This window comes from Procambarus clarkii, chromosome 86 (assembly GCF_040958095.1).
Source record: "Procambarus clarkii isolate CNS0578487 chromosome 86, FALCON_Pclarkii_2.0, whole genome shotgun sequence".
NCBI lineage: Eukaryota > Metazoa > Arthropoda > Malacostraca > Decapoda > Cambaridae > Procambarus > Procambarus clarkii.
In genome coordinates this window covers 16,690,260-16,761,889 of record NC_091235.1, presented here as the reverse complement: position 1 = coordinate 16,761,889, position 71,630 = coordinate 16,690,260, and the positions used below count along the sequence as shown (strand labels likewise).

The 71,630-nt window shown below is 44.2% G+C and overlaps 7 protein-coding genes across 8 annotated transcripts in view; 4 read left to right on the top strand and 3 right to left on the bottom strand.

The window, feature by feature from the left end:
* LOC123767766 (THUMP domain-containing protein 1 homolog) overlaps positions 1–4,668 on the bottom strand; it is a 9,724-nt gene extending 5,056 nt beyond the window's left edge. The window contains exons 1-3 of the mRNA XM_045757811.2: positions 4,525–4,668; positions 2,507–2,669; positions 204–410 (exon numbers count right to left, since the gene is read on the bottom strand). Coding sequence (XP_045613767.1) covers positions 204–399 — 196 coding nt within the window. The 5' untranslated portion in view covers positions 400–410; positions 2,507–2,669; positions 4,525–4,668. The remainder of the gene's footprint in view (positions 1–203; positions 411–2,506; positions 2,670–4,524) is intronic.
* A 27,710-nt stretch (positions 4,669–32,378) lies between these two features.
* Positions 32,379–38,222, top strand: LOC123767762 (neurogenic differentiation factor 1). The gene is made up of 2 exons (XM_045757798.2): positions 32,379–32,769; positions 33,128–38,222. Exon 2 carries the CDS (start codon positions 34,497–34,499, stop codon positions 35,268–35,270), a length of 774 nt encoding a protein of 257 aa, XP_045613754.1. The 5' UTR covers positions 32,379–32,769; positions 33,128–34,496; the 3' UTR covers positions 35,271–38,222.
* A 14,268-nt stretch (positions 38,223–52,490) lies between these two features.
* LOC123767761 (U-scoloptoxin(16)-Er13a) lies at positions 52,491–56,275 on the bottom strand. Its single transcript, XM_045757781.2, has 3 exons — positions 55,990–56,275; positions 54,524–54,638; positions 52,491–52,837 (listed from the first exon to the last, which is right to left on the bottom strand). Exons 1-3 carry the CDS (start codon positions 56,075–56,077, stop codon positions 52,735–52,737), a joined length of 306 nt encoding a protein of 101 aa, XP_045613737.1. The 5' UTR covers positions 56,078–56,275; the 3' UTR covers positions 52,491–52,734.
* A 6,199-nt stretch (positions 56,276–62,474) lies between these two features.
* On the top strand, positions 62,475–63,023 carry LOC138358797 (phospholipid scramblase-like). The gene has a single exon (XM_069316971.1). It carries the CDS (start codon positions 62,475–62,477, stop codon positions 63,021–63,023), a length of 549 nt encoding a protein of 182 aa, XP_069173072.1.
* Positions 63,024–64,027: 1,004 nt separating this feature from the next.
* On the bottom strand, positions 64,028–64,522 carry LOC138358796 (keratin-associated protein 4-3-like). The gene has a single exon (XM_069316970.1). The coding sequence runs from the start codon at positions 64,520–64,522 to the stop codon at positions 64,028–64,030; it is 495 nt and encodes a 164-aa protein (XP_069173071.1).
* A 65-nt stretch (positions 64,523–64,587) lies between these two features.
* LOC138358789 (uncharacterized protein PF3D7_1409500-like) lies at positions 64,588–65,998 on the top strand. The gene is made up of 2 exons (XM_069316965.1): positions 64,588–64,611; positions 65,522–65,998. Exons 1-2 carry the CDS (start codon positions 64,588–64,590, stop codon positions 65,996–65,998), a joined length of 501 nt encoding a protein of 166 aa, XP_069173066.1.
* A 1,465-nt stretch (positions 65,999–67,463) lies between these two features.
* Positions 67,464–70,213, top strand: ssp7 (short spindle 7). Of its 2 annotated transcripts, XM_045757754.2 has the most exons (3): positions 67,464–67,750; positions 69,031–69,145; positions 69,882–70,213. In XM_045757754.2, the coding sequence occupies exons 1-3, from the start codon at positions 67,663–67,665 to the stop codon at positions 70,000–70,002; spliced, it is 324 nt and encodes a 107-aa protein (XP_045613710.1). In that variant the 5' UTR covers positions 67,464–67,662; the 3' UTR covers positions 70,003–70,213. The 2 variants fall into 2 exon arrangements, with proteins under 2 accessions (XP_045613710.1, XP_045613721.1); XM_045757765.2 differs by lacking the exon at positions 69,031–69,145.
* The last annotated feature ends 1,417 nt before the right edge of the window (positions 70,214–71,630 follow it).

Sequence of the window (71,630 nt, the reverse complement as noted above, 5' to 3'; positions counted from 1 at the left end):
ATTGAAGATTCCCAAAACCACAAAACAATTATGAGACTGACTCTCTACAATCAGACACCTAATCCAGGTTAGGAGCCAATGCTTCTCAGCAGGAAAGAAAAATGTTAAGTTCCACTATTTTTAAACTACAGCGGGTGTGAGTGAGAACAAGTGAATATGTGACATTTAGTCTACTAAAACAAATTTTAATTTTAAATTCTTACTTGCAAAATCTTCTTTGCCAAACAATTGGTCAGCAAACTCATTCAGGATATTATAAGCTTCTCGAACACAATCCCGCTCATGTTCATTGCATGTACACATGAAGCCTGTCATGTCAGGACCAAGGAAACTTTCATGTCTCTTCTGTCGTTTTGCCGACTGTATGTAGTATCCCTTCGATCGTTTGTTTTTCCCCATGATGTCCAAACCTGCAATGTGAAAAAAAAAACAGTATTAGCAATGTTGACTAAACCACACACTAGAAAGTGAAGGGACGACTACATTTCAGTCCATCCTGGACCATTCTCAAGTATAAGTCCATTCTCACAATCGACTTGAGAATGGTCCAGGACGGACTGATACGTCGTCGTCCCTTCATTTACTACTGTAGTGCTTTTTGGGCTACATATTTCAGCCACATTATTGTGACTCCTTGTCAGTATTAGCAATGTTAAGTGTAGTTGAATTATTCCGACATTTTTATATACTGCATAAATTAACTTATAATCAAAGGTAACAATGACACATTGTTGAAGGCCAACCTAGTTGACAATCACCTGTGAAACCAACAGGCAGTAGCACTCTGCTCCATTGGTTGTATCTAAATATACAGCAACTTGTAGGCCTGTAACCATCAGGTAAATATATGCTGTATTTCATTACAGCCTATTAAGAATAATGAACTTGTATAATGAATAGTATAATGTTCATTATACTGTTCTTAGGTTCAGAAGGGCTTCTTCAGTTTCACACAGCTTTATATTTTAGCTTTATTTATGTAATTCTACAAAAATTTGGGTAGATTTGTGTAATTTATGAGATCCAGCTTTACCTAACCAAACTCTATATAGATCAACAGAATTTCCCAACGCTACTCAAAGCCTCTTGGAATTACACAAGACAAAATATGACATTTTTTTAATATACCTGATAATGAACAAATTCACAAGGGCCGTGACGAGGGTTTGAACCTACGTTCAAGGGGATCACAGACGCGCCTTAATCGACTGAGCTATGACATGGAAAAGAATTGCAACCGGGAAAATGTTATATTTTTGTCTGAAAATATAACTATATTCAGTTGGCACTAAATGTAGAATGCCAAAAAGACATGATTTTACTAGGAAATAAACGAATTACCAGTATATAACAAAATAAGACCAATGTTTGTGGTGGATGATTACTGACCCTTCCGAAGAATCAACCCCACAACAAGCTGACTAACTCCAGGGGTACCTACTTACTGCTAGATGAACAGGTGCATTAGGTGATATGAAATGCGCCCAACCATTTCTGTCCCGCCTGGGACTCGAACCTGGAATTCTGATTGCAAGTTGAGAACAAACCAGACTTTACTATTGGGACTTTTACTTTCATTTTTAAATTTTTTTATTTATTTATACAGTATATACAAGAGTTCTTACATTCTTGTAAAGCCACTAACATGCATAGCATTTTGGACAGGTCTTTAATCTTATTCTTCCTTGGAATAAGACCCGCCAAATCGTTTAACAACTAGGTACCCATTCACTGCGGGGTGAAGAGGCATACAGTTAAGGATTGGCACCCAGTCAATCCTCCCCGGCTACGATATGTAACTAGGCCAAATCGCTCACGGAGCGCCGGGAATGTTACCACTGGGTGCTGTAAATTAATATTTAATTTCTGCAAAATAGAGGCCTATATGGGTATTGTTGCACACATAATAGTGATTGGTTTATTTCTTGCAAGACCACATCTACTTTCTTAAACAAACCATTCCTAACCTAATGAAAATATAGTACACGTTTGTAATTCCAGAAAAGCTTGGTTGAGAGGAAAAGGATCGACTGGTAGTGATCACATGGCAAATGCTCGACCCTAACCTTACCCAATCCAACCCAACCTAACCAAGCCTAACCTAAGATAATACACCCTAATGGCCAATATATTATATAATATATATGTATATATACACACACACGCACTTTTAACAACCAGAAAACGAGATCTATTTTTACCTAATTTACCTGAGGGCCACTAACCCTAGTAGCCTCGACAAGGACAGGAAGCCAGCGTCTTGTCAAAATCCCCCATCCCCCACAATTTGCCTTAATAACCGGTGCTGTATACCCCTGCACCATAACCCCCTTAACAAATCCACCTTATAATGATAATAAATGTTTATTCCAGTAAAAGTATATACATATAAATTTGAGTTAGAGTGTTGAACTTAAGACAGAGTATATATTATGCTTGGAAGTACCTACGGGCTCACCATAGCCCGTGCTATTTGAGAAAATACATTACAACCTTCCATACTAACCTTCTACTGTATTTCCAGGAACTAGTGTGTTGTTTATGAGGACGTGAGCAGGAGGTGAGTGAGGTCACTGGTGATGAGGAGCCATTGATGCCGTTGATGAGAGCAGCAGCAGCAGCAGACAGTGGTGCAGCAGGTCGGTCCGGCGTCTGCTTCAACTACTCGACTAATAAACATTATGGACGTAAATATAAAGTTGAACATATTTTTGCTTTCTGTAACGCTGCTGCTGGATGATTAATGTGGAAAAAACAATTTTACTAGGAAATGGCCTGTTTTTATAGCAAAATAGGATATAAAATAGGTGGTAGGTGACGCTAAATAAAGTCTACAATCTAAGTGTATATATATACACTGATTATAGATTGCTAATTATATGATCAAGTGCCATGTATTTATGCATCTTCTTAACTTATCAACTTCTACTGTCTCGTTTTATTAATAATAGTGTCTTGGAAGACTAGAACAGCAGCGAACACAAACCAGCGAATGTGTATATACGAAAGAATTCGTGTATACAAACTTGTCAGTGAACGAACTTGCTTCTGGTGTACACATGTGTGCGGAGCGACCTGTCCCGGGCTCACGGCCCTCTGCTCGTCTCTATTTATTTATATAGAAGAAGGTACATTCGGTTTATGAGCGTACAGAGACTTGAAGTTTTACATTCTTGTAAAGCCACTAGCACGCATATAGCGTTTCGAGCAGTTCTCTATATTATCCAACACTAATTTCTTTATTAACAAACTTAAGTACACGGTACAGTGTGCTGTTACCGAACACTGTATGAGGTCTTATAGAGTATAGATCAAAAGGTAGCTATAATTATATCTAATATCCTCATCAGCGCCCTCAGCAAATACCAAAGCGTCTCTCGACCCATCCGTCCTCCTAAGATTTTCCCCAACGTCAAGAAATTGTTGTACTAAAGTGCCCAGCCGTCCATCACTTCTACTGGCTGTCAGCCACGGACCGCTATGGCATATTTCTAAGGTCAAGACTGTAACCTGCTTGGCTAAATGAATTTTGGAGTGGACTGACCCCCCCCCCCCCCTCCACACACACACACGACTAGGTGAGTACACACACACAACTAGGTGAGTTCACACACTCAGATTCACATTGTGATTCTGATCTTCAAATTTATCAAAGTATCTTCACTCTTCATCGTATGATGATCTTGAGAGAGACCACAAAAAAACTGGTATTGACGGCTCTATATAGTGAACACAAAGTAACTTTATTAATACTCAACACTCACGCGCATATATATTTTTTTTCAACTGCAGTTTTATCTAAACTTACGTCTGAGCGCAGAATTGAAGGCTCAGTGAGATTAGAATCTTTGATCCTTATTATACGAGAACTACAGCTCTGATTGCCCTTAATAATGGGCACTGCAGTCCTGATTCTCCATCTAAGAGTCTGATTGAGGAGCTACGCCGTTGTTCATCATCTATAGGTGGCTGGGTTACGAATTGAACCGGTTGAGTAATTGATGGCATAATACTTGCCATTATTAGCTTGTAACGAAATATCTAAAGTTTCTAACCAGTGGGTATTGAAAGTGAGAGGTTGTGCGTGTGTGTGCTTTGTACGTTTTTTTCTTACAGTAGCGATAATGAAGTCAAATTACAGGAGCGACTGGGTGGCAGCGCGGAAGCCAAAACGATCGAAGCCAAATCGGGAGGAATAATTCCATCCCTCGCAAGAGATTTGAGATCTAATTAGATGTGTATATAATGGGAAGGGGGTAATTGCCTTCAGCTCAACCACAGACTGTCGGGAACTGTGCTATCCAGGGTTGCCAGATCCAAATTGCTGAAAGTAGCGAACTGACGGTCTAAAAGTAGCGAATTTGTTATAAGAGTAGCCCAATTTTTTGTTTAGTGACTGATATGGGTTTCAAAGTAATATATTTTGATAGAGTACACTACACGATGTTAATTGTTTAATATTATTTCTGCACACACACACACACACACATATATAAATAATTAAAATCAACTAGGATAATTTACCAATATTTACTGTATGAAGTATAATGGGTGTAGAGTCCTTCCACGTCTTCAGTTGTAGATTATCAAGATCTTCTTCGATCAAAAACGCAACTATAAAATACACACATGCGCTGGCGTGTGTTCGCTTCAGTTCTCGTCTGCAAAGATAATAAAATGTCCAATAGAAATTAAGAAGTCAAAACTGTGAATAATAAGATGGCACATGAATATTATACTGTATTATAATAAAAAAGTATTTTTCAGATATGTGAGGCGATTTATCCTTGCACAATTGAATGAATTAAATAAGTTTATCTTAACATCTTTCATACTGCAAAATCATATCAAAATATCTACACTAAAATCATTGTAGATAGATGCCCGAAACGCTGTGCGTATTAGTGGCTTTAGGCATAGTATGTACTAGCTTTGTCTAGAAGTCCAACATTCTGCTTGTAACTTTTTGAATGTATTTACTTTTACCTCAATAAACATTATTATTATTATATAGATAATAATTGTGGGCTCACATGCTTAGCGCACTGCTTATAATGTTGTATATCTTCTTATTATCTATCAGCGAGGGCTTTGTCTCTTATTACAGAACAAATAGACTCAAGATTGTGCAAACTATACAATTGCAATAATCCATTGGATTATTTGCAACGTTTGCAACTAGACCGTAGTTGCACACTTCATTTATTTTTTGCCGCCAGAGGTGGATAGTTCATTAAGCATCCCTTATTCAACCATCAAGTGGTAGTTTGTTGTTCACCCCGATGTCTGGCTAGTTGTGTAACCAGACCCCGACCAGTTGTGTAACTGTAAGCCTAGCATGAACGAACCGAACAAAACACATCTGCAGCACAACCATTCACGAACCGAAGCCTGAATATGCACAACCCGAAGCCCAAATGACACCCCCGGAGCCCGACCAGTTACGTAACCGGAGCCCGACCAGTTGTGTAACCGGAGCCCGACCAGTTCAGATTCAGATTCAGATGTTTATTCAGGTAAGGTATATACATACAAGTGATGTTACATTAATGGATTGATATATAGATAGAGCTAGTACATACAATGCCTAAAGCCACTATTACGCAATGCGTTTCGGGCAAGAAAAACATTAATATCTAGAACTTAATACTAATTGAGCATAAAGAATAAAAGATGTTGAGAACAAATACAAATAAAGATAAAAAAAAGGGGGAACATGACTGAAAAAGCAGCACAAATACAATAGGTTGACAAACAGTGTTTATTAAAAAAAAAGAAAAAAAAAAAAGAAAATAACAGACATGGGTTGACAATAGAGGAGTGAGGTAGATTACAGGGAATTTATTAGGTAGTGTTTAGTTTTTATCTTAAACTGGTTGAGAGAGGTACAGTCTTTAACATGGTTGGGAAGGTCATTCCACAATCTGGGTCCCTTGATTTGTAGAGCATTTCTAGTTTGATTAAGACGTACTCTAGGAATATCAAAACTGTATTTATTTCTGGTGTGGTGCTCATGGGTTCTGTTACAACCTTCTATGAAGCTTTTAAGATCAGGATTGGCATTATAGTTTAGCGTTTTATATATGTATAATACACATGAGAGAATGTGCAGTGACTTAATATCTAACATATTAAGAGATTTGAGTAGGGGTACCGAGTGATGTCTGGGGCCAGAGTTGGATATTGTTCTAATAGCGGCTTTGTGTTGGGTAATTAGAGGACGTAAGTGATTTTGGGTAGTAGAACCCCAAGCACAAATACCATAGTTGAGATAAGGATAGATAAGGGAGTAATAGAGAGTCACCAGAGCAGGGCGTGGTACATAATATCTGATCTTAGAAAGAATGCCCACAGTTTTTGAAACTTTTTTTGATATATTTAGAATGTGTCCCTGGAAATTCAGCTTGTGGTCAATGAGAATGCCAAGGAATTTGCCATCTAATTTGTTACAAATTTGGGTATTGTTTATTTTGAGATTTATAAGACTAGAGGATTTATTGCCAAACAGAATATAGAAGGTTTTGTCAATGTTAAGGGTGAGTTTGTTGGCAGTTAGCCAAAGATGGACTTTATTTAGCTCAGTATTTACTGTGGCATTTAGAGCAAGAGGGTCAGGACTGGAGTAAATGAAGGTTGTGTCGTCAGCAAATAGAATTGGTTTGAGGTGTTGGGAGGCATTTGGAAGGTCATTAATGTAGATGAGAAAGAGGAGAGGGCCAAGTATGCTGCCCTGAGGAACACCAATGTTGATGGGTAGGGTGGGAGAAATTGTATTATTCACAGAAACATATTGGAGCCTATCAGTAAGGTAGGACTCGAGGTATTGTAGGGAGTGTCCTCTGACTCCATAATGATGTAATTTAAGAAGAAGGTTTTGGTGGTTGACAGTATCAAAAGCTTTACGCAGGTCCACAAATAACCCAACAGGGAGCTCCTTTTTATCAAGAGCTGTATGAATCGAGTTAAGCATACTAATAAGTGCATCGTTAGTGCTTTTTTTGGGTCTGAAGCCATATTGGCAAGGGCTAAGTATATTGAGTTTCGCTAGATATGAGTAAAGCTGCTTGTATATAAGTTTTTCAAAAATTTTTGACAAGTTTGGCAGGATTGATATAGGTCTGTAGTTGTTAACATCTGTGGGGTCACCACATTTGTGGACAGGCGTTACTCTCGCTTTTTTTAGAATATCTGGAAAGGTTTGGAGTTCAAGTGACTTGTTGAAGAGCAAAGCAATAGCAGGGGCTAAAGATCTGGAGGCTTTTTTGTAAATTAAAGTTGGTATCTCCTCAAGGGCACCAGACTTGGTTTTAAGGGAAAGGATTATCTCGTTGACGTCAGTGGAGTTAATAGGCTTTAGGTACAGAGACTGTGGATAGTTACCTGTAAGATAGTCCTTAATGTCAGTACTGGAAGATGGAATATCATTTGCAAGGGATGAACCAATGGAAGAGAAGAACCTATTGAACTCAATAGCAGAATCAGAGGCTGAAAGCTGACCATCGTTATTAGACAGGAGAGTCGGTTTGTTATTTAAAGATTTCTTTGATCCCAATATTTGTGAAATTGTGTTCCAAGTTTGTTTAATGTTGCTCTTTATTTGAGTAAATTTATCTTCGTAGTAATTAGTTTTGGCTCGTCTAATTATCTTAGTTAGCAATAATGAGTAATTCTTTGAGAATTCTTTGGAGACAATTCCTAACCTATACTTCTTCTCAAGGTCGTGTTTTTTGTTAATGGATTTCAGTATTCCCTTTGTAAGCCAAGGATTGTTAAGCCTTTTGCTTGTGACTTGTTTTGTAAGCCTAGGACAGTGGGTGTTATAAAGGCTAAGAGTTGTTTGTAGAAAAGATTGCACTGCTAGGTTGATGTCCCCTATGTTACCTAATTCGTTATGTAACGAATAGTTATGTACAATAGTTATGTAACCGGAGCCCGACCAGTTGTGTAATCGGAGCCCGACCAGTTGTGTAACCAGACCCCGACCAGTTGTGTAACCAGACCCCGACCAGTTGTGTAACCAGACCCCGACCAGTTGTGTAACCAGACCCCGACCAGTTGTGTAACCAGACCCCGACCAGTTGTGTAACCAGACCCCGACCAGTTGTGTAACCAGACCCCGACCAGTTGTGTAACCAGACCCCGACCAGTTGTGTAACCAGACCCCGACCAGTTGTGTAACTGCAAGCCTAGCATGAACGAACCGAACAAAACACATCTGCAGCACAACCATTCACGAACCGAAACCTGAATATGCACAACCCGAAGCCCAAATGACACCCCCGGAGCCCGACCAGTTACGTAACCGGAGCCCGACCAGTTGTGTAACCGGAGCCCGACCAGTTATGTAACCGGAGCCCGACCAGTTGTGTAATCGGAGCCCGACCAGTTGTGTAACCAGACCCCGACCAGTTGTGTAACCAGACCCCGACCAGTTGTGTAACCAGACCCCGACCAGTTGTGTAACCAGACCCCGACCAGTTGTGTAACTGCAAGCCTAGCATGAACGAACCGAACAAAACATCTGAAGCACAACCATTCACGAACCGAAGCCTGAATATGCACAACCCAAAGCCCAAATGACACCCCCGGAACCCAACCAATATTGTAACCGGAGCCCGACCAGTTATGTAACCGGAACCCGACCAGTTGTGTAACTGCAAGCCTAGCATGAACGAACCGAACAAAACACATCTGAAGCACAACCATTCACGAACCGAAGCCTGAATATGCACAACCCGAAGCCCAAATGACACCCCCGGAGCCCGACCAGTTACGTAACCGGAGCCCGACCAGTTGTGTAACCGGAGCCCGACCAGTTATGTAACCGGAGCCCGCTCAGTTGTGTAATCGGAGCCCGACCAGTTGTGTAACCGGAGCCCGACCAGTTGTGTAACCGGAGCCCGACCAGTTGTGTAACCAGACCCCGACCAGTTGTGTAACCAGACCCCGACCAGTTGTGTAACCAGACCCCGACCAGTTGTGTAACCAGACCCCGACCAGCTGTGTAACCAGACCCCGACCAGTTGTGTAACCAGACCCCGACCAGTTGTTTAACTGCAAGCCTAGCATGAACGAACCGAACAAAACACATCTGAATCACAACCATTCACGAACCGAAGCCTGAATATGCACAACCCGAAACCCAAATGACACCCCCGGAGCCCGACCAGTTGTGTAACTGTAAGCCTAGCATGAACGAACCGAACAAAACACATCTGCAGCACAACCATTCACGAACCGAAGCCTGAATATGCACAACCCGAAGCCCAAATGACACCCCCGGAGCCCGACCAGTTATGTAACCGGAGCCCGACCAATTGTGTAACCGGAGCCCGACCAGTTACGTAACCGGAGCCCGACCAGTTGTGTAACCGGAGCCTGACCAATTGTGTAACCAGACCCCGACCAGTTGTGTAACTGCAAGCCTAGCATGAACGAACCGAACAAAACACATCTGAAGCACAACCATTCACGAACCGAAGCCTGAATATGCACAACCCGAAGCCCAAATGACACCCCCGGAGCCCGACCAGTTACGTAACCGGAGCCCGACCAGTTGTGTAACCGGAGCCCGACCAGTTACGTAACCGGAGCCCGACCAGTTGTGTAATCGGAGCCCGACCAGTTGTGTAACCAGACCCCGACCAGTTGTGTAACCAGATCCCGACCAGTTGTGTAACCAGACCCCGACCAGTTGTGTAACCAGACCCCGACCAGTTGTGTAACCAGACCCCGACCAGCTGTGTAGCTGCAAGCCTAGCATGAACGAACCGAACAAAACACATCTGAAGCACAACCATTCACGAACCGAAGCCTGAATATGCACAACCCGAAACCCAAATGACACCCCCGGAGCCCGACCAGTTGTGTAACCAGACCCCGACCAGTTGTGTAACTGCAAGCCTAGCATGAACGAACTAAACAAAACACATCTGAAGCACAACCATTCACGAACCGAAGCCTGAATATGCACAACCCGAAGCCCAAATGACACCCCCGGAGCCCGACCAGTTATGTAACCGGAGCCCGACCAGTTGTGTAACCGGAGCCCGACCAGTTATGTAACCGGAGCCCGACCAGTTGTGTAACCGGAGCCCGACCAATTGTGTAACCAGACCCCGACCAGTTGTGTAACCAGACCCCGACCAGTTGTTTAACTGCAAGCCTAGCATGAACGAACCGAACAAAACACATCTGAAGCACAACCATTCACAAACAGAAGCCTGAATATGCACAACTCAAAACCCAAATGACACCCCGGAGCCTGACCAGTTGTGTAACCGGAGCCCGACCAGTTGTGTAACTGCAAGCCTAGCATGAACGAACCGAACAAAACACATCTGAAGCACAATCATTCACGAACTGAAGCCTGAATATGCACAACCCGAAGCCCAAATGACACCCCCGGAGCCCGACCAGTTACGTAACCGGAGCCCGACCAGTTGTGTAACTGCAAGCCTAGCATGAACGAACCGAACAAAACACATCTGAAGCACAACCATTCACGAACCGAAGCCCAATCATGCACAACCCGAAGCCCTAGTGACACCCCCGGAGCCTGACCAGTTATGTAACCGGAGCCCGACCAGTTGTGTAACCGGAGCCCGACCAGTTGTGTAACCAGAAGCCTAGCATGAACGAACCGAACGAAAAACATCTGAAGCACAACCATGCACGAACTGAAGCCCGACCATGCACAACCCGAAGCCCAAGTGACACCCCCGGAGCCCGACCAGTTATGTAACCGGAGCCCGACCAGTTGTGTAACCGGAGCCCGACCAGTTGTGTAACCGGACTATGATCAGTTCTGTAACTGCAAACCTAGCATGAACGAACCGAACAAAGCACATCTGAAGCACAACCATGCACGAACTGAAGCCCGACCATGCACAACCCGAAGCCCAAGTGACACCCCCGGAGCCCGACCAGTTATGTAACCGGAGCCCGACCAGTTGTGTAACCGGAGCCCGACCAGTTGTGTAGCCAGACTATGATCTGTTCTGTAACTGCAAACCTAGCATGAACGAACCAAACAAAGCACATCTGAAGCACAACCATGCACAAACTGAAGCCCGACCATGCACAACCCGAAGCCCAAGTGACACCCCCGGAGCCCGACCAGTTATGTAACCGGAGCCCGACCAGTTGTGTAACCGGAGCCCGACCAGTTGTGTAGCCAGACTATGATCAGTTCTGTAACTGCAAACTTAGCATGAACGAACCGAACAAAGCACATCTGAAGCACAACCATGCACGAACTGAAGCCTGAATATGCACAACCCGAAGCCCAAATGACACCCCCGGAGCCCGACCAGTTACGTAACCGGAGCCCGACCAGTTGTGTAACTGCAAGCCTAGCATGAACGAACCGAACAAAACACATCTGAAGCACAACCATTCACGAAACAAAGCCCAATCATGCACAACCCGAAGCCCTAGTGACACCCCCGGAGCCCGACCAGTAATGTAACCGGAGCCCGACCAGTTGTGTAACCGGAGCCCGACCAGTTGTGTAACCGGAGCCCGACAAGTCATGTAACCAGAAGCCTAGCATGAACGAACCGAACGAAAAACATCTGAAGCACAACCATGCACGAACTGAAGCCCGACCATGCACAACCCGAAGCCCAAGTGACACCCCCGGAGCCCGACCAGTTATGTAACCGGAGCCCGACCAGTTGTGTAACCGGAGCCCGACCAGTTGTGTAGCCGGACTATGATCAGTTCTGTAACTGCAAACCTAGCATGAACGAACCGAACAAAGCACATCTGAAGCACAACCATGCACAAACTGAAGCCCGACCATGCACAACCCGAAGCCCAAGTGACACCCCCGGAGCCCGACCAGTTATGTAACCGGAGCCCGACCAGTTGTGTAACCGGAGCCCGACCAGTTGTGTAACCGGACTATGATCAGTTCTGTAACTGCAAACCTAGCATGAACGAACCGAACAAAGCACATCTGAAGCACAACCATGCACGAACTGAAGCCCGACCATGCACAACCCGAAGCCCAAGTGACACCCCCGGAGCCCGACCAGTTATGTAACCGGAGCCCGACCAGTTGTGTAACCGGAGCCCGACCAGTTGTGTAACCGGACTATGATCAGTTCTGTAACTGCAAGCCTAGCATGAACGAACCGAACAGAACACATCTGAAGCACAACCATTCACGAACCGAAGCCTGAATATGCACAACCCGATACCCAAATGACACCACTGCAGCCCGACCAGTTGTGTAACCGGAGCCCGACCAGTTATGTAACCGGAGCCCGACCAGTTGTGTAACTGCAAGCCTAGCATGAACGAACCGAACAAAACACATCTGAAGCACAACCATTCACGAACCGAAGCCTGAATATGCACAACCCGAAGCCCAAATGACACCCCCGGAGCCCGAGCAGTTACGTAACCGGAGCCCGACCAGTTGTGTAACTGCAAGCCTAGCATGAACGAACCGAACAAAACACATCTGAAGCACAACCATTCACGAACCGAAGCCCAATCATGCACAACCCGAAGCCCTAGTGACACCCCCGGAGCCCGACCAGTTGTGTAACCGGAGCCCGACCAGTTATGTAACCGGAGCCCGACCAGTTGTGTAACCGGAGCCCGACCAGTTGTGTAGCCGGACTATGATCAGTTCTGTAACTGCAAACCTAGCATGAACGAACCGAACAAAGCACATCTGAAGCACAACCATGCACGAACTGAAGCCCGACCATGCACAACCCGAAGCCCAAGTGACACCCCCGGAGCCCGACCAGTTATGTAACCGGAGCCCGACCAGTTGTGTAACCGAAGCCCGACCAGTTGTGTAACCGGACTATGATCAGTTCTGTAACTGCAAACCTAGCATGAACGAACCGAACAAAGCACATCTGAAGCACAACCATGCACGAACTGAAGCCCGACCATGCACAACCCGAAGCCCAAGTGACACCCGCGGAGCCCGACCAGCTGTGTAACCAGACCCCGACCAGTTGTATAACTGGACCCCAACCAGTTGTGTAACCAGACCCCGACCAGTTGTGTAACCAGACCCCGACCAGTTGTGTAACCAGACCCCGACCAGTTGTGTAACCGGTCCCCGACCAGTTGTGTAACCGGACCCCGACCAGTTGTGTAACCGGACCCCGACCAGTTGTGTAACCGGACCCCGACCAGTTGTGTAACCGGACCCCGACCAGTTGTGTAACCGGACCCCGACCAGTTGTGTAACCGGACCCCGACCAGTTGTGTAACCGGACCCCGACCAGTTGTGTAACCGGACCCCGACCAGTTGTGTAACCGGACCCCGACCAGTTGTGTAACCAGACCCCGACCAGTTGTGTAACCAGACCCCGACCAGTTGTGTAACCAGACCCCGACCAGTTGTGTAACCAGACCCCGACCAGTTGTGTAACCGGACCCCGACCAGTTGTGTAACCAGACCCCGACCAGTTGTGTAACCAGACCCCGACCAGTTGTGTAACCAGACCCCGACCAGTTGTGTAACCAGACCCCGACCAGTTGTGTAACCAGACCCCGACCAGTTGTGTAACCAGACCCCGACCAGTTGTGTAACCAGACCCCGACCAGTTGTGTAACCAGACCCCGACCAGTTGTGTAACCAGACCCCGACCAGTTGTGTAACCAGACCCCGACCAGTTGTGTAACCAGACCCCGACCAGTTGTGTAACCAGACCCCGACCAGTTGTGTAACCAGACCCCGACCAGTTGTGTAACCAGACCCCGACCAGTTGTGTAACCGCAAGCCTAGCAAGCAAATATCTCATCCAACCCCCCCACCAGTGTGCTAAGTAGGGTGCCAAAGGGTCCATTTTGGGGCCAACCCTTTTTGTCATACACATCAATGACAGATGAGTATATTACAAACCACATCAAATTGCTGATGACACTAAGACCTATCGTAAAGTGGGAAGTGAAAGTCATTTGAAACCTTACAGAGAGATCTTCATGAAGTCCACAAATGGTCAGATGACTTTTTAATGTCGATAAATGCAAGACCTTGCATGTGGGGGCATAACAATCCACGTCACAACTACTCAATTGACAGCACTACCTTTCAACAGATAGATGAAGAACCTTGGAGTCAGAATCCATCACGTGAGGCATCACACAACACAATTACCAAATCAACATTATCCTGGAGTCAGAATCTACCAATCACTGACAGTTGTACAACAAGTGGGAGCGGCAGTAAAAAGCAAACCAAACCCTGGGAACAATCATGCGTGCCTTTACCTTCAAGGAAAAGAAAGTAGATATATAAGTTTCTGGTGCGCCCCAACATGAATTATTGCATCCAGGCATGGAGACCTCATTTTCAGATAGATGCTCTGAAGCCATTTCTTATCAGAGCTATGGAGCTGTGTCTTACGACAAAAATTATACCATAGCTTAGTCATCTCTCGTATCAGGAACGGTTGAGGGCCACAGGGCTAACACCACAAACCAGGCATGACAGGGCGGACTTCATAGAAACCTTTAAAATACTAAACAATTTGGAGGATGTCGATCAGGGACAATGTCTTCAAAATGTCAGATGTTGCACGAACAAGGAGCAACGGGTTCAAACTCAACAAGCCAGAATGTTGGACAGGAAACAGGAGACGCTTTTACACCCATAGGGTTGTATACGCGTGGAACCGCCTACCCGCCGAAGCCGTAAACGCCAAAACTCTTTGTTTTAAAATACAGCTGGAAAAGATCATCAGGGCAAATGGGGGGACCTTTGACAAGCCGCCGGCTTACTGTCCTCATTGAGGCCACTAGTGTTAGTGGCCCTCAGGTAAATTCAGTTCCTGGAGGGGTGTCCCCGCTCCCTCCTATTGGGAAGGAGGATTGTACACAGGACTGTCGCCTGTCACTAAACGTAGTTTTTAAACTATTAACTTGATGAAATAATATTACCTTATACGCGAGAATAAGTCTGAATACCCATTACGATCAAATTGATGAATGCGACTTCTTGTTGGGCGGCCGCGTAGGCGAGCCTGGCCTGAGGACAGGCAACTGTGAATGCTTCACCCTCCACATACTTCAAGTGCAAATAATTGCCAGCAGAACCTAAATACCGAACCTACTATACGCCTAATTAAACAGAATATAAAATTAATTTATACACGATAAAAACTTTTTAATACACAGTACATGAAAGTCGATAATAAATACGTCTTGAGAGGTGGAGGGTCGACCGCCGCGTTAACAAGCCTAGCCTGACGACGGGGTGGTTTAACACTATGCGGAAGTGTATTCTGCATAATATCCTACCTATATAATGTTTGCAAATCATGATCCTCAAAATCTTCCACAATATCCGAGAGAGGACGGACTATTTAGCATTAGTGGAATACAAACATTTTAATACTACACAACCCGGATGAAAAAAAAAATTACGGAAATAACCCTCGGAACCATTACTGAAACTCAATCTTATAATACCGAACAAATGTATAATGCATTAAGCATTGTAGGTGGACTATATATTCACGCGTACCTCCCAACTGTTCAGATATACTAGCAAAAAACAAAAAAAATTGATCAGCCTTACCTACACGGGAGCGACATACTCTCGCCGCCGCTGCTTCCTGACGACTGGCGGGTCGCAGTCAAGGACCCGGAAGCGTTCAACCGACCCAGAGACCCTCTGCCTAAAATTTTTTGAACGCCATATTTAAATTCCTAACGTATATAGCGTCAGGAGTGTGTAAATTAATATTTATATGCATTATAGGCCCTTTCTAAAGTAATTTATAGATCTGAATATCATATTTTGTCTAACAAACGAATTATTTAAGTTAATATTTTAATTATGCCAGCCGGAAGTATACAGGTTTCATCGCATACAAGAAGATTCGTCGGCGGATTTTTTTTTATTTTTTTATTATTTATATATATATAAAGAGTTCTTAAATTCTCATAAAGCAACTAACATGCATAGCGTTTCGTGTAAGTCTTTAATCCTAATATTTTCCCCGGAATACGACCCGCCAAATCGTCTAACAAGCCATTCTCTGCTGTGTGAACAGTTAAGGATTGTCGCCCGGCCAATCCTTCCCGGCCGGCAGGTCAAAGCGCTGGCAAAGAGCCGGGCGCGTGCTTTACCACTGCGCCACAGAGACTGCTCCGTAGCGTAGTTGAAATTGAAATAAGTTTATTGAGGTAAAATACACACAATGGGATGAGGTAGCTCAAGCTATTTTCACCCCGTTCAGTACATCGTGTTAATACATACATATAAACACATCACAAACAATAAACATATTACCAAACATTCTGAGAGATAAACAGCTACATTTCTTCGTGGCGTAGTGGAATTTTGAAACTTGACTAACCAAGATCAACCCAACCTAACGTAACCCAAATCAAACCAATCTAATCCAGCCGAGCCTAATGCAGCCTAACCTTAATAACATAACCTAATACAGCCTAGCATAACAATACATCCGGTTTTAAAACAGAAAATTAGTTTAACCTGTAACGTATGATTATGTTACGTTGTTGGGTTGATTAGATACACAGTGTTTAGTGAGTTTCATATTTATTTAGTAGTTCTGGATACAGCAGTGTCGTAGACGTTGAGACGGAGCTTGGAAGCAGAGCAGAGTTAAGAAATAGACAAAGTAACCCTCTGAGAACACGACTGGCGGATAAAAACAAACCCCCAACAAGTCCAAAATCACATACTTCTACAACAAACGACGTAACCCTGCCCCAATAAAACTCTACTCTCAATCACCAGATGCAACCCAGATCCCAAGAGTCAACAACACCACAGTACTTGGACTCACATTAGACTCTAACCTTTGTTTTCACACACATATAACACCCAAGGAAGCTATAGCCTCAAAAGCTCTATCAAAACTCATCCCACTCAAACATGCCTCCCAAGCCACCAAGCTCTATCTATACAAAACACTCATTCTCCCACTCCTAACATATGCACCGATCCCACTCTCACTTGCAGCACCAACAAATAGGAAGAAACTCCAGCGTACCCAGAACAGGGCTCTGAGATGGGTGTTCGATACCCACTGGCAGGACTACACCACCAGTGAGGCCCTGCATGAGAGGGCCAACATCCCACCTCTGAACATAACCTGGGATACTATGGGGAAGAAACAGATCATTAGAATTCTCACCTATCATGACAACTACGACACGTTCTTCAGAAACGTCTTAAGCAGACCCAGACATACGCACAACCTCTTTAACCTGATCGACGACCCACCTGCTCCGTCCTTTACATGACCCTCTACTATACCACTACTCATATCACCTAACTTCAAACTATATAGCCTCCTTACTCTTCTACTCAGGAGGGACCTGTTAGCTCCCGTTTTCTGGTGCCTTGGGTGGGGCACGATGCTGATTAGCAAATCCAAGACCACATCTGGTGTGAGCCTCCATGGCACACCCAGCTGAGGGCTGCTGTCTCCGTGGGTGCTCAGAAAGACGAAATGTTGTCACAAAGATCCGATTCCTTGCCTCCATTGCCTAGTCTGGTCATAACGATTCAATGCCATGCAGCTGGGTCTAGCCCTGGCACTTTACCTCATACTGAAAACCCTTCCTCTCACCCCCTCTAATTCTTCCCCTATCCCCACTTCCACGCTCACCCACTAGGGTATCTTGACCTATATTTAATTCATTCATTCATTCAGAGCAGAGAGCTGAGTGTGGCCGGAGTCGTGGAGCTCTATGTGGGAGAGCGTTGTAGCTGGATGCGGTCCTAGTCTGCTGTCTGTTCTATGTCGAGGCTGTAGCGTCTTGGAGACGATTAGAACTGCCTACGCCGAGTGTTACATTCTTGATTGGAAATTGTATTGTTTGCTATTCGATTGATGATTGATGAAGATTAAGCCACCCAAAAGGTGGCACGGGCATGAATAGCCCACAAGTGGAGGCCCTTTGGAGCCATTACCAGTACCAATAGCTGGTACTGGAGATCTGTGGATGGATGGGATCTTCATGGTCGCTCGCAGTGTATGGCCCGCAGGAAGCTTAGTCGCCAGGTTGCAGTTTAATGTACAAAGCGACGCTTTATACCTGAACAGAACAACGTCGGTAGTTTGGTACCATCAGGATCGTCGTCCTTTTCCAGGAATTGCATTTGTTCGTCTGGGAATTTGCGGTGAAATTCTGGGTCGCGGTATTCTTTTTTCATCATTGTGAGATCAGTGTAAGTGTTCATGGTGTGGGCGTGGACATACTTGGGGGGCGGGTACTTGTTCTGACTGATTAACTTGTTACATCTTTGGGCCAATTGTCGTCTGGTGTGGGCGTTGCCATTGAACTCGCTGGGCGGAATGAACAGCACATGGCAAGTATTTTTGTTTTCGCCGTCGTCTTCGTCGTCGGTCGCAAGGCCGTTCTCGTCGACGTCGGTGGCGGCTCTGGAGAGCCTCTTGGTGTTGGGTGTGGGAGTTTCAGGTGGTCCGTTGTCGTCTTTGGATGTGGTGTCTTCGTTGTCAGGGGCAGCCAGTGTGGGTGGCGTCCCTGTTACCGGACTGGTTGTGGGTCCTGTTGCGGGGTCGGACCCCGGGCCGGCCGCAGGTGGAGGACCTGGGAGAAGGTCGCCTGGTACCGTCACCGTCGGAAATCCATTTGCGGTGAGCAGCCTGTTGATGGTGTGGACGTATAGGTTGACGTCGTTGTCCGCCAATTTGTTGGCGAGGTGTAGAAGTATTGGTAGGAGGGTGTTGGTGGTGGTAACTACAGGCTTGGGTCGTGGTTGTGAGGGTTGCGGAGCTGAGTTCGAAGGTGAGGGACCAAGCAGTGGTGAGGTAGCAGATGCTTCTACAGTGTTCGCGGGCAAGGCCGGGAAAACGGACGTAGGCGGTTTGGCTAAGTGAGTTGTGGTGGTGCTTACCGTCATCTTTTTTATTTCCTCCTGCCGGTAGAGACAGTCAGGTGAAACTGCAGTGTGCGGGCCACTGCAGAGTAGGCAGCGTCGGCGGGAGGAAGTGCAGGCTGATGTAGTGATGCTTCTGGGCGCAGATACTGCATTTCTGCACTTGCTCGATGCACTTACTGGTGTAGTGGGAATACCGGTAGCACTTGAAGCACTGGCGGAGCTCTGTGTATCGTTCCTTGGTCATGTGGGCAGGTGGAATCGTAATTCCGGCGCACTTAAGACCGTGTTCTTTGGCGTGGGTCGCTGCGATGACCGTGGTGAAGGTCACTTTCAGTGTGGGTCTGCGGGTGTTGTCGGAGTTGGTGCTGGTCCTGGCTACTACCGCGGTCAGCATCGGGTTCAGGGAAGTCGTCGTCGCTGCGGTCGGAGATCCATGCGCTGATGTGTCTGGCAAACACAGTCGTGTCCGCCAGGTAGCGTCGTGGAGGAGTGAGGGTGAGGCCGGCGTCAAGCAGGGTGGTCGTGGTGGAGGCGGCGAATAGCTTCTCCAGATCGTTGTCGCTGGAGACAACGCACTCGGACACAGAGAGAGACAACTTTAGCATGACTAGGGGACTTAGCCTTGGAGCTTCTATACTGCGTGATGTGCTCGCATTTAAATCGTCAGTCTGTGGCTGCTATCGCTGGAGGCTTGTTTGTGTTGCGTCTGACCATAAATAATCATCATTGAGTTGCTTAACATTAATAGCCCAAATTGCTTTTAAATTAGCCCAAAAAGTAGCAAGTAGCGAAATTTAAAATTTGGGAGCGCGGGGCTCTCAAAAGTAGTCCAATTCGCTACTTGTAGCCTAATCTGGCAACCCTGATGGTGCTATCAGATATATGATTATCACGCACACACACACACACACACACACGCACGCAAATATATTTTGACCAAAATACACACGCATACAAATACTCTATCAACACAAACCATCCTGTCATTACAAAGGTAATAAATGTATAGCAATAACTATAACCATAACTGTATAGCAAATATCATAGCAAGAAGGCGTATGTGGCAACACTTGTCATTACAACAGAGATCAAAACTTCATGATGAACCTCACTATAAACTGCCTCGAGGATGTTGCCAATATTACTCAATTTTTATTGCACTTAATAATAGTCATTAGCTATAAATTACTACGGGCAAGTGAATGAGAAAAATACATGTTCTAGTTTATACCTAATTGAGTTGTAAGTTTATAATAAATTGACTTGTTAGTTTGTTCTTAATTGACTGTTAGTTTATGTGGATAATTTGAGAGAGAGAGAGAGAGAGAGAGAGAGAGAGAGAGAGAGAGAGAGAGAGAGAGAGAGAGAGAGAGAGAGAGAGAGAGAGAGAGAGAGAGAGAGAGAGAGAGAGAGAGAGAGAGAGAGAGAGAGAGAGGGGGAGAGAGAGAGAGAGAGAGAGAGAGAGAGAGAGAGAGAGAGAGAGAGAGAGAGGGGGAGAGAGAGAGAGAGAGAGAGAGGGGGGAGAGAGAGAGAGAGGGGGAGAGAGAGAGAGAGAGAGAGAGAGAGAGAGAGAGAGAGAGAGAGAGAGAGAGAGAGAGAGAGAGAGAGAGAGAGAGAGAGAGAGAGAGAGAGAGAGAGAGAGAGAGAGAGAGAGAGATACTGAAGAGCCACATGCTTATCCTAGCTCAAAAGATATCCAGGAAGCTTACAACTGTACAAGGCATCTCACACCTTGACAGCAGGGGCTGCAAAACCTTATATGAAGCACAAGTTCACTTCCATCTTGAGTATGCACCCATCTCCTGGATTGCCTGCCCTCTATCATTTATCAAAACTTTGCACAAAGTTGAGAACCATGCAAGAAGGCTTATCTCTAGTCTGGTGGGAATGGTCTGAACACCAAAGCCTCCAACAATGTTGTGATGCTGGTAGACGTAGTATGTCAAGGAAAGAAAATTTAAAGTTATCCCCAATTTCGTAAGTTAATGCCAAGTTTGAATGATTAGAAAAAATATAATACGGGCTCACCATAATTAGGCTACGTGGAACTTTAGTTCCGAGTAGCTGAATCTTAAACACCAACAACAAATGTTTAGAATTCAAATTCGTAACAAAACTTTCAGTTGTTTATAATATTATGTACAATAATATTTATGTATAATAAGTGGTTTAACATAGCATTAAGGCAAGAATTTATTTTAAAGTCAAGCTTCGAGTATATACATTACTTACAGTTTATGTAAAATCTCATCTTGATGTTTCGTTTACAACATATTAATTTCTAATAATTATATGTAGCCATTATCTATACAAATTATAAATTAATATATATTTTCTATAATAAATTATATTCATAATTTGTTATCACCGAGTATTATATATTGTTTTTGAAGCTCGCTTCCCCATAGGAGCTGCTGAGCTGCAGTCCCCCCAAATACTCGCTGCCAGGTGTATGACGGCATCAACCTCACACTAGACCAATATACAACTAACAAATATGTCATAACAAAAACAATTACATGTTATTTTCAATATATTTCAAACTGAATTTTGAAAATTGTCAGTAGAACGAAACAAAAGTTGAGATAAGATTGATGGACGCTCCGTCTGGCATCGCTGAGCTGCATATGGTGCAGTCCAGTGACCACGCCGTCAGTCACGTGTTTACATTGAGTGAGGGCGGTGTCACGAGGCGTTGTTTAAAGTGCTTTAACTACTTTTATAAGTCTAACAACCCTCTGACAAACAATGGAAACTAGAGTGAACTCTGTGAAGAACTTGCCATCAACTTTCTGCAGCTGACTTTACGTGGAAAGGTAGAAATAACAGCAGAAATGGAAGATATACACTTGAATATCAGTGTGTGTGTATCAGAGATGTCACAATGGTCTTGTGCTGGTGACGGGGAGAAAATGGCTTTTATTTTGCTTTCCGTGCTTAGTGCTCGGTGGGGGACCCATCATGGAGGGAAATGACTGGGAATGACATATATAAATAATGAAACTTGCCGTAGAAAATAGTGAAACAAGCAGTAGGCCATAAAGTAACTTGAATGACGTGATTGGGTTATCAATATTGGGTAAAGTGAACACTGTAGCTCCAATTGCTTCACTATACAGGCCTACGGTTGCAAAATACAGTGAAATGGTGGAAAAACGAAACAGAGCCGACGCCCTGATTTGTTTTTTTCAAGTAATATATTCAAGCTCAAGTATCGCCATCTTTATAGTGACGATCCCTACGACGACCTACAGAACGTATGTGTTAATTAATGTCTTTCGTTTAATTACTTCTTCCTTTCATTATTTCTCTTTTGATTATTTCTTTTAATTATTATTATACTGCTGTGTGAAGCTTGTAAAGACGCAGCTCCTCCATTCTATTTTTATTCCAGGAGGAGCCACAGTTATTCTTGTTATGTTAAATGTATATGGGTTTCCTATGAGCAGACTTAATCATCTATGTCAATAAATAAAGCTAGTTTGCCCGCTGCATAATCGGACACTGAAGAGTGGAGTTCAGATTTACATTTCGTGGCTTTCTCACGCGACCAAATGATGGCCGTGGGCTGCATTGCATCCCAGCTCTTGGGTCCTGCCTTGGTCACCCGTTTTTCAGCAGTAGGTACGTTCGCAGCCTTTATCTCATTTGACTAGACCAATTAGGTTACCCGGAGATGCTCGGGTCTGTCTGCCACCCCTTCTCATCTCTCCCACCCCCCCCTACACATGCATCCCCCATGTACACTGTCACTCCATCCCACCACTACTCCCCCCCACCTGCATCTCTCCACATATATTATCCTCAACAATAAATGTATTCCTGGTGTAAACATCGGCTTCTACACCCTTCTTGTTGAACAACAAAATGGTTAATGATTGTGAGAGCTTTAATGATGGTTTCCTAACCACGTCTTGTTGTTGTTTTAGATTCAGTTACTGGGAACAAATGTTGCAAGTAGCACGGGCTATGGTGAGCCCGTAGTGGACTTACCTGGCACAGGAGCGGGGGCTGTAACTGGAACTGTTTTTCTAACCAGTTAGCCGCGAGAGTGCTAGAATATTACAGGCGTTGATAACGAGCAATTGTATCGGGATTCGCCAGTATATTTTCTCTGGTTTTGGTAAAGGCAGCGATGCGTAACGAGTTAAAGGGAGGGGAGTGTCACGGCTTATCTCTTGTTGGTATTGAGATAGCACTTTAGTCGCTCCGGGTTTTTTTTGTTTTCGAGGCAGAAACAAATGGGCAAAGTTTCTTTCACCCTAAGTGCCCCTGTTACCTAGCAGTAAATAGGTACCTGGGAGTTAGTCAGCTGTCACGGGCTGCTTCCTGGGGTGTGTGTGTGTGGTGTGGAAAAAAGAAAAAAAAAGAAAAAAAAAAAAGAAAAGAAAAGTTAGTAAAACAGTTGATTGACAGTTGAGAGGCGGGCCGAAAGAGCAAAGCTCAACCCCCGCAAAAACACAACTAGTAAACACACACACACACACACACACACACACACACACACACACACACACACACACACACACACACACACACACACACACACACACACACACACACACACAAACTTGTCAGTCATGGCCCAAGACACTCTAATATGTTAAATAACTCTGACCTTCCTGGTTGATCAGTCCAGCAACCAGGAGGTCTGGTCGACGACCGGGCCGCGGGGCCGCTAAGCCCCCGGAAGCACCTCAAGATAACCTCAAGGTTCCCAGAACTTACACGCTCAAATCAATGTACATATGTTCCTCCAAATAAACAAGGGCCCTGTGATCGAAATAATGAGTTCACTAATAAACACTTGACTTGACGTGATGCAAATTAACACGGCGTTTATCTTAACAGCTAGAGATAAGGGCTACCTGGGTCGCCTCCAGACGCTGCCAATAGTGCCAGGGTTCGCATACCTTCATGCCTATTTACTGGAGGAGAGTTTCCTTAAATTATATAACCCGGTCGGTAGACAGACGACCTCGTGGCTTGCATGATAGGAGTTCGATCCCCGGTGGTCCATGGGACGTAGTGTGGACGCTATCTTTTTCACCAAGGGAACAGGAATTCGGACATCTTTAGGGCTGACTCTTCATATTCATCTTTTCCGTTCACGTTAAATTATAAATCATTATTTATCAGATCTAATTTAGTTTATAATTATATTTTATAATTACTCGAAAACTAATACTTTCAAATGGACACTGGGAGTATATATTAAAATATATTGATGACAAAACCACAATAATGAGACCTCGTTTGGAGAAATTTATATAGCTCGTTGCCACCTACAATTAAGCAATCCCCGGGGGTTCTGTCGTGGAAACCCGCTAGGCGGGTATCCAGGAGAAACTTAATAAATGAAATTATTAAAACAAACTAATAATTTTGATATAAACGAACCAGCCACACAGTAATCAGACCGGGCGATTGGGAAGGGGAAGGGGGAGGGGTGGACATGTAGAAGGTCCTACTTGGAGGTCCTCCTTGTCTTAGCGGCACCAGACTCCGGAGGGCGAGCCTGGAGGTCCTCCTTGTCTCAGCTCTCCGCTGGTTTGAATTAACCAATAGGCTAAGTTGTTCTGACTTTCCCCCTCAGGAAAGTGGGACACATTTATGTATACACAAGTCATAAGTACACAGTATACCAAGGGTTACTAACTGGTTGTCGATACACCAAGAATAATGACAGTCACACAACCACTAAGCAAACTCTTTAAGATGTTTAACCCAGAATTAAATATTTGTAGCTATTTTAGATCCCAAAACATCTGTGGACAGCTGTTCAGGATTAAAACCTGAATTCCTGATCCTCTCTCTTCTACAAAGAACTCAAATATGTTTCTCACTTGCCAGAGCAAGTATACTGGCGGGACTGAACAAAAGGAACAAAAGTAAACAATTGGGACTAGAAAACACTTTCACTGTTCATGAAGAAAAAGACCGTTCCATAAGGCATCAGTCTGAGTCAGTTTGTCAGCCTACATATACACAGGACTTCCCCAGGAGGGTGTAAAGTATATTAGTACAGATATATGTATAAGTTTCTGCACGAGTATATACTCAGAGCTACATGAACAACCTCGGTTCTTCGTCAGCGTTCGAGACCCGACAGTGTAAGTAGTTGGGCACCATTCCTTCCCACTACGGGCTCACCATAGACCGTGCTACATGGACACTTCGTTCTGAGTAGCTAAATCTGAAACAACATCCTTCCCTCTGTCCTATTCCAGCTCCTATATCCTGTCCTCGTATACATTCCATGTGATATACAGACATTCTGGCTTAGCCCTTGCTACTGATAATTGCTTTAATCTTGAAAGATTTAATGAGTAAAATCATCATGCGAAGAACATAGACGTAGTCCATCACCTCGTGAGTGATAGGTCCTAACCCCAATACCTGGCTTTATAATTAATTTTTAATTTTGCCCCGAGGGGCGAGTTTATTGGGCAGCGCCACTCATCCTGTGAGTGGACATACCGCCATAGCAGCATGTACAACACTCCCCAATAGGAAGAAAACGTTCTGGGTTGTTCATCCTGTGACTTGTACCCCAGACACAGTTGAAACTTGCTAAACTGTCTCAAGTGAACCACGTGAATATGTTGTGGAACATATTTACCACAGCCCGGACCAACCGGGTTGTGGAGGATATGTGGGCCTGCGAGCCGCTCCAAGCAACAGTCTGTTGGGCCAACCTCTCACAAGTCAAGCCTGGCCCCGGGCCGGGCTTGGGGAGTAGAAGAACTCGCGGAACCCCATCCAGGTACAAATGCAACAAAAAGCCCTCATATCCGATTGGCGCATCCGATCCCACGATCGTCGTCGCCCCTAAATCAACAACAACAACAACCTTCCGATCCTTCGTAATCCTGGAAAACCTCCTCCGAGGACACTACCTGGCTTCTCCTCCCAGGAGGACGTCCTCTGCTCCCCTGACGGAGAGACTCACGGATTGGCTGGTTTGAGTTCTCCAGTCCTCTAGGAAACCGAGGCCAACTGGCTTTGTTGGCTTTCTCCACTATCTCCTCTACCTAAATGTTCTCCATCTATGACACCCACTTAACCTGTTCTACAGCCTCATTTTCGGTTGTATAAACTGTTCAGAGATAATGCTCTCAATGTCCGTTCAGTTCTTGTTTACAAAACTGGTGTAGTCACTCTCTAGTCAGATATAACGGAGAGGGAAAATTGACGAGCCTTAAATGACAAGCCATCACGTGGAAGCATCTTTAATAGGAAGTCCAAGGATGAGAGGTGATGCAAATTAATCACAGACGAGACCAAGGAGCAACAAGCCGTATATCTTAGTGAGCGAGGCGGCACAAGAGTGGCCTGGGTGGGTATGAGCACCAGATGCTATCAGTATTCCATCAGGGTGGGGGACCTGTCAGAGCCACGGCAACGTATGGGTGGTAAAACTCTGGAAAAGAGTGATTTAGTGAGAGGTGGGGAGGTGGGGTGGTGGGGTGAAGGGAGGTAGTGGAGGCCACAAGGGGAAGGGGTGTTGATGTTTCGTGGTGGTAAGAATTAATGGGAGTGGTTATGGGGGTGTGTTGGTGCGGCTTGGAGTGATAGCAGCGATGGTAGTGGCTGTTTGGTTCTAAAAAGGCTGCCTTTGTCCACCTTGTGTATTTCCCTCAGTATCTTTTATGTATTGATCATATTTACTCTGTTCCTTCACTCCTCCGTGACTGTGAGGTTTAACTCCCTTAACCTGTCTTTGTAACGTATTCCTTCTTAATTCTGACAAAGAGTCTTTTTGTAAACCACATCACGTCAATTATCGGGGGAAAGCGCCAAGCCATTACTACTATATAGCACTTGGAAGGGGCCAGGATAAGGATTTGGGATGGGATGTAAGAAAAGGAATGGTGCCCAACCACTTGGACGATCAGGGATTGAACACCGACCTGCATGAAGCCAGACCGTCGCTCTACCGTCCACCCCAAGTGGTTGTACATGGCCTCGCTTAAGCTGAATAAATTATCTTGAAAGACTACTCATTTGGCGTTTTAATGCCATTTTAATGTTTGCCAGCTTCCCATATGTTGTCTTTGTTTGTCTTTTTTTATATATACACTCCGAAATCTTATTATTTTTCGATTTCTATATTTGTCTTTTCCTTCTTGTGTAGATTCCTTTTGCGCTTCCTTTCCAGTCTTTATTTGTAGGGAGTTGTAGGGAGAAAGTGTTTACTACCCTAACATTTGTAGGGAGTTGAACTCTAACGGCCATTTGTTTCCCTTCTCAAGTTTTTTTTTAACATTTTCTTGAAACTATTTTCGGTTTATATATTTTTTAAATATTAAGAACAAGAATGGTGGGCCCCGCCTTAGCTGTGGTGTGGGTGTTTGTTGGTAGTGTGGGTGTTTGGTGGTGGTGGTGGTGGTACCTGGTTGATGGGGTTCTGGGAGTTCTTCTACTCCCCAAGCCCGGCACGAGGCCAGGCTCGACTTGTGAGAGTTTGGTCCACCAGGCTGTTGCTTGGAGCGGCCCGCAGGCCCACATACCCACCACAGCCCGGTTGGTCCGGCACTTCTCTTAGAAAACAGTCCAGTTTTCTCTTGAAGATGTCCACGGTTGTTCCGGCAATATTTCTTATAGTCGCTGGGAGGACGTTGTGTTTGTTGGTGGTGTTGGTGTTTGTCGTTAGTGTTAATGTTTGTCGGTGACACTGGTGTTTGTTGACAGGGATGGTTGTTGCGTAAGTAGCTGATATTTATCATTGCTTGTAGGATGTAATATTGGAGCCCGTCCTCAGACCATTACCACGAGAAACCACACCCCGGTTCAAACTACCCGGATAGTTATCTAGATATTTATGATGGTATGAAAGCATATTACAATTCCAGTAATAGTTTACTCGTAAACTGGCAAATGAACCTTTGTCCTACTCAGAGATTAGTTTCAAGTTATAAATTTATTGTATTATAAATCGTTGGTTTAAATATAAAAAGTGTATACCGAAAACGTTTTCTTTAAAGGATTTAGGTTTTTCTGTAAAGGGAATTCTCGGATACATTTAAGTAGTTTTTGAATTCCATATTTCACCTTATCGTCAATAATACACCATATTAACGTAACCAAACGTAATGAAATTTAACCTATCCTTTACCTAAAGAAACCTTAACCTAACCTAACCTGGATAGAGAATAAATAATAACACTACTTATGCTGTCGTTCCCCATCCATTCCCTTGAGCGGCTCTCCTCCCTGATGACAGGCTGCTCGTATTTCTTGTTTTAGTTCTTTTGTTTGACATGAAAGTTAATTTGTTTATTAGGTCAAAGTGGGTGTTTAGTAGCTATTGTTGGTGTTGTTTTGCTGCCGAAGAATAACTCACATGTTTATTTATTTATATTTATTAATATATACAAGAGTTGTTACATTCTTGTACAGCCACTAGCACGCATAGCGTTACGAGCAGGTCCTTAATCCTAATATTCCCCGGAATACGACCCGCCAAATCGTTTAAACAAACCAGGTACCAATTTTACTGTTGGGTAAACACAGGCTACAGTTAAAGATTGGTGGCCGGTCAACCCTCCCAGGCCAGGATACGAACCCAGGACACTGTGGATCATACAGAACAAAATGTATGGAGAATCTGATCTGATCACCAACACTATTCGCTCCATTTAGTGGCGCTATTGATTTGTGGTCCGGAAAGCACTTGGGTTGGTTAGAGAAAACGGTAATTGATGAGCTAATCCACAAGGGTCGTAATGGGGGTTCGAACTTATGCTGATCCCAGATGCTGCCTTAGCATGCTGATTTCTATGTGTACGCTAATTGATATAAAACAATGTGAAATGAAATGAGAGATATATTGCGCGAATCAAAATGGGAAATGGAAATGATGTGAAACTATATAAGGTACCAAAACGAATACTTACATGTAAGCAAAATACATAGAATGTGTAATTATGGGATATTGATAAATATGGAATAATGTTTATTGAACTTAAATTATATCAAAGAGCATTAAATCGTGCTGAGTAAATAATTCAACAAAGAAACGAATATGTGAAATGATATGAAATAACATTATAAGATTATCATTAACGAGAATGATGTTAAATACAATGAAATGATGAGCGAAAATAAACGATGTGAATTATATAACATTTATATTAAACAATGGAAGTGATACGAAACCTTTTGGAATGGTCAATAGCTATATGTAATAGTCAAAAATAATATACTATTAATCAGAATTAACATCACATCAAATTGACAAGACTCGGAAGAAAATTGTCTGATATATTTCGAAAAAATGAACAAACTAAAAAAAAATCAAATTTTAGGCAAAATGTATACGAAAATATTGTGATAATAAACACCCCAAACAAGAACGAGAATACAATATAATACAATACGATACAATACCTGCCACTGCCGGCTCCACACATATATACAAGACCCCCCTGGTGCGTCTCGGGGACGCGAGCAGCATTTAAATAAGGCATAACTCACTCAAACTGACTTTTGAAATAAAATTTTGATCTATGGCGCTGTCTCTGACATATTAAGCTCCGTCAGGATTAATTTATAATATATTTTATGTAAATCACGGGTTTAAAATTACAGCCGCTCGAGAGATATGACGGCCAAAACGCCTATAATTGATTAGCTGAGTAAGGCTGAGTATAGTAAGTTGAGTAAGTTTGCTTGAGTATAGCTGAGGTGGCATGAGTTACCTTGAACCAGTGTAACACTGAATCAGGGAGATTAAAGCCGGGACAACATGAGTAAAGCTGAATCAGCTTGAATAAAAGAGAACTAGCATGAGTATAGCTGAATCAGCGTGAGTAACACTTTAGAAAACGTGAGAGAAAGAGAGAGACTGCCGCTGAGATTGACTATATAATCTTTACTGCGGCCATCGGGGTGAAACACCCCGAATTGAATTTACGCGGGAAGAAAGTTTTCAATAGGTGACCGTAAAGTCTGGACTGTGATAACTCTTTGAGGAGTTATGCCCTTCACTGCCACAAACAAAATGAAAGCCTGAATAAATCTGAATATTTTTATTGCTTTTTCTCCCACCTATGTTATCAGCTCTCCTGAGCCAAACACTGATACATGCTATATGGTATAAGTATAGACATTGAAAAGTCCTTATTGAGGATTGTCAACATCTCATATAAGAGATCGGAACTGATAGCTCGGAACTCTTAAGAGGATCCAGGAGGTTAATAAGATATTTGGCGATGCTTGTAAAGGGTCCGAGAGGCTTGTAAGGCACTAAGCGATGCTTATTAAAGTCTCTCCTTATGCGGCTTGATTCCTGCGTCACCACAAGTTTATGTAATATTTCTTAACATCGCGGTGTTAACCAGGTGTTAAGGACGTGTTAATGAGCTGCAAGTAGGTGCTGAGCGGGTATTAAGAGGGTAATTAATTATGCAGGTGTTTGGGAGGTGTTAAGAAGGTGTTTAAGAGATATGTGAGCGGCGGCGGAACGTTTAGTGTCCAGCGTAGGAACAGCGGGGAGGGGATACTTAGGAATTTATGTAAGATATCTTTTCCTTTATTTTTTTCTTCGTTTGCAAGAGATATGGGGAACTGGCCGTGATGTAAATGCCGGAGATAACACTTTTGCCACTTTTGTTTAGTGATTAGTGACAATGTTCCATTGTAACACTCTTCTCTGAAATCCTTTGTACCGTGTTCAATTTTGGCCACCTGTGCCTGTACCCTGTACAAAACTGGTCATCTGTAACTGTACAAAACTGGACATCTGTAACTGTACCCTGTACAAGACTGTGAGGTTCGATTCCCGTGGCAGGACAGAGACGTTTCATTTCACCTGATGCATCTATTCTCCACTAGTAAATAGGTACCCGGGAGCTAGGCAACTGTTGTGGGTGGCATCCTAGGGAAGGTCAGTAGTTGGCCCTAGGGGGGGGGGGGCGGGGAACTGGCTAAACCTAACAGGCTTCTTGTCCACGACAATGGGAAATAAAACAAACAAATTTGATTATAATGGAACCTGATCATTGCTCGCTTTTTTCTTTGTTTTTTTAATCTAAAAAATTGTCTAATAAATGTGGTCCATGAATAGACGCGTGTTTCCACAACACACACACACACACACACACACACACACACACACACACACACACACACACACACACACACACACACACACACACACACACACACACACACACACACGATTAGTCACTTACATATATTATTATAATATACGAGATAATGAATTACCTCGTCTTGCGCTAATATAGAAGTCTGCCCACTTCTCCAGAGTCTCCGGTCGTAGAAAACGAGCACGAGTCCAGCTATATCTATTTTATATAGAAAGTCGTACTAGCTTTCCAAATAAGTTTAGTTTGTAACGTTTGTTAAGGAACTCGTTTGGTTTCAACTCTTTTTTCCATGTCGTAGCTCAGTCGATTAAGGCAGCGTCTGGGATGCTCTCGGACGCAGGTTCGAATCCTCGTCACAGCCCTTGTGGATCTGTAACGTTTGTTAAGGAATACGAGTTTGGGGTGACATGGTCACCCAAACTCCAGGACGGACTGAAATGTCGTCGTCCCTTCACCTTCTAGTGTGTGGTCTGGTCAAACTCATGTTTGTGTTATATAGACTGTTGAGATTGACAAATGCGTCAATTTGTGGTCGACCGCTGCTTGCGGATAGCTTGTGATATAGGCCAGTGAAGCCATGTGGTCTCTGGATTTACTTTAAATAAGGGTTACGTTCTGACATTTTATGAGGGTCGTGATTGTTTTATCCTATATCCAAATGACACTGCGCCTGTATCCAAGTATCTTAGCGCCTCAGAGGCCTGTATCTAAGTACTACAGCACCTCAGAGGCCTGTATCTAAGTATTACAGCGCCTCAGAGGCCTGTATCTAAGTATTACAGCACCTCAGAGGCCTGTATCTAAGTATTACAGCACCTCAGAGGCCTGTATCTAAGTATTACAGCACCTCAGAGGCCTGTATCTAAGTATTACAGCACCTCAGAGGCCTGTATCTAAGTATTACAGCACCTCAGAGGCCTGTATATAAGTATTACAGCACCTCAGAGGCCTGTATCTAAGTATTACAGCACCTCAGAGGCCTGTATCTAAGTATTACAGCACCTCAGAGGCCTGTATCTAAGTATTACAGCACCTCAGAGGCCTGTATCTAAGTATTACAGCACCTCAGAGGCCTGTATCTAAGTATTACAGCGCCTCAGAGGCCTGTATCTAAGTATTACAGCACCTCAGAGGCCTGTATCTAAGTATTACAGCACCTCAGAGGCCTGTATATAAGTACTACAGCGCCTCAGAGGCCTGTAGCCTTAGGTAAGGTAAAAGTTTCTTAGACAATTCTGGAGCAAGTAACAAGACAGGCCCATATGTCCTGCGTCGTAGCTCACTCTCTCAACAGTTTCCTAACTGTTCATGAATCAACAGACAATATTTCCTCTTTTATAGCTGCTATATTTAAAGACCATTTTAAAATATAGCATTTTGAGTTTATAGAGTTGTGACTCTTGGCAGCCGCAAGAGACGAGCGACATGTATCTCCCATCAACGCCTGATCCAGACTGACTCACTGCTGACCTGCCCACCCCACTCACTCACAGGATTTCACTGGGTATTAATTTGCCCTTTTACTGATAATTATTCCGTTTCGTATTGACCTCAAGTATACACTCGACTCGGAACGAAACTGGAATATTTTTGGGGTTTCGGCGAAGGGCAGCTGTAGAGGGGTAGTGCCCAAGGTGGTCATCAGGTCGCTAAAAGTTGTAATGTTTGCGTGACGTCATGTGCTGGGCACCAGGGTGGGGGTATGCGTGGGTAGGGAGGCTCAGTTGTGGTTGTGCCGTCGACCAGGCAGCACGTCACTCCAGGTTCCTCTAGGACTTAACACGCCGCTCACAGGTACCATACTCCTCTTACCTGTCAACAATAAATAAAAAACATTATATATATTAATTATCTAATAGTACAATTTTAATGCTTGGTAATTTAGGCTTAGCTTTACCTACAGTTTGATCAAATTTCTAAGTTATTTTTAACTCAAGTTAAAAATCATATATAATGAAAGGTTAATCATTTCATAAGAAAACAGTTGCTAAAAATATCAAATTTCAGGAAAATTCGGCTTGTTAGGCAACTTAGCGTATATATATATATATATATATATATATATATATATATATATATATATATATATATATATATATATATATATATATATATATAAGGGTGAAAATAACAATCATTCGTACTGTTCTAGGTGAGGAAGAATGACGGAGGGAGGGAGGCAGTGTGCCTCAGCACCTAGCAGCTAGGAATGCTATTCATCAGCGCTACACAACTGTGCTATGAGTTAAGGGGTGGAGTGCGTCAAGGTGGTGGTTTGGTTCCTGTGTTGCTGAAGCCAGTGACAAGAGCCAGCGTATTGATGCTCCCTGGCACCAAGTGGCACTCCTGAGTGACGAGAATACTCACAAGTGATCCTGGAGTGGAATTAGGAGCTCCAACATCAGAATATACGAAATTTATTGACCATGTCTCACATTGCTCAGCTCCTCGACTTACATGGACCTGAGGGTTTGCTGTTTATTGAAAATAACTAAAGTTGCAGGAGTTCAGTTTTGTATTAAATGAAATTTAGTGAACTTTAACTAAGCCAAAGAAAAATTGTTGAATACTAGTGAGAGTCAGCAATAGTGAACATGACATTTTAAGCCATCTGGCGTTACTTGTCACGCCATCTGCAGGTGGTTGGAACATTTACAGAGTGTAAGTGACCAGCGGTCGGCACTGCATCACCAGCTGTGGTTGCACAGAAGGACACTAGCAGTGGTCACCGTGTTGTTCTGCCTCGAGTCAATATCTTGCAGCGAGGACTGTCATGCCAGTGGAGTCGCCTCAGTGAGAAGAAATTTCCAGGACCTTTCAATATTGCAACGTGCTCGTAGAACCCCAAAATCGGGACTTAGCTTGTGTTTCAGAGTAATTATTGGTTGAGCTGGCTCTCATTATCTCCTTGAGGATAAGCTATAAAAAATATATAGAAAGGAAAGTGGCGAATGTGTTGGTAGCGAACATAGAAAAATCAAAATCATAATTTGTATAGAATCTTTTATATCTGGTTATCCAACAGATGTGTTATCGTTTAGTAATTCAAGTAACGACTCACAGATGACGGCGACAAAGTGATCTGGGGTGATTATGTCGTTGGTGCGGTCAACCGCTTTTATCATCGTCCGCCAGTATTGGCGGGAAGAATGTGGTGGTTTGTGATGCTGGAGAGGCTGCCGTCCGGGCCAGGGTGTCGGTACCTAGGCAACCCTAACAGCATCCTGCCATAAACCATCCTGTTATCTGTCTTGTGCCCCCGTGATATATGCCCCTGATATAATCAAGTGCCTACAGACAGTACCTGGCAAGTGTGTTTTAGACTGGGACAAGGTCAGACTTTCCTTACCGTGGAAGACTCGATGATTTAAACTCGGTCACAAGTAGTGATCCTTGAAACAGTTGCCGCCGAACTGATCTTATTTAGGTGGTTATAGGAGCTGCTTCGTATGGGCCTTCTGCAGTTATCTTTGTTCTTATGTTCTTAACTGGTTGAGTGTGATTTTATTTTCGGTAGAAAAATGATCGACAAAGAAGATATGGATATGGAAGCATTATTACCAGGGACTGGCCAGAAGGACAAGATGTGTACCGATAGCAACAACAACCATGGTCAGCGGAGACCCACTAAGATAGCAGAGAAGTATGGTTTACGGCCGCGGACCATCATCAGGAGACTTCAGCTGGAGAGAGCCCGAGAGAATATGCCCCAGAGGATGTCCAAGACGCCCAAGAATAGACCGCCGCCATTGTCTAAGTACAGGAGAAAGACTGCCAATGCCCGCGAGAGACATCGCATGAAGGAAATTAACGATGCCTTTGAAACCCTTCGTCGAGTTTTACCCGACTTCTGCAGTCGCCAAGCAGCGGCGGCCATGACCAAGATCACCACACTCAAACTGGCCGTCGACTACATCAGAGCGCTCTCTCACATCCTGGAAGATGGACATCCCGGTGATATTAATTTCTTCGACGGCCTGAAATTCGCTGATGTCTGTGAGGGAAGCCCCACGCCTCAACCGCCCTCTCATACCTACACCTTCCCGCCTCACATTATATTCGCGCAGTCAACACCTGCCTCTACTGCCTCTCCCGGGGCCTCATCTACTACCGCCTCAGCCCATCTACGGGGCTCCATCAGCAGCACCAGTGACCTAAGTGACCTCCTGTCTGACGACTCCTGCGTCTTCGAGGACAACTTAGACGCCTTCGATGACATTCCTGCGCTGCCCGAAGCTGATCCCTTTGCTCTTCTCCTAGTCCCGGACGGAGAGGCACTGGCGTTGGGATCGTAGTTTCTAAAGTTGTGAAATCATGTTCTGAGTGCACTAATTCTTAGAATTTAGGATAATGAGAATTTAAGATAACGTGGGCCTGGATTCTGAACATTTGTTCCCCAGAACATAGAACATCCACCCTCATACTCAAAAGATTTTCAGGTACAGAAAGCACATGAAAAATAAATAGGTTCAGAGACTTTAGATCCTTTGAACATTGATTATAATCTGTGGCGAAGGACAGTCTGTCAATTGTTAAGGTGTTTATAAACAGGCGTTGTATTTATGATACATATTTAAAACAATGTTTACAAAGTATTAGTTCCTTATGTAAATAGTTTTCAATTATGACCGTCCAGCGCCCCAGAGCCACACTGGCTCAGCGCCTCACAATTATCTATTTGACCACAACCCGTCCTCCTAATAGAACGTCGCATTTTGACGTACACACCACCTAAGGCCAAAAATTGGCGTACTAGAAAATGGTAGCTGCTCGCGAACTTGACGCAGTGTCCCGTTTTCTGTCCTCTGGTAGGTTAGGATAAGGGGGCACTTTAGTACGACAGTTTCTTGACGTTGGGAAATCTTAGGAGGACGGGCTGTGTGATCACCCGTATTAGGCAAAGGTGTATATATGACGTATGATTGACGTACTGTTTTTTTCAAACCACATATGAAGTGGTTAATGATGGATCGAAACTCGTATGATAGGCTATGACTGCATGTAATAGTTCTGACGACATATAATAGCTCTGATTACATATACAATTCCTGATTGCATATCGTAGGACGAAACCACATATAAGAGGCTATATGATTTGGACCCCAGACTTGTGCAATGGTCCGAAATGTGCGTTATGTTAGCGGGTAACCCGTGTTTATCATTTTTTATGACCATTATTTAATGCTTTGCTCTCTCCTTATATCTTTTTTTTTTACCTCGCTGTGTTTCTCTCTGTCTCTGCATGTGCCTTTTCTCTTTCATCTCATATTACTTGTATTACTGTATTTTATACTTATACACACTCGCACGCACACACCCACACACACACACACACACACACACACACACACACACACACACACACACACACACACACACACACACACACACACACACACACACTGGTGGTCTGGTGGCTGAGCGGACAGCGCGCAGGACTCGTAATTCTGTGGCCCGGGTTCGATTCCCTGACCAAGCAGAAACAAATGGGCAGTTTCTTTCACCCTGATGCTATTGTTACCTAGCAGTAAATAGGTACTTGGGAGTTAGACAGCTGCTAACCTGGCGATGTGTGTGTGTGTATGTGTTAGAAATATATGTAGTAGATATAAGAAGAAATTGGTATGAAAGGCGGGGTCCAAGAGCTATTCGCTCGATTCTGTACACACAAATAGCAAATACACACACACACTCTTGAGTCATTATTCTAATAATGGACTTCAACGTCATCCTGATTGGTTTATAGCAATTTACCTGGTCAGGGGATTTGAACTGGGGTTGATGCAGGTAGCAGTGGTCGGCGGTTGCAATGGTTACCAGGACTCACCTAGTTGTGCTTGCGGGGGTTGAGCTCTGGCTCTTTGGTCCCGCCTCTCAACTGTCAATCAACTGGTGTACAGGTTCCTGAGCCTACTGGGCTCTATCATATCTACATTTGAAACTGTGTATGGAGTCAGCCTCCACCACATCACTGCCTAATGCATTCCACCTGTTAACTATTCTGACACTGAAAAAGGTATTTCTAATATCTCTGTGGCTCGTTTGGGTATTCAGTTTCCACCTGTGTCCCCTTGTTCGCGTACCACCCGTGTTAATAGGGTACCACCCTATGATGAGCTCGTAATGGTTCATCCAGTAGGACATGTGCCTAGAGACTCCAAGAGCGAGGGTTCGATCCCCACCAAAAGGCCTGAATATTATCTCCATCCTCCTTGTCATTGAATATATATGTTTTAGCATACTGAAATCAAACCATGGTACTCATCTAGTTGTGGTTGCGTGGGTTGAGCTTTGGCTCTTTGGTCCCGCCTCAGATTATGTCATATGTCATAATATCATATGATTATGATATGATTATATGATATGATTATGCCATAATGGTGTTAGATTATGAAGGTGTTTATAATAATAAATAATAGTTATTTATTTACATGTATAATTTGTATATCTAGGGTCATTGAAGCGAGCAGCAACAGGCCTCTCACTATCAGGAGCACTTCACTATCATATCTAAATGTAAACACCGAATACTCCATTTTGAAACTAGGCAAAACAGTAAAAAAAATTAATTAATTTAAAAAAAGTTAGTTTCTTAACATTGGTTCTTTTCCTACGTGGTCAATACTCTATAAAATTTAAAGTTTTTTTTGTTATTATTTTTTTGCTTAGATAAAAAAATGGTGTTTTGAGCGTGTATATAGAAGTATATATATTCCACTGAGTATATTGATTGATGAAAATTAAGCTAACCCAAGAGGTGACACGGGCATGAATAGCCCGTAAGTGGTGGATTAATTTTGGAGTGAATGTATATACTGTGTGCTGAGGTCGCATGTTGTTGTTGTTGTTATAGATGCAGCTACTCGGAACAAGTTCCAAGTAGCACGGGCTATGGTGAGCCCGTAAGTGAAGTCGCATTTACTGAGTGTGTATATCACTGAGGCGAGGCTGGGTGGTCGAGGGCAGGTGGTGTTGATCAATAATGTTTCTGTTGGTTTTCAACAGCGTTCTAGTCTGTGTTGATCTGTTGACCTGTTACCAGTGTCAATATTATTATAAGGATTATCGTGGGAGGTTCCCCCTATGTGACTCTGAGGCAATAAAGCGGTCAAACGAACATTTCCAAGCAGTTTCATTCCACAGTCATATCTCTCGCTAGTCTGGGACCATCCACACCTTTCTGCGTGGACAAATGCTGATGGCAAGTTCTCCTGGTGTAGAAATTACTATAGAATATGCGTCTGTGTGAAAGATACATTTTGAGAAGATGGAAGATACGAAGAAAGAGAGAGAGAGAGAGAGAGAGAGAGAGAGAGAGAGAGAGAGAGAGAGAGAGAGAGAGAGAGAGAAAGAGAGAGGGAGGGAATTATCAGGTGAAAGCGCCAAGCCAATACGACTATATACCACTTGGAAGGGATCAGGATAAGGATTTGGGACGGGATGGGGGGGGGGGGGGGAGAAATGGTGCCCAACCACTTGAACGGTCGGGGATTGAACGCCGATCTGCATGAAGCGAGACAAAGATTCGAAAAAGATGTACAGGTTCATAAGTGCTTGCGTAACTGCTTCATGAATCTGGCCCCAGATCATGGGGTTGACTGGTGCTTGACCTTCTGGGGGCGCGAGTGGCTGTGTGGATAGCACGCTGGACACGTAATCCTGTGGCCCGGGTTCGATTCCCGGCACCGGCGAGAAACAATGGGGCAGAGTTTCTTTCACCCTGATGGGTCTGTTACCTAGCAGTAAATAGGTACCTGGGAGTTAGACAGCTGTTACGGGCTGCTTCCTGGGGGTATGTGTGTGAGTGAAAAAAAAATTAGTTAGTAGTTAGAAACAGTTGATTGACAGTTGAGAGGCGGGCCGAAAGAGCAGAGCTCAACCCCCGCAAGCACAACTATGTGAATACAACTAGGTTAACACAGACTCTCGTTATTTTGTTGTTTTTGATTCAGCTACTTAGAACAAAAGTTCCAAAGTAGCACGGGCTATGGTGAGCCCGTAGTGGACTTACCTGGCACAGGAGCGGTGCTGTAACTGGGCTACAGACTGAGAGCAGCTGTGAAGCTGGCAGCAGTTCAAGATGTGGGAAGAGGCAGGGGCCATATCTCAAGATTTTCATTTATTATTATTTTTCAACCACAGACGTAGCCAGACATTTATAATGCTAACCAGCATATTTACATTTTCTTCTGTCCTCCATGGACGGGGTTAGAGATGTGTTAAACATATAGTTGAGTGATTTATTGAACAGTCAACCACAGAAGGTGATTGTGGTGCAGACACTCAAGACGCCAAAGCGGTGAGGGTAAAAGCTTCAGGTGACTTAAGAACATGCAATTGCTTCCTGCAGTATTATAGGACCGGTGAGTAAATATTGCCATTAAGTGGCTCTTGTCTCACGTCTCTGACCTCGTCACGGGAGACATCTCCCGTCACGCAGGGTGCAGTCGCATCTCCACAGATCTCCAGTATCATCTATTGATACTGGAAATGGCTCAAAAGGGCCACCACTTATGGGCTATTCATGCCCAAGCCACCTTTTGGGTGGCTTAATCCTCTCTCTCTATCTCTCTGACCTCGTAAAACTAACCTCAAAATGCTTTAAAAATTACCACTTAAATAAATTGACAAATTCACGCATTAAATTGATTGATAAATTCTCAATCGACTTGAGGATGGTCCAGGACGGACCGAAACGTCGTCGTCCCTTCACCTTCTAGTGTGTGGTCTGGTCAACATACTTCAGCCATGTTATTGTGACTCATCGCCTGCACTTAAATAAACATTTTAATTTCACGTATTGAATTTTTCAAATCATTCGTTGAAACACTCAAACTTTCGTGTAGATAAAAATAAAAAGAACCAAAATATATATTTTAACACAATTTTCTGGACTAAACAAATTGTGTCAATAAAAAAATCAGTTTGAAATAAAGACGCTTTATGGGCCTGACAGCTGAGTGGACAGCACTCGGGATTCGTAGTCCTGAGGTTCCGGGTTCGATCCCCGTTGGAGGCGGAAACAATTGGGCAGAGTATCTTTCCCTCCGAGTGTGAGGTGCTCGTAGTGTGAGGTGCTAGTAGTGTGAGGCTAGTACTCCCCCTAGTACTGCCCCTAGTACTGCCCCTAGTACTGGCTAGCTAGTCCCTGGCCTGGTATGTGGTTCTGAGTGTATGTCTTAACATACCAGAAGAGGTGTTGCGCCTCCTCCGATGTATGAGTGAATATGTATAGAAGTGTATGCATATGTATGCCAAGGTGAAGGTCTCGACCTGGAATTTCCTGCAGATGCCCAGGACCATCAGGTGTAGCCAGGGCACCGCACCAACCACTGTTAATACCCCACAACACCGTACTGAAGGCTTAACAAGGCGCCAAAATGTACACGATAACTTTGCCGCGATTCTAAACTCGTCACCCAAAACTATTGTGAATAACGACATATTTTTAACAAGATAAACAAGTAGACAATACAAGCATATGCCCAAAGTTAAAAAAGTATAAACTAATCAAACGCAGACTTGTATACAAGGATGGGTGCGTAAAACAAAAAGCCATCGCTTGAAGGGTATTTTAACCGCTTTGACGGCATCGACAGAGAGCGGGAAGATCGCCAAGCGTATTCCGCGGTGGCCGAGTCAATAAGAGGATTTGTATTCGGTGTGTCTAGACGAGATTTGTCGTGAATGTGAGGTGGTCGCTAGAGGCCACACAGAGGGGTGTGTCGTGCATCTGGGTGGGCTTCACCCCTGGTGCTGAAGGCTCTGATGTGTTGCATATGGGTCCCGTAGCACAGTAGCCTGCGTCGTGGGCTCTGATGTGTTGCATATGGGTCCCGTAGCACAGTAGCCTGCGTCGTGGGCTCTGATGTGTTGCATATGGGTCCCGTAGCACAGTAGCCTGCGTCGTGGGCTCTGATGTGTTGCATATGGGTCCCGTAGCACAGTAGCCTGCGTCGTGGGCTCTGATGTGTTGCATATGGGTCCCGTAGCACAGTAGCCTGCGTCGTGGGCTCGCTGGTTTGAGTCCCGCGATAGGACAGAAACATTTTATAACACTCGTGTTGTGATTTCTCGCCCCAACTTGTCACACTTAAAGAGTGAGTACGAGGTATATCACCCTAAATACGCAGGTACGGAACGCGATCTGAAGTTTATTAACGATGTGTTGGCGAATTACAGGCGGGCTAGAATTGGTAACACTGACGGGTAGTGATCCTTGGGGCAGGGGTGCCAACACCACCGCGGCCAGCAAGACGCAGAAGTTTATCTGAAGAAGTCATGCAATTTCTTCATCCATTAGTCGCCTGAAGGCTCCATATGTCCTAATGGTTATTCTTTTCCTCTGATTTGCTTTTGTGGTCAAAGTTTATGATGTGGGAGTATATATCTCTCTTTGCTTGACTTTGAGGCAAAAGATATCTCCCTTTGCTTAACTTTGAGGCAAGAGATATCTCCCTTTGCTTAACTTTGAGGCAAGAGATGTCTCCCTTTGCTGTATTTTGAGGTAAGAGATATTTCCCTTTACTTGACTTTGAGGCAAGAGATATCTCTCTTTGCGTAACTTTGAGGTAAGAGATATCTCCCATTGCTTAACTTTGAGGCAAGAGATATCTCCCTTTGCTTAACTTTGAGGCAAGAGATATCTCCCTTTGCTTAACTTTGAGGCAAGAGATATCTCCCTTTGCTGTACTTTGAGGTAAGAGATATTTCCCTTTACTTGACTTTGAGGCAAGAGATATCTCTCTTTGCGTAACTTTGAGGTAAGAGATATCTCCCATTGCTTAACTTTGAGGCAAGAGATATCTCCCTTTGCTTAACTTTGAGGCAAGAGATATCTCCCTTTGCTTAACTTTGAGGCAAGAGATATCTCCCTTTGCTTGACTTTGAGGCAAGAGATATCTCCCTTTGCTTAACTTTGAGGCAAGAGATATCTCCCTTTGCTTAACTTTGAGGTAAAAGACATCTCTCTTTACTTCTTTGAGGCAAGAGATATCTCCCTTTGCTTGACTTTGAGGCAAGAGATATCTCCCTTTACTTACCTTTAAGGCAAAAGTGTACTATGTGCGTATATATGTAATAACGATCTTTTGTAAATGTAAAACAAATTATTTTAATAATTTATCTCTAATTTATCGAAAAAATTTATCGAAACATTTATCGAAAAAATAATATATATTTTAATTTAAACATAATTAAGGTACATCAGTTTTAATGGAAATTTGTTATTTTTATTTAATATTGTCTAATAAGATTTCAGAAAGGTTTCAATATCTTCGCTTTAACAAGATTTTCTTGAGACTCTCTCAAGAATCTCTCGTTATTGTAGAAGAGATAGACTAATAAATGGAAGAAATTATCTTTTGCAATTTAAATGAACTGAATATCTTTATTCATAAATGTATATGTGTTTTATACATTTTAAAATAAAGTGATATATATATATATATATATATATATATATATATATATATATATATATATATATATATATTATTAAATATGACCGAAAAAGTAAGATTAATAATTCTAACACGAATTTTCTCAATCTTTCGTACATTACGCTTCACTGTTGGAGGTAAATCAAAAATCACTTCTCCAAAATTCATTTTTATTTCTAGTCTGACGCGACACGGGCGCGTTTCGTAAAACTTATTACATTTTCAAAGACTTCACAAATACACAACTGATTAGAACTTGCGTTTCTCTGATTTTATATCTACATTTGAGTGAGGTGGGAAGGGTGATGTGGCATTAACACAAGACAGAACAATAGGGGATATTAATAGGGTATTAAAAGTATCAACACAAGACAGAACAGAAACAATGGGTATTGAATAGAAGTGTTTGTAGAAAGCCTCCTCCTATACTTCCTTGACTAGGACCTGCCTTACCCTACAGAGGCAGGGTAAGTCTACACTAAGGAAACAAACATAGGAATGTGCCTAAATGCCAACAGCGACTGCCCTGACAGGTACAAGAGGAGTGCTGTTAACGCATACGTCGACCGTGCTCTCAGCCACAGCTCAGAATGGAAGCAAGTCGACGAAGAACTCTGTAGGGTAAGGCAGGTCCTAGTCAATAACGGCTTCTCCAATGGTTTCATCGAAGACATCATAAGAAGGAAAGTGAAAAGCCATGCAACCTCCGAAGAGACAACTAACACAACACCTATACCCCCTATTAGACTATTTTACAGGAACTTCTTTTCCACAGCTCATAAAACGGAGGAAAGGGTCCTGAAAGATATTGTTAATAGAAACGTTATCCCTACAGACAAAAATCAGAGGATACAACTGACGATTTACTATAAAACCAGAAAAACGGCCAGCCTACTCATGAGAAACTCTCCAGACACAAAACAGAACGCTTTAAAAGAGACTAACGTCGTCTATGCCTTCAAATGCCCACTTGGGGACTGTAAGCTCCAAAAAAAACCAGTATATAGGCAAGACAACAACATCTCTTTCTAGGCGTTTAACGATGCATAAGCAACAGGGCTCCATTAAGGAACATATAATCTCTTCCCATAACCAAACCATCGCCAGAGAAATCCTAGTAAACAACACAGAAATCATCGATAGATACAGCGATAGCAGGCGACTTGACGTTTGCGAGGCACTACACATCAAGAAGTCAACACCAGCAATCAACAGCCAATTATTGCACAACTATATTCTACCCACCTCAAGACTCCGCTCCAATATAGAAGCATCAAGAAATATGGACCAATAGGCTTTCTACAAACACTTCTATTCAATACCCATTGTTTCTGTTCTGTCTTGTGTTGATACTTTTAATACCCTATTAATATCCCCTATTGTTCTGTCTTGTGTTAATGCCACATCACCCTTCCCACCTCACTCAAATGTAGATATAAAATCAGAGAAACGCAAGTTCTAATCAGTTGTGTATTTGTGAAGTCTTTGAAAATGTAATAAGTTTTACGAAACGCGCCCGTGTCGCGTCAGACTAGAAATAAAAATGAATTTTGGAGAAGTGATTTTTGATTTACCTCCAACAGTGAAGCGTAATGTACGAAAGATTGAGAAAATTCGTGTTAGAATTATTAATCTTACTTTTTCGGTCATATTTAATAATATATGTCTACATGAAAGACTGCTACCAAAATATACTAATATATATATATATATATATTCTATATATATATAGAATAGGGGTGGTAGGAGAAGAAAATATTAGAGTGTTCTTCAGTGAGGATCCACAAGGTCTTCCCTGAGTACCCTTTATTTTCTTCTCTGAGGCTATGGGTCCCTACACTTGCACCAGAGGTGGTACCCCTTTTAGATGTATACATTTATATAAATTAAAAAAAAACAGAAATTCATGAAATAGAGGCGAGGTTATAATTAAGTTTGCACGATATCAAATACTTTCTCTATGCAGGTGAAAAAGGCTGTAATGACAACCTAGAGTAATTAGGTTTTTTTAACTGGGTTTCCTTGAACCTTCTTCGTGGGGGGGGGGGTCTTAGAACCCTTCTCGTGGGGGGTGGGGGGGGGGGGTCCTAGAACCCTTACTTCATTACACACAGAAATCACAATAGCCTGATGCGTCAAATGAAAAAATGCAAATCAAATGAACTCAGTCGATTAAGGCAGCGTCTGGGATCCTCTAGGACGTAGGTTCGAACCCACGGCCCTTGTGGAATTTGTTCCTAGAACCCGTCTCGGGGGATAGGGGAGGTTCTTCGAACCCTCCTTAAGGGTTTACCCAGAAATATTAAACAGAAAACAGCGGGTGTGAATTCCTCTGAATATCAAAAAATTTTTTTGGGGGGGTTCCGCCTTGGTAATCATAGTCCTACATTCATCATTTTAATCATATATATAATATATATATAACTAGATATATTTATGACTAGATACATATATAAAGACTAGACCAAATATGAATTGAATTGACATTTTGACAGATGTGCCCCATTCCCACACCTGTTGAAAGGTGAAGGTGTATCTATGGTAGAACATGCAAGATGATAGGAGATGGAGGAGGAGGAGGAGGGGTGAGGAGGAGGAGGAGGGGGGAAGAGGAAGGAGAAGAAGAGGAAGGGAGGGGGGAAGACTGAAGCCAGCCAGCCAGGATACTAAGTGATGCACATACTAATGCTGAACCTTCTGCATAAAACAAAACCATTTCTCCCTCTAACTGGCAGGCTATTTGTTTTCACCCCTTCCAATATATATAGCTGGCAACCCCTCTTCCCCCTTTCCTGTCCCATCCCCCCCCCCTCCCTGTCCCTCTTACACTTCCCATAGTCCCTTCTTCTTCTCACAATCTCTTTTTCCCTCTTCACATGATGTCTTCTCTAGCTACTCCTTTCTTTCCAGTACCTATACATTCTTCTTCCCTTCCCATTTCCTAGCTTCTCATTACCCCCTCTGGCTACTCTCCTCACTTCCATTCCAAAATTGTTATCCAGTTACCCTTCCCACCATCCTTTTTAATGCCTCTATTTACCTCCCTTCTTCCTTTCTCTTTCTATCTACATCCCTCACTCCTTTTCTTCCTTCTCCTTTCTTCCTGCCTACCTATCACCCTCCCTGTCTCCTCCCCATGTCTTCCTCACTCCCTCCTTCCTCTCTCTCTCTCTCTCTCTCTCTCTCTCTCTCTCTCTCTCTCTCTCTCTCTCTCTCTCTCTCTCTCTCTCTCTCTCTCTCTCTCTCTCTCTCTCTCTCTCTTTCTCTCTGTCTCTCTGTCTCTCTCTCTGTCTCTCTCTCTCTCTCTCTCTCTCTCTCTCTCTCTCTCTCTCTCTCTCTCTCTCTCTCTCTCTCTCTCTCTGTCTCTGTCTCTCTCTCTCTCTCTCTCTCTCTCTCTCTCTCTCTCTCTCTCTCTCTCTCTCTCTCTCTCTCTCTCTCTCTCTCTCTCTCTCTCTCTCACTTCCTTCACTATATAATGCTTTGGCCAGATCTACATGAAATGGTTTACAGTCTTGTACCAACATTATCTTCCCAGTTATCCCTACCTGTCTGATACACACTAAGCCAAAAATCATCAAGTGAATCACCTGATACACAACATATTCTCCAGGTGTATCTCCAGATGATGAATGAGATGCTGGCATTTTACGTCTGGAGGAGCAGAGGTTTCATCTCCACACTCTCAGGTAACCCAAGAGCATCATAACTTCCAATAAACTTGTCACTTCTCTTTAGCCGTGTTTGTTTACGAACGGTTGGAGGGAAATATCTCTACTGGATGATGAGAACCGCGGGGAGGGAGGGAGAGAGAGAGAGAGAGAGAGAGAGAGAGAGAGAGAGAGAGAGAGAGAGAGAGAGAGAGAGAGAGACAGAGAGAGACAGAGAGAGAGAGAGAGAGAGAGAGAGAGAGAGAGAGAGAGAGAGAGAGAGAGAGAGAGAGAGACAGAGAGAGAGAGAGAGAGAGAGAGAGAGAGAGAGAGAGAGAGAGAGAGAGAGAGAGAGAGAGAGTGAGAGGCAACGACAGAGGCTAGCACTACCATGACAGGTAACTACACGTTATAACTCATCCACAGATAAATATATTTGAAAAAAATCTTTGGAGCAGGACAGCGGATATCGAACCAGCGTTCTGGGTCTCTCCACAGCCGCCCGCCGCCGTATCCACGGATCATGATATGCTTAAAAGTCAAGGCGCGTGTCTGGGGCGCACCAGAACGCAGGATCGATGCCACCAAACGGCTCCACAGATTCTCTCTCTCTCTCTCTCTCTCTCTCTCTCTCTCTCTCTCTCTCTCTCTCTCTCTCTCTCTCTCTCTCTCTCTCTCTCTCTCTCTAGCGTAGGGTAACAATCAGCCAATCAGTACCAATCAGAGGTAAAGTAACCAACCCAGAGGAGTGGAACAATATGTAATGCTATATTTGTTCAAAGAGCACTGGGGGATGCATAATGAAATCACAACAGTGTGCTGGAACTGTGACTAAAGGCTGAGACTGTGTAATAGAGGTTCAGGAACACAGGTTCGATCCCATCGTACAGCTTAAATATTGACTCCACACTAGGATTATGGCTACCCATAATCCAGTAAATTCAATTCCAGTGAATTATGTCTTCCCCCTCCCCTACCCTCTTACCACAACAATGACCTGGGAATATGATGAAATACCTTTGGTGATTTCTAGAGTTATCCTGGTCCATAAGGCTGCCTTCGTAGGCCGTAGGGACACTTACCCATCACAGCCAGGTTGATCCAGTAACTCTTACTGAAACTAGTTCAGTTCCCCTTGAAACCCTCCACTCCTGATCCAGTGATACTTATTTGATGGTGGGAGATTATAATGTCGTGAACATGTTCATGTTCACTCCATGTTGTTCTTTAATTGTTCTTATGGCACTTCGACTTTCTTCTACCTGTAGATTTCTCACCATATCTCTCCAGCTTCTTGTAATTGTATTGTGTAGAGGTTGAAACCAGTCCATCTATAATTATATATATATATATATATATATATATATATATATATATATATATATATATATATATATATATATATATATATATATATATATATATATATACCCCTAACTGGCAATTAGGCTGAAAACCTTAACTGCCTTCAAAGACTCCTTTAAACACCTAATCAACTGTGACAGCCTAAAATTAATCGATCTATACTTCTTGAAAAGGAGACCAGAGAGATGTTATATATATATATATATATATATATATATATATATATATATATATATATATATATATATATATATATATATATATATATATATATATATATATATGTCGTACCTAGTAGCCAGAACGCACTTCTCAGTCTACTATGCAAGGCCCGATTTGCCTAATAAGCCACGTTTTCCTGAATTAATATATTTTCTCTAATTTTTTTTCTTATGAAATGATAAAGCTACCCATTTCATTATGTATGAGGTCAATTTTTTTTTATTGGAGTTAAAATTAACGTAGATATATGACCGAACCTAACCAACCGTACCTAACCTAACCTAACCTATCTTTATAGGTTAGGTTAGGTTAGGTAGCTGAAAAAGTTAGGTTAGGTTAGGTTAGTTAGGTTAGGTAGTCAAAAAACAATTAATTCATGAAAACTTGGCTTATTAGGCAAATCGGGCCTTGCATAGTAGGCTGAGAAGTGCGTTCTGGCTATTAGGTACGACATATATATATATATATATATATATATATATATATATATATATATATATATATATATATATATATATATTAGTATATTTTGGTAGCAGTCTTTCCTGTAGACATATATTATTAAATATGACCGAAAAAGTAAAAGTACTTTTTCGGTCATATTTAATAATATATATATATATATATATATATATATATATATATATATATATATATATATATATATATATATATATATATATATATATATATATAACATCTCTCTGGTCTCCTTTTCAAGAAGTATAGATCGATTAGTTTTAGGCTGTCACAGTTGATTAGGTGTTTAAAGGAGTCTTTGAAGGCAGTTAAGGTTTTCAGCCTAATTGCCAGTTAGGGGTCTATCTTCTCCCTTGAAGAGGTGTGTGAGCAACCCATAAGGAATTAAACTACAATACCAGTGGTAACAGGTATCGCAATTAGTAGTAGCAGGTATTGTGATCAGCGGGTCCAGGTATCGTGCTTCGATTGTGAGGGATGATGAATGTTAGATATTGATTCATGCTTCAGAGGGATGATATATTGCTCTATTGTATTCATTGGCTTCCCCTATCGTAATCGCTTAAGTTGACTTCACACACACACACACACACACACACACACACACACACACACACACACACACACACACACATTCCTATCGATTCTATCCGGTACACATTTAAAAGCAGGACTATTAGTTAAGGCTCAATATATCTATAATATGTACGTTTATAAAATATTTTTCAAACAGTTTAATGGGACAAGAAATTGATCAAACTATTACCGTTCGCATGTAGCGTAACTGTATCTATTTGCTGTCCATTAAGGCCATTAATTTAGGAAAATGTCTCGTGTTGACAAGAAGGGCTTCCGCGACGCCATGACAGTTGCTAGTACGAACATCTACCGCTACGCGGCGTTGGTTTGAAAACTGGCTAGTAACAGTAACGGCCCAAGTGAATCTTTTGAAAAGAAACAGGTAATTGTTACTGTTGCAGTAACAGAGGAACCATGGAGTGGATTTCATGATATATTTCCAGCTAATAAATTACGCTGGTGTCAGTGGCGACAGAGGAAGAGACGAGAAAGCAAATTTGAATTTGAATGTGTTAGAGATATTTTTGCTTCCCTTCCGTTCTGTCTCTCTCTTTCCCGCTGTCCCACCCTCTCTCACTGCCTCCCTCTGTCCCTCTCTGTCTCTCTGCGTTCCTCTGTCCCTCACTGTCTCTCTGCCTTCTTCTGTACCTCCCTGAGTTACTCTCCCTCCCTCCGTATATTCCTTCCAGTACCTTAACGTTATTATTGGAACCATTAATCGTTAGGATTTACGAGAAGGAGCGCGCCAACAACAGTGGTGTCGCGCACTCAATGGAATTCAGATTGAAAAGTTCAATACAAAATGAATTGGACGTTTCAACATTCTGGCATCGATAAATTTGTACTATTCAGCTGTCCTTGATCGTATTGATACAAGAGGAAAGGCATTATGTTATACGATAAACCACAGCTAACGTAAACATGCCCCCATCAATAATGTTGTGAAGCTATAGACACGACGATGTGTTTACAGTGGCTCTCTGAAGGCTTGTCCCGGGGAAGGTAATTGAGTGTGAGACATAGTGTTCTGTTCTAGGATCAGCAGCGCAAACAGTAGGCAGGATCAGATCCTGTTTAACCAACAGAACCAGCGCCCATACATAGGCTGATAGGATGAACGACCCCAGCGGGTTTTCATCCTTTTGATGAGCGGTTTGTGTGTGTGTACTCACCTAATTGTACTCACTTAATTGTGCTTACGGGGGTTGAGCTTTGGCTCTTTGGTCCCGCCTCTCAACTGTCAATCAACTGGTGTACAGGTTCCTGAGCCTACTGGGCTCTATCATATCTACATTTGAAACTGTGTATGGAGTCAGCCTCCACCACATCACTTCTTAGTGCATTCCATTTATTAACTACTCTGACACTGAAAAAATTCTTTCTAACGTCTCTGTGGCTCATCTGGGTACTAAGCTTCCACCTGTGTCCCACCCGTGTGTGTGTTGTATATGCTGCTATGGCGGTGTGTTCACTCACAGGATGGGTGGCGCTGCCTGATAAACTCGCCCCTCGGGGCAAAATTTAAATGAATAGGCTGACGAGGTATTTTATCTGCGTGTAACCTAAGAGATAGCCTCTCAAAGTAGCAGTAGAAAACTAGACGTGACCCTACGTCGACAGGCCACCAACTCAAGATCAGAAATAAAAGAAACTCATACAAATTTTATTTCTGTTGAGTTGCATCAATTAACACTATTCTTAGATATTCTCCTTTTGTTTCCAGCTTGAATGGTGTGGCTCGCACGCGCCTTCCCTCCCGGGCCCGTCGTCTGCTGGGTTTCTTGTCACACAGAATCGAATTAGATAATAGTGCATTTGTACCAGTGGGGGAGCATTGCTCGCCTCTCTCGGCACCTCTACTGTCAATACTCTCCTAAATGCGCTCGCAGGGTCGAGTATCTGCTCTTAAGCCCCGCCTTTTGATCATTAGTACTACGGGCTCGCCATAGCCCGTGCTGCTTGGAACGATTTATTCCAAGTAGCGAATCTTAAACAACAACAACAACGATCATCAGTAATTCGATGCAATTACCCGTTTTTTTTTTACTCGATTTTTTTTATATTTATATTTAAAACTGGGAATCAAATTGGCTTGGACAACATCATCTGATGTTGTCGACGCCCAATTGGTAGGGGCCTATGAGTAATTAACGTGTAGTTAACTGTGCAGTTAACGTGCAGTTAACTTAACTCTGTGTGTCTCCTCTCGTCTAGACCAGTGTTGCAAATCAATTGCCGCAACAAATGATGATTAGCACAAACGGATTAAGAGCCTCTCCTACCACAGTAAGTACAACCACTTGTCTTGCATACTCATATGGGTGTTATTCCTGCCCCTGAAGATTGCAGAATATCCCAAAATAATCCACCTTGATCATTTAAGCAACGTTGCCTAAAACGTTTTAACCATAAACAAAACGTTTATGGTCAAAAACAAAAAACGTGTTGCACACGTCCACTCACACGACCAGATAGTTATTTAGTACCAGTGTCAACAAATAATTAATAATAAGAGTCCCTTCAGGACTCGCCAAATGATGTGCTACGGTAATATTCTTAACATTATTTTGATAGACAATTAATGATTATATATTGTTGATATTCAATTATTTGGTTTTGATAAGTTTTGTGATGTATTCCTCCATACTAAGTGTTGTTTCTGTGTATGTGTCCTTGATACTGTGTATTCATTCTGTGTATGTGTCCTTGATACTGTGTATTCATTCGGTGTATGTGTCCTTGATACTGTGTATTCATTCGGTGTATGTGTCCTTGATACTGTGTATTCATTCTGTGTATGTGTCCTTGATACTGTGTATTCATTCTGTGTATGTGTCCTTGATACTGTGTATTCATTCGGTGTATGTGTCCTTGATACTGTGTATTCATTCGGTGTATGTGTCCTTGATACTGTGTATTCATTCGGTGTATGTGTCCTTGATACTGTGTATTCATTCGGTGTATGGGTCCTTGATACTGTGTATTCATTCTGTGTATGTGTCCTTGATACTGTGTATTCATTCGGTGTATGTGTCCTTGATACTGTGTATTCATTCGGTGTATGTGTCCTTGATACTGTGTATTCATTCGGTGTATGTGTCCTTGATACTGTGTATTCATTCGGTGTATGTGTCCTTGATACTGTGTATTCATTCGGTGTATGCTTCATACTGGGTATTGAATGTATGCATCTTATATATTAAATGTTGTGCGTATACTTACCTAATTGTACGTGCGGGGGTTGAGCTTCGGCTCTTTGGTCCCCACCTCTCAACTGTCAATCAACTGTTGTTCAGGTTCCTGAGCCTATTGGGCTCTATTATATCTACATTTGAAACTGTGTAAGGCGTTTGCCTCCACTACTTCACTCATCAGTTTAATAAATTTATTTTTATCTAAACATAAAAACAAATACAGTATTTGTAATGTTTCATTTGAATATTCTGCCTACATATGTACCGTCATTTATATACACTCTAAATTCCTGTCTACACTGTTCCCGTCAGAATCTTGTACGTTGTGATCACGTCTCCTCTCACTCTTCTCTGACAGGGATTTGAAGTTTCATTAAATTAGTTTTTCTTCGTAAATCGTGCCTCTCAGATCTGAGTCTAGACTAGTGACATGTTTCTGAAATTTATCCAGCTTAGTTTTGTATCAGACAACATAAGGAGTTCTCGCTAGAGCTGCATATGTAATAATTGGTCTGACATACGTGAAACATGGTATACATGCGAGAATATGCAGAAACAAGCAGCAGCCAACCTGGTCAAAAAATCACTTAAATCTCCTAATTTATTTATGTTTTACTGATACAATCTTGGAAAACATTTGGAAAAAAAATAGGAAAGGTACAATTAATGTGTTTATCATCTTATAAATGATTTCAAACAATCTCAAATAAAGGACATTTAGAATTAAACACCAAATCCTCATCATCATCATCATCCTCGTCTTCATCATCATCATCCTCGTCATCTTCATCACCCAGCTCATCATAGTCACCATGAACCAGGTTTATCTTGCTAATTTTTAGGGCAGACAGCATGGGGACAGCACTCGGGGTGAGGTTTGGAGTTGTCAATCTCTGTGACATAACACGGAGGCGCCACAATTATCTTCCCACACCTGCCACGGTGAAGAAGGGACAGGAAGCACGTTAGAGTCAGATATGTAGATTTCAACACAGGAAACTGTAAAACAATTCAAGTCCTCTCTGTAGGTCTTGATAATATTGGCTGCCTCACCTCTACCTGTTGTCTGCTGCCTTAATTACCTGTTGCTTACCGCAACAGGTAAGAATTTTATAACAATTTTATATCGAGTGATCCTGCCCTTGCTCTAATTCTAAGTGTGAGAGAATGTGGAGGAGTGTGAACTAGCTGGAGGGAGTGCGTGGGAGTGTGAGTGAGAGAGTGATGGACATATGAAGATTAAGCCCTCCCATGAGACGTGACACGGTCAACACTCTCTGGGACCTGAGGTGTGAGTTACACGGATCAACTACAGATGGTATATAGTGAGCCTTACCTGGCCAATCAAAGATACAGCCCCGCTCCTGTGCCAGGTAAGTCCACGACGGGCTCACCATAGCCCGTGCTACTTGCCCCGCTCCTGTGCCAGGTAAGTCCACTACGGGCTCACCATAGCCCGTGCTACTTGCCCCGCTCCTGTGCCAGGTAAGTCCACGACGGGCTCACCATAGCCCGTGCTACTTGCCCCGCTCCTGTGCCAGGTAAGTCCACTACGGGCTCACCATAGCCCGTGCTACTTGCCCCGCTCCTGTGCCAGGTAAGTCCACGACGGGCTCACCATAGCCCGTGCTACTTGCCCCGCTCCTGTGCCAGGTAAGTCCACTACGGGCTCACCATAGCCCGTGCTACTTGCCCCGCTCCTGTGCCAGGTAAGTCCACTACGGGCTCACCATAGCCCGTGCTACTTGCCCCGCTCCTGTGCCAGGTAAGTCCACTACGGGCTCACCATAGCCCGTGCTACTTGCCCCGCTCCTGTGCCAGGTAAGTCCACTACGGGCTCACCATAGCCCGTGCTACTTGCCCCGCTCCTGTGCCAGGTAAGTCCACTACGGGCTCACCATAGCCCGTGCTACTTGCCCCGCTCCTGTGCCAGGTAAGTCCACTACGGGCTCACCATAGCCCGTGCTACTTGCGCCGCTCCTGTGCCAGGTAAGTCCACTACGGGCTCACCATAGCCCGTGCTACTTGCCCCGCTCCTGTGCCAGGTAAGTCCACGATGGGCTCACCATAGCCCGTGCTACTTGCCCCGCTCCTGTGCCAGGTAAGTCCACTACGGGCTCACCATAGCCCGTGCTACTTGCCCCGCTCCTGTGCCAGGTAAGTCCACTACGGGCTCACCATAGCCCGTGCTACTTGCCCCGCTCCTGTGCCAGGTAAGTCCACTACGGGCTCACCTTAGCCCGTGCTACTTGCGCCGCTCCTGTGCCAGGTAAGTCCACTACGGGCTCACCATAGCCCGTGCTACTTGCCCCGCTCCTGTGCCAGGTAAGTCCACTACGGGCTCACCATAGCCCGTGCTACTTGCCCCCGCTCCTGTGCCAGGTAAGTCCACGACGGGCTCACCATAGCCCGTGCTACTTGCCCCGCTCCTGTGCCAGTCCACTACGGGCTCACCATAGCCCGTGCTACTTGCCCCGCTCCTGTGCCAGTCCACTACGGGCTCACCATAGCCTGTGCTACTTGCCCCGCTCCTGTGCCAGTCCACGACGGGCTCACCATAGCCCGTGCTACTTGCAACTGTTTGTTCCAAGTAGCTGAATCTAAAACAAGAACAACTTACGAGTAATAACTGACTGTGGCGTCCCCTGGTGGGCCATGGCACCTTGCTGTGGCGCAGCCTGGTCCCTGCCACTCGGTGCCAAATGGCACGCTCACCAGGCAGTGGTCCGGGTTGTCTGCAATGACAAACACCAAGCTGATGAGGTGAAGGAATGAGATAAAGGAAGAAGATGAGGTGCAGGAAGGATTGTAAGGAGTAATGCTTGAGGTGAAAGAATGTGAAGAATGTGAAGCATTATTAACACGATCGACTTGAGAATGGTCCAGGACGGACCGAAACGTCGTCGTCCCTTCACCTTCTAGTGTGTGGTCTGGTCAACATACTTCAGCCACGTTATTGTGACTCCTCGCCTGCATAATTAACACGAGTGTTGGCTGGCAAAAGCTGGACATTCCATATTCAAACATTCTTTCCTATCTCAGGAGTTTTCCCAAATTTATTCATTTTGATTTTTTGGGGGAATAATTAATATGTAATTCCTAAAACAACTTAGAGGAATTATTAGCTGCCTAAACAAACATATTTTAAGAGTACTTTCAAGCATTTTGTTCTCAACAAACACGCGAGATAATGTTTAAGATAATCGCCAAATCTGGGCACACACTTTCTAAATGGTTCGCCACTCCTGCTATATAGTACCTGGAGAACCTGCAGAAATGGTGTGAAAAATGGCTACTCGACTTCAACCCAAGTAAATGTAAAGATATTACAGTGGGGGGGGGGAAGGATCGGAACATGACAAGGCTCCTGAATTAGAAAAGGGAAATAATATTGTAAAAGACATTGTGTAAAACATGCAAGTAATGTTTATTTATTAATTTAATGTTTTTAATAATTAGGGTTGTTCCCCAACCCTAATTATATTAGGGTTGGGGAACCAAGCATGACTCACTTGGTTCCCTAAACTAGCAATAACAGGTGTGGGACACACTTGTCATTACTAGTTTAGGGTGAGAATTGGCCAGGTATACAAAATATCCTAGATTGAACCAAATCTCCTGACCAATCAGAGGCCTTTAGAAAGCTTGGCGAATTAGGGTACACCATCTGTGAGTGTGAGCCAATGAGAGGGGGGTGTCACCAGGGGTGTGGGAGTGGTAGTAGCCAATCAGGATAAGTATTGCCCACCTGAGGCTCGTCTGTGGAGGCTCCCAGGTGTCGTCACAGTTAAGTTTAACTTTAATTCATTGACAGGAAAAAATACTCATTGAACATTGAACAAAAATAGACCCCCACCCCCTCCCCCCTCCTCACAGCTCTCTCCCTCACTGGCAACATTTAAGAGTTCATCATTCTTGTGAGGTGATACGGGCTGGTTTTCTACGTTGTATAGGAATCAAACGAGAGGATGGCTAGACGATTCGGGGATGGTTAATGGAGTTTGGGGGATTGTTAGACTAGTTCCCCCACCATCGGGAACTGCCATCAATGGTTTTTGAGACACAGATGATGTAATAATGACTTACTTGGGTCTTGAGCATGCTCATGCCATACGTCAGCCATGACGAGGGAGAGGCAGGCGGCCAGCACCGCCACGCGTAAGAGATGACCCATGTCCTTCACCACCGAACTATCCTCTTAGCTCAAGATCACGTTCTTGACCTCAACTGTCTCAAGCTCTCCCTGGTAGTCGGGGGCAGGAACGGGTGACTCTCAGTAGCAGGGTTCCCTCTGACCTTGGTGCAGACAGCAGCTAGCTGACCTCAGCGCCGGCAAAGGATGCTAGCAAGAGTTAAGACGATCTTCTAATGCACATTCTTGCGCGTGCCAGGCTTATAAGAACGCCAGATTAAGATGACGTCAGAAAATGAAGAGATGCCAATTGGTTTTTTTATTTTCGTAGTTATTATCTCGCCAGGAAGTGGCGCCAGGCTCCACCAGCTGGCGCCGGGGCTGTGCCAGACACCACACCAGTCTGCTCCAACTATAGATTATAGATGAATGATTTAGACGAAACAAAAAGATCGCTAAATGACTGGCACACTTCCGAACTGTGGAAATCTCATCTCTGTTATCAGTCCTGGAGACCATTTCTCGGAGCCAGCACTGGGACCACGTCTCTACCCCTGGTATCATACGCCTGGTATCATACAGCTCTCCTCCATACCAAACATGGTATGAGATCGCTAGAGGTGTTGACGGAGGGCCACGCAGCTGCGTGACCGGATGCACCCGCTGGTGAGACAGAGCTCACGAACGCCTCCCCGTCTTATCAGCCATTTGTCTTACTTTGCATTTGCTTGAGTTTAACTCTAGCAGCCACTTGTTGGATTTTTTTTTTCAGACTGTCCAGGTTATACTGCAGTCTTTTGCAGTCTTCGATTGTATATATTGGTCTCTTAATTTATATATTAATAAACAGTTAGCGGAAGGAGCCTCTTCTCGAAGGAAAATAAATCACATATACATGTCAGTTAAGATATGTCATAATACTGAGCCCTGTTCAACAGGTAATATATTCTTTCACTGTGACTCTTTGGCTTCTGTTGCTTAGGTACTCCCTCACCAACTAGAGCACCTTGCCTGTTTCTCCAGTTTGTGCAATAGTCTCATGTGAGGCAATGGATGAGTGTGTGTATACTCACCTAGATGCACTTGAAGGGTCGTGCCTCAGCTCCTAGTTCTCGCCACATGAAACACTAGCAGTTTAAACTAACAATTTAGTCTCAGTTATATAATAAGCTAATAAAAGAACAATTAGGTTACAAACTCACAGATCATCACCATTGTTAACTCGACGTGTGAGCCATAATCTAGTCTCTGATAATAATCAACATTGGTATCAATTAAATACACACATTCGCATATTAAAAACAAATCATTATCACTCAGTTAATGTGTCAATAAAATGAGTACCAATGGAATGGTATTCATTGTTATCAATGGTATGATAATGGTATTCAATGGAATTATCAGGGGAACGCGGCAAGCCATTACGACTATATAGCACTGGAAAGGGATCAGGATAAAGATTTGGGATGGGACGGGGGGAAAGGAATGGTGCCCAACCACTTGGACGGTCGGGGATTGAACGCCGACCTGCATGAAGCGAGACCGGACGTTCACCGGCTTGAATATCCACCAGCTGGTGTATATTTTTGGGATTTGGGATATCCCAAGATAAGGGATTTGCACCCCTTATCGTAGGAACGTGCCTTGTTACATATCTTTTAAGTCTTTTCTAGTTTTGTTTGATGTTTCTTTAGATGGGGGGTTCCATGCCGGGGCAGCATACTCGAGCATGAGATCTTTAGATGGGGGGTTCCATGCCGGGGCAGCATACTCGAGCATGAGATCTTTAGATGGGGGGTTCCATGCTGGGGCAGCATACTCGAGCATGAGATCTTTAGATGGGGGGTTCCATGCCGGGGCAGCATACTCGAGCATGAGATCTTTAGATGGGGGGTTCCATGCTGGGGCAGCATACTCGAGCATGAGATCTTTAGATGGGGGGTTCCATGCCGGGGCAGCATACTGAAGCATGAGATCTTTAGAGGGGGGGTTCCATGCCGGGGCAGCATACTCAAGCATGAGATCTTTAGATGGGGGTTCCATGCCGGGGCAGCATACTCAAGCATGAGATCTTTAGATGGGGGGTTCCATGCCGGGGCAGCATACTCAAGCATGAGATCTTTAGATGGGGGGTTCCATGCCGGGGCAGCATACTCAAGCATGAGATCTTTAGATGGGGGTTCCATGCCGGGACAGCATACTCAAGCATGAGATCTTTAGATGGGGGGTTCCATGCCGGGGCAGCATACTCAAGCATGAGATCTTTAGATGGGGGTTCCATGCCGGGGCAGCATACTCAAGCATGAGATCTTTAGATGGGGGGTTCCATGCCGGGGCAGCATACTCAAGCATGAGATCTTTAGATGGGGGGTTCCATGCCGGGGCAGCATACTCAAGCATGAGATCTTTAGATGGGGGGTTCCATGCCGGGGCAGCATACTCGAGCATGAGATCTTTAGATGGGGGGTTCCATGCCGGGGCAGCATACTCGAGCATGAGATCTTTAGATGGGGGGTTCCATGCCGGGGCAGCATACTCAAGCATGAGATCTTTAGATGGGGGGTTCCATGCCGGGGCAGCATACTCAAGCATGAGATCTTTAGATGGGGGGTTCCATGCCTGGGCAGCATACTCAAGCATGAGATCTTTAGATGGGGGGTTCCATGCCGGGGCAGCATACTCAAGCATGAGATCTTTAGATGGGGGGTTCCATGCCGGGGCAGCATACTCAAGCATGAGATCTTTAGATGGGGGGTTCCATGCCGGGGCAGCATACTCAAGCATGAGATCTTTAGATGGGGGGTTCCATGCCGGGGCAGCATACTCAAGCATGAGATCTTTAGATGGGGGGTTCCATGCCGGGGCAGCATACTCAAGCATGAGATCTTTAGATGGGGGGTTCCATGCCGGGGCAGCATACTCAAGCATGAGATCTTTAGATGGGGGGTTCCATGCCGGGGCAGCATACTCAAGCATGAGATCTTTAGATGGGGGGTTCCATGCCGGGGCAGCATACTCGAGCATGAGATCTTTAGATGGGGGTTCCATGCCGGGGCAGCATACTCAAGCATGAGATCTTTAGATGGGGGGTTCCATGCCGGGGCAGCATACTCGAGCATGAGATCTCATAGGCTGTATAAAGAGTTTGGACAAAACTCCTGCGTCCGTGTTTGTATGTTGTGTATGCTGTATGTGTGTGTGTGTGTACTCACCTAGTTGTACTCACCTAGTTCTGTTTGAGCTCTGGCTCTTTGGTCCCGCCTCTCAACCGTCAATCAACAGGTGTACAGATTCCTGAGCCTTATCGGGCTCTATCATATCTACACTTGAAACTGTGTATGGAGTCAGCCTCCACCACATCTCTTCCTAATGCATTCCATTTGTCAATCACTCTGACACTAAAACAGTTCTTTCTAATATCTCTGTGGCTCATTTGGGCACTCAGTTTCCACCTGTGTCCCCTTGTACGTGTTCCCCTTGTGTTAAATAGACTGTCTTTATCTACCCTATCAATTCCCTTCAGAATCTTGAATGTGGTGATCATGTCCCCCCTAACTCTTCTGTCTTCCAGCGAAGTGAGGTTTAATTCCCGTAGTCTCTCCTCGTAGTTCATACCTCTCAGCTCGGGTACTAGTCTGGTGGCAAACCTTTGAACCTTTTCCAGTTTAGTCTTATCCTTGACTAGATATGGACTCCATGCTGGGGCTGCATACTCCAGGATTGGCCTGACATATGTGGTATACAAAGATCTGAATGATTCTTTACACAAGTTTCTGAATGCCGTTCGTATGTTGGCCAGCCTGGCATATGCCGCTGATGTTATCCGCTTGATATGTGCTGCAGGAGACAGGTCTGGCGTGATATCAACCCCCAAGTCTTTTTCCTTCTCTGACTCCTGAAGAATTTCCTCTCCCAGATGATACCTTGTATCTGGCCTCCTGCTCCCTACACCTATCTTCATTACATTACATTTGGTTGGGTTAAACTCTAACAACCATTTGTTCGACCATTCCTTCAGCTTGTCTAGGTCTTCTTGAAGCCTCAAACAGTCCTCTTCTGTTTTAATCCTTCTCATAATTTTAGCATCGTCTGCAAACATTGAGAGAAATGAATCGATACCCTCCGGGAGATCATTTACATATATCAGAAACAAGATAGGACCGGATATCAGAAAACAGATAGGACCTGTTCCGTCCGAGGGCGGACGGAATCTTTTAGCGAGTTTCCAAGACTGTTATTAAGGAGCTCATGTGCCGTCTTGACTATATACTTTAGGAAAGTAACAAATCACTCAGACTCCACCTCACGCAAAATACCGTTTTACGACCCATCTTTGTGAGGTATATTTCTAGGTGCGTGTGCACGTGCGTGTGTGTGCACGTGCGCGTGTGTGCACGCTGGCTGATGTGAGCGAGATCCCGTAATACAATGCCCGTCGACTCTCGCTAATTTGTGCCACATCTGCACTTAATAAAAAATGTATAATGTTATTGGAGTCTTTCTCCCCTTCAAACTCATTTCCCGTAACTCGACAACTCTCTTGTGGTAATGAGGTACTTTCTCACATCTAGTATGCCTCGAGTAGGACCTCCAGTCTGTGATGGCCTCGAGTTCAACCATTGCTAATGCTGAACCGTCCTATATATGATCATTTTGTATATTTCTTGTTCACTCCTAGTGAAACCTCACTAGCAGAGACCTCACTAGTTCTAGAACTAGGCAGTATTAGTGTACCTGCTGCTAGTTGACAGTTTAGGGTGTAAAGTCAAGTACATTTGGCAGGCGAGGAGTCACAATAACGTGGCTGAAGTATGTTGACCAGACCACGCATTAGAAAGTGAAGGGACGACGACGTTTCGGGCCGTCCTGGACCCATTCTCAAGTCGATTGTGACCGAAACGTCGTCGTCTCTTCACTTTCTAGTGTGTGGTTTGGTCAACAAGTACATTTTCTTTTACTTTATTGTGTATATTTATACACACAGCTGAATTGGCTTTAGGTCTATACTAATTGGCTTTAGGTCTATACTAATCATTACTCCAAGATCCAAAACAATTCCGAATGACTATGGCCCTGATTGTTCTATATACTGTGTCCTGTATGATGTATAATTTATCCAGTGTTGCTCAGCCAGTGTATATGTTGTATGCCATACGCGAGGAAGATACGATTATACGATAGTGTGCTTCCTTAATCTTCTCTCAGCACGCGAGTATATCAGGTATGTCGTGTGGCCTTCAGTATACCATCTCATACTCAGGTCATACTCCTGTATCCTGAGACGAGGTTACGAGATCACAGTCACATATACCAATACCAAGAGTACCTATAAGAGTACCTATGGACCAGGAACGGACACCTGGAGTCTCCAGGCCGCCAGAAGGCGCCAAAAAGAGTCCTGGGGTGACAAGACCTGATAAAAACTGGACCAGCGCCCTGCCTGAATTCTCAAGAACTTCCTAAAAAGGAAGAGACAGAGATCTCATAGATAAACCTCAAAAGGAAATGTGTACAGTGAAAGCCGTCACCTTGATATAGGCAGAGGGACGGCATAGTGTTCCTTCTTGTAAGAACTCGCTTCGATGATATTAGAACTCTATGTTCTAATGATACAGGAGTATGTATCAGGATACAGGAGCTTCAGGATACAGGAGTATCAGGATACAGGAGTATGGCCTGAGAACTCTAATGTTCTAATATCATCGAGAGCGTCACAGGGGTTGGGGTCCTTGGGCCAGATTCACGAAAGAACTTACGCAAGCACTTACGGACCTGTACATCTTTTCTCAATCTTTGGCGGCTTTGTTTCCAATTATTAAACAGCTAATGAGCTCCGAAGCACTAGAAAGCTGTTTATAACAATAACAACAGTTGAATGGGAAGTTTTCATGCTTGTAAACTGTTTAATAAATGTAACCAAAGCCGTCAAAGATTGAGGAAAGATGTACACGTTCGTAAGTGCTTGCGTAAGTTCTTTCGTGAATCTGGCCCCTGGTCTTCGTCAGAAACTGAGCTATATGTGGTCTGAGGTGGAGTCGAACCTGTGTATTGGAAGGTTTCTGATCTCTCGACGTATCTTGACCTCAGGCACGGCTCTTCCATGCGGCCGCCGACCCCCCAATGGCACATTCATGAATTTTGACGTACTTTGGTGCTCAAAATCGGCATTTCATATATCAATTCATATTAATATGTATTAGATTTTTTGTGTATAATCAGGCGATGGTTAGGTCAATACGTCAAAATGCGACGTTCTACTAGGCGGAATGGTTGTGTAGGCAGTACTAAAACGTTATTAACTTTATTAACAATTCGTACATCTAATTGACCTGAACAAGGCAGCCTACGGTTGTTATCTGTGATGGAGGCTAAGAAGGGGGGGGGGGGGGGTGTGGCTGGGGGGGGGGAAGCCAAGATTGTTGGTCTACAAGAACCCAACATGGAGCATGTTGGTCTACAAGAACCCAACATGGAGCATGTTGGTCTACAAGAACCCAACATAGAGCATGTTGGTCTACAAGAACCCAACATGGAGCATGTTGGTCTACAAGAACCCAACATAGAGCATGTTGGTCTACAAGAACCCAACATGGAGCATGTTGGTCTACAAGAACCCAACATAGAGAATGTTGGTCTACAAGAACCCAACATAGAGCATGTTGGTCTACAAGAACCCAACATGGAGCATGTTGGTCTACAAGAACCCAACATAGAGCATGTTGGTCTACAAGAACCCAACATGGAGCATGTTGGTCTACAAGAACCCAACATAGAGCATGTTGGTCTACAAGAACCCAACATAGAGCATGTTGGTCTACAAGAACCCAACATAGAGCATGTTGGTCTACAAGAACCCAACATGGAGCATGTTGGTCTACAAGAACCCAACATGGAGCATGTTGGTCTACAAGAACCCAACATGGAGCATGTTGGTCTACAAGAACCCAACATGGAGCATGTTGGTCTACAAGACACAGAGAAGGAATAGCGTGATCTGTCTCGTCTCTATCAACACACCATCAAAGGAGATCGACACTCTCCAATCCTCTGTTTTTTACCGTCGAAAAAGGTAGAAATGTACTTTTTTTTAACAAATTCTCTTGAATTATTTCGCACACAATTCCCTATAAAACTAGTAAACCACGCTACAAAACAATCCAATACACCAGAAATTCATAGCAAAGCCTAAGTAGTCCCAACGTATGCATGTTGTTGTTTAAGATTCGCTAGGAACAAAAAGTTGCAAGTAGCACGGGCTATGGTGAGCCCGTAGTGGACTTACCTGGCACAGGAGCGGGGCAAGTAGCACGGGGTATGGTGAGCCCGTAGTAGACTTACTTGGCACAGGAGCGGGGCAAGTAGCATGGGCTATAGTGAGCCCGTAGTGGACTTACCTGGCACAGGAGCGGGGCAAGTAGCACGGGCTATGGTGAGCCCGTAGTGGACTTACCTGGCACAGGAACGGGACAAGTAGCACGGGCTATGGCGAGCCCGTAGTAGACTTACCTGGCACAGGAGCGGGGCAAGTAGCACGGGCTATGGTGAGCCCGTCGTGGACTGGCACAGGAGCGGGGCAAGTAGCACGGGCTATGGTGAGCCCGTAGTGGACTTACCTGGCACAGGAACGGGGCAAGTAGCATGGGCTATAGTGAGCCGGTAGTGGACTTACCTGGCACAGGAACGGGACAAGTAGCACGGACTATGGCGAGCCCGTAGTAGACTTACCTGGCACAGAAGCGGTGCTGTAACTGTGAGCGTATGCCTTCAATCCCACCAGAGAAGGCGTCTTGAAGACAGATTTCTTCACAGTCTTCTCACAAGTTTATTTGATATAACGCCGGAGATAAGTAGGTAGAACGGCGCGGAAATATACACAGTGGCTAAAATGAAGGTGAAAATAACCCGTCGTTTCGAACCGAAACCTTAGCGATAAGATCTGTGGCGGCGGGCGTAAGCGGCGTGGACCGCTGTGGTAATTCCCAGATGGGGAGGCTAGAGGTTTGACGCCTCGGCCCGCCAAGACGGGGCCCTCAACCTCAACTTTATCGATTGGCCACGGGCACAGCATCGTGGGTCCCGCACGCACACGCTCGGCATCGCCTCCCCCGACACGCATACAGCCGGCGTCTGCTTCCCCGACACGCATACAGCCGGCGTCTGCTTCCCCGACACGCACACGGCCGGCGTCTGCTTTCCCGACACGCACACGGCTGGCGTCTGCTTCTTCGACACGCACACGGCCGGCGTCTGCTTCCCCGACACGCACACAGCCGGCGTCTGCTTCCCCGACACGCACACGGCCGGCGTCTGCTTCCCCGACACGCACACGGCCGGCGTCTGCTTCCCCGACACGCACACGGCCGGCGTCTGCTTCCCCGACACGCACACGGCCGGCGTCTGCTTCCCCGACACGCACACGGCCGGCGTCTGCTTCCCCGACACGCACACGGCCGGCGTCTGCTTCCCCGACACGCACACGGCCGTCATTGGCTCCACGAAAACGAACACAGCGTGTGCTGGAAGCAACCATCTGGAGAAAGCACCAAGCCATTATGACTATACAGCACGTGGAAGGGGTCAGGATAAGGATTTGGGATGGGATGGAGGGAAGGAATGGTGCCCAACCACTTGTGGACGGTCGGGGGATTGAACGGCGACCTGCATGAAGCGAGACCGTCGCTATACCTTCTAGCCCAAGTGGTTAGGCTGTTGGAGGTGGGTGTGCTGGGACAGGTTCTAGGAAAATGGCTACGATGGAATGGGATGAGTGAGAAATGGATAACTAGAAAATGGATGGATGGATGATGGTCCGCTGGATGATGAATGCACAACCCGTTCTCCTAATAGCATTTTGACGTATACTCCACCTAAGGCACAAAAATCGTCGTACTAGAAAAAATGGAAGTGGCTCATGAAATTGACACAATGTCCCGTTTTCTGTTTTAGGTCCTCTGGTAGGTTAGGATAAGTAAGGGGGCACTTTAGTACGACAGTTTCTCGACGTTGGCAAACCTTAGGAGGACGGACTGGCAGTCAAGAGAGATGGGAGATGGACGTCTCTCAAATGGGCTACTACATGGGAGGGGGGAAGGGAGGGGGGTGCCTAGGTAATGGGGGCATATATTATCCTGTGGAATAGATTATCCTCAGTGATAAAACGGAAGAGGTGCATGGGAGGTAGATGCATGGGAAGTAGATGTATGGGAGGTAGATGTATGGGAGGTAGATGTATGGGAGGTAGATGCGTGGGAGAGGTTGAAGAATAAGAGCTGAAGGAGTACTAAAAAAAACAAAACACAATAGCGATTGACAGCCGTCCGCGTATGAGAGAAAATTCTGGCTCTCGTACTTTCTAGAATCTCCAGAGTGCTACTGTCTGCGGCCGGCCCTAGTTGCTAGTACTTACTAGGAACTTGGGACCTTAAGAAGCGCTGAGCTCCTCCAGCTCCACGTGAGCCCCACGCTAAGCTCTCCACCAATCGTAAGATCAACGCCAAGCTCTCCACCAATCGTAAGATCAACGCCAAGCTCTCCACCAATCGTAAGATCAACGGCAAGCTCACCACCAATCGTAAGATCAACGCCAAGCTCTCCACCAATCGTAAGATCAACGCCAAGCTCTCTACCAATCGTAAGATCAAGGCCAAGCTCTCCACCAATCGTAAGATCAACGGCAAGCTCTCCACCAATCGTAAGATCAACGCCAAGCTCTCCACCAATCGTAAGATCAACGCCAAGCTCTCCACCAATCGTAAGATCAACGGCAAGCTCTCCACCAATCGTAAGATCAACGCCAAGCTCTCCACCAATCGTAAGATCAACGCCAAGCTCTCCACCAATCGTAAGATCAACGCCAAGCTCTCCACCAATCGTAAGATCAACGCCAAGCTCTCCACCAATCGTAAGATCAACGCCAAGCTCACCACCAATCGTAAGATCAACGGCAAGCTCCACCAATCGTAAGATGAACGCCAAGCTCTCCACCAATCGTAAGATTAACATTCAAGATCAAGAAACAGTCAAGAATGACTGTTGAATGTCAAGAATGACAAAAGAACAAGAATGCAGTCTCCGTGGTGTAGTGGTAAGACACTCGCCTGGCGTTCCGCGAGCGCTATGTCATGGGTTCGTATCCTGGCCGGGGAGGATTTACTGGGCGCAATTCCTTAACTGTAGCCTCTGTTTAACGCAACAGTAAAATGTGTACTTGGATGAAAAAACGATTCTTCGCGGCAGGGGATCGTATTCCAGGGACCATAGGATTAAGGACTTGCCCGAAACGCTACGCGTACTAGTGGCTGTACAAGAATGTAACAACTCTTGTATATATCTCAAAAAAAAAAAAAAAAAAAAAAAAAAAAACAGATGGTGCTGGAAAGTTCCATAAGAAACAGAACTGGCACAAGAAACAAGCCTATTAGGCCGTTCGAGGTCTCACTAGGCTATAACTACTAAACGAGGCCCTGGATGCCACCCACAACAGTTGACTAACTCCCAGCATATACGTACAAACCTAAGCAACCCACCTAACTCCAACGCCGCCGATGCCGAGATAAACGTCAATATTTCGGTGGTTTAATTTTGACTAATACGTCATATTTTTGACGTATTAGACGAGAGGCCGGGTCAGACGTGACCTGCTAGGGTCCGACAGATAATACGTGATTAGTCAGGTGTGGAGGGATGCTGCATCCTGTGGCGCAGCATCTCCCTCGCCTCAAGGAGCGCTGGCGTAGATACCACGCTTCTGAGAAGCTTAAGGTGCCAACTTACATCATCTGGAGATCTGGCACTCGACATTGGATGTTCGACACTTGGCACTCGACATTTCACAAGCCGGAACTCGATCCTCGACAATTATATGGACTCCATGGTCGTTTGTCGTCGCCTCACACAGTTTAAGGTTCGATACTCGACACCTGACATGCTAATCGTTCCTGAGAATGCAAACATAAATAACATGGCTGATAAGACGGGGAGGCGTTCGTGAGCTCTCTCTTACCAGCGGGTGCATCCGGTCACGCAGCTGCGTGGCCCTCCGTCAACACCTCTAGCGATCTCATACCATGTTTGGTATGGAGGAGAGCTGTATGATACCAGGCGTATGATACCAGGGGTAGAGATGTGGTCCCAGTGCTGGCTCCGAGAAATGGTCTCCAGGACTGATAACAGAGATGAGATTTCCACAGTTCGGAAGTGTGCCAGTCATTTAGTGATCCTTTTGTTTCGTCTAAATCATTCATCTATAATCTATAGTTGGAGCAGACTGGTGTGGTGTCTGGCACAGCCCCGGCGCCAGCTGGTGGAGCCTGGCGCCACTTCCTGGCGAGATAATAACTACGAAAATAAAAAAACCAATTGGCATCTCTTCATTTTCTGACGTCATCTTAATCTGGCGTTCTTATAAGCCTGGCACGCGCAAGAATGTGCATTAGAAGATCGTCTTAACTCTTGCTAGCATCCTTTGCCGGCGCTGAGGTCAGCTAGCTGCTGTCAGCACCAAGGTCAGAGGGAACCCTGCTACTGAGAGTCACCCGTTCCTGCCCCCCGACTACCAGGGAGAGCTTGAGGCAGTTGAGGTCAAGGACGTGATCTTGAGCTAAGAGGATAGTTCGGTGGTGAAGGACATGGGTCATCTCTTACGCGTGGCGGTGCTGGCCACCTGCCTCTCCCTCGTCATGGCTGCCGTATCGGTTATGCGTGCTCAAGACCCAAGTAAGTCATTATTACATCACTTGTGTCTCAAAAACCATTGATGGCAGTTCCCGATGGCGGGGGAACTAGTCTAACAATCCCCCCAACTCCATTAACCGTCCCTGAATCGTCTAGCCATCCTCTCGTTTGATTCCTATACAACGTAGAAAGCCAGCCCGTATCACCTCAGAAGAATGATGAACTCTTAAATGTTGCCAGTGAGGGAGAGAGCTGTGAGGGGGGGGGGGGGGAGGGGGGGAAGGAGGGGGGGGGATTGGGGGGGAAGGGGGGGGGTGGGGGGGGAGGGGGGGTCTATTTTTGTTCAATGTTCAATGAGTATTTTTTCCTGTCAATGAATTAAAGTTAAACTTAACTGTGACGACACCAGGGAGCCTCCACAGACGAGCCTCAGGTGGGCAATACTTATCCTGATTGGCTACTACCACTCCCACACCCCTGGTGACACCCCCTCTCATTGGCTCACACTCACAGATGGTGTACCCTAATTCGCCAAGCTTTCTAAAGGCCTCTGATTGGTCAGGAGATTTGGTTCAATCTAGGATATTTTGTATACCTGGCCAATTCTCACCCTAAACTAGTAATGACAAGTGTGTCCCACACCTGTTATTGCTAGTTTAGGGAACCAAGTGAGTCATGCTTGGTTCCCCAACCCTTATATAATTAGGGTTGGGGAACAACCCTAATTATTAAAAACATTAAATTAATAAATAAACATTACTTGCATGTTTTGCACAATGTCTTTTACAATATTATTTCCCTTTTCTAATTCAGGAGCCTTGTCATGTTCCGATCCTTCCCCCCATACTGTAATATCTTTACATTTACTTGGGTTGAAGTCGAGTAGCCATTTTTCACACCATTTCTGCAGGTTCTCCAGGTACTATATAGCAGGAGTGGCGAACCATTTAGAAAGTGTGTGCCCAGATTTGGCGATTATCTTAAACATTATCTCGCGTGTTTGTTGAGAACAAAATGCTTGAAAGTTCTCTTAAAAGATGTTTGTTTAGGCAGCTAATAATTCCTCTAAGTTGTTTTAGGAATTACATATTAATTATTCCCCCAAAAAATCAAAATGAATAAATTTGGGAAAACTCCTGAGATAGGAAAGAATGTTTGAATATGGAATGTCCAGCTTTTGCCAGCCAACACTCGTGTTAATAATGCTTCACATTTTTCACATTCCTTCACCTCAAGCATTACTCCTTACAATCCTTCCTGCACCTCATCTTCTTCCTTTATCTCATTCCTTCACCTCATCAGCTTGGTGTTTGTCATTGCAGACAACCCGGACCACTGCTTGGTGAGCGTGCCATTTGGCACCAAGTGGCAGGCACCAGGCTGCGCCACAGCCACCTGCCATGGCCCACCAGGGGACGCCACAGTCAGTTATTACTCGTAAGTTGTTCTTGTTTTAGATTCAGCTACTAGGAACAAAAAGTTGCAAGTAGCACGGGCTATGGTGAGCCCGTCGTGGACTTACCTGGCACAGGAGCGGGGCAAGTAGCACGGGCTATGGTGAGCCCGTCGTGGACTTACCTGGCACAGGAGCGGGGCTGTACCTTTGATTGGCCAGGTAAGGCTCACTATATACCATCTGTAGTTGATCCGTGTAACTCACACCTCAGGTCCCAGAGAGTGTTGACCGTGTCACGTCTCATGGGAGGGCTTAATCTTCATATGTCCATCACTCTCTCACTCACACTACTTCGCACTCTCTCTCCCTCGTGATAATCACACTCTCCCTCACACTCCCACGCACTCCCTCCAGCTAGTTCACACTCCTCCACATTCTCTCACACTTAGAATTAGAGCAAGGGCAGGATCACTCGATATAATTTTTTTTTATAAAATTCTTACCTGTTGCGGTAAGCAACAGGTAATTAAGGCAGCAGACGACAGGTAATTAAGGCAGCAGACAACAGGTAAAACAGCAGACAACAGGTAAACAGCAGACAACAGGTAAAACAGCAGACAACAGGTAAAACAACATACAAGAAGAACAACAGGTAGAGGTGAGGCAGCCAATATTATCAAGACCTACAGAGAGGAGTTGAATTGTTTTACAGTTTCATGTGTTGAAATCTACATATCTGACTCTGACGTGCTTCCTGTCCCTTCTTCACCGTGGCAGGTGTGGGTCGATTGGTGTGGCGCCTCCGTGTTATCTCACAGAGATTGACGACTCCAAACCTCACCCCGAGTGCTGTCCGCATGCTGTCTGCCCTAAATATTTGCAAGATAAACGTGGTTAATTGTGACTATGATGAGCTGGGTGATGAAGACGAGGATGATGATGATGATGATGATGATGAGGATTTGGTGTTTAATTCTAAATGTCCTTTATTTGAGATTGTTTGAAATCATTTATAAGATGATAAACACATTAATTGTACCGTTCCTATTTTTTTTCCAAATGTTTTCCAAGACTGTATCAGTAAAACATAAATAAATGAGGAGATTTAAGTCATTTTTTTGACCAGGTTGGCTGCTGCTTGCTCCTGCATATTCTTGCGTGTATACCATGTTTCACGTATGTCAGACCAATTATTACATATGCAGCTCTAGCGAGAACTCCTTATGTTGTCTGATACAAAACTAAGCTGGATAAATTTCAGAAACATGTCACTAGTCTAGACTCAGATCTGAGAGGCACGATTTACGAAGAAAAACTAATTTAATGAAACTTCAAATCCCTGTCAGAGAAGAGTGAGAGGAGACGTGATCACAACGTACAAGATTCTGACGGGAACAGTGTAGACAGGAATTTAGAGTGTACATAAATGACGGTACATATGTAGGCAGAATATTCAAATGAAACATTACAAATACTGTATTTGTTTTTATGTTTAGATAAAAATAAATTTATTAAACTGATGAGTGAAGTAGTGGAGGCAAACGCCTTACACAGTTTCAAATGTAGATATAATAGAGCCCAATAGGCTCAGGAACCTGAACAATAGTTGATTGACAGTTGAGAGGTGGGGACCAAAGAGCCGAAGCTCAACCCCCCGCACGTACAATTAGGTAAGTATACGCACAACATTTAATATATAAGATGCATACATTCAATACCCAGTATGAAGCATACACCGAATGAATACACAGTATCAAGGACACATACACCGAATGAATACACAGTATCAAGGACACATACACCGAATGAATACACAGTATCAAGGACACATACACAGAAACAACACTTAGTATGGAGGAATACATCACAAAACTTATCAAAACCAAATAATTGAATATCAACAATATATAATCATTAATTGTCTATCAAAATAATGTTAAGAATATTACCGTAGCACATCATTTGGCGAGTCCTGAAGGGACTCTTATTATTAATTATTTGTTGACACTGGTACTAAATAACTATCTGGTCGTGTGAGTGGAAGTGTGCAACACGTTTTTTGTTTTTGACCATAAACGTTTTGTTTATGGTTAAAACGTTTTAGGCAACGTTGCTTAAATGATCAAGGTGGATTATTTTGGGATATTCTGCAATCTTCAGGGGCAGGAATAACACCCATATGAGTATGCAAGACAAGTGGTTGTACTTACTGTGGTAGGAGAGGCTCTTAATCCGTTTGTGCTAATCATCATTTGTTGCGGCAATTGATTTGCAACACTGGTCTAGACAAGAGGAGACACAGGATATATATATATATATATATATATATATATATATATATATATATATATATATATATATATATATGTCGTACCTAGTAGCCAGAATGCACTTCTCAGCCTACTATGCAAGGCCCGATTTGCCTAATAAGCCAAGTTTTCCTGAATTAATATATTTTCTCAAATTTTTTTTCTTATGAAATGATAAAGCTACCCATTTCATTATGTATGATGTCAATTTATTTTT

What these genes read in the sequence shown, in the direction of transcription:
- LOC138358797 (XM_069316971.1), top strand. Translation starts at nt 62,475, where the DNA reads ATGGAGCATGTTGGTCTACAAGAACCCAACATGGAGCATGTTGGTCTA.
- LOC138358796 (XM_069316970.1), bottom strand. Translation starts at nt 64,522, where the DNA reads ATGACGGCCGTGTGCGTGTCGGGGAAGCAGACGCCGGCCGTGTGCGTG.
- LOC123767762 (XM_045757798.2), top strand. Translation starts at nt 34,497, where the DNA reads ATGATCGACAAAGAAGATATGGATATGGAAGCATTATTACCAGGGACT.
- ssp7 (XM_045757754.2), top strand. Translation starts at nt 67,663, where the DNA reads ATGGGTCATCTCTTACGCGTGGCGGTGCTGGCCACCTGCCTCTCCCTC. An exon ending in TATGCGTGCTCAAGACCCAA is followed by an intron (nt 67,751 to 69,030) that starts GTAAGTCATTAT and finishes TTGTCATTGCAG; the next exon opens with ACAACCCGGACCACTGCTTG. An exon ending in GCCACAGTCAGTTATTACTC is followed by an intron (nt 69,146 to 69,881) that starts GTAAGTTGTTCT and finishes TCACCGTGGCAG; the next exon opens with GTGTGGGTCGATTGGTGTGG.
- LOC123767761 (XM_045757781.2), bottom strand. Translation starts at nt 56,077, where the DNA reads ATGGGTCATCTCTTACGCGTGGCGGTGCTGGCCGCCTGCCTCTCCCTC. An exon ending in TGAGCATGCTCAAGACCCAA is followed by an intron (nt 54,639 to 55,989) that starts GTAAGTCATTAT and finishes TTGTCATTGCAG; the next exon opens with ACAACCCGGACCACTGCCTG. An exon ending in GCCACAGTCAGTTATTACTC is followed by an intron (nt 52,838 to 54,523) that starts GTAAGTTGTTCT and finishes TCACCGTGGCAG; the next exon opens with GTGTGGGAAGATAATTGTGG.
- LOC138358789 (XM_069316965.1), top strand. Translation starts at nt 64,588, where the DNA reads ATGACTATACAGCACGTGGAAGGG. An exon ending in CTATACAGCACGTGGAAGGG is followed by an intron (nt 64,612 to 65,521) that starts GTCAGGATAAGG and finishes ACCAATCGTAAG; the next exon opens with ATCAACGCCAAGCTCTCCAC.